This window comes from Cupressus sempervirens, chromosome 10 (genome assembly GCF_028749045.1).
Source record: "Cupressus sempervirens isolate cs-2001-9-10 chromosome 10, ASM2874904v1, whole genome shotgun sequence".
NCBI classification, from domain to species: domain Eukaryota; kingdom Viridiplantae; phylum Streptophyta; class Pinopsida; order Cupressales; family Cupressaceae; genus Cupressus; species Cupressus sempervirens.
The window spans coordinates 12,328,793-12,400,881 of record NC_143127.1 but is presented as its reverse complement, the minus strand read 5'-3'; positions in this window follow the sequence as shown (position 1 = coordinate 12,400,881).

The following is a 72,089-nucleotide window of genomic DNA, read 5'->3' as shown; positions in this document are numbered from 1 at the left end:
GTTATAGGTAGAGTAGAGTAATGTTTCCACTAGGAACTTGCGTTGAAGATGATTCTCTAGCATTTGTAACATGGAAGCAAGAGTAGCCATGGCATTAGCCTCTTTGTTCTCTACATGTGAAATTTGTTGAAAAGTGATATAAGAAAAGAATTTTTTCATGTCATCCACCATGCATTTATAAGGAATTAACTTCTCATCCTTTTTCTGATATATGTTGATTATGAGCTATGAATCACCAAAGATGTTCAATTGATCTAATCTCCTTTCAATTGCCATCTTTATGCCATTAATTAGAGCTTCATATTCTATGATGTTGTTCATACAAGGAAAAAAAATCTTGTATGCCTTAGACAGTGAATACTTCTGAGGTGTTATGAACAATAGCCTAGCACTGGATCCTTGTTGTGTGAAGGAACTGTCAAAGAAGATCACCCAAGTTTGGTGTGTAAGAATTAGAATTGATTCATTGAGAAAGTCAATGTGCAGCAGAAGAAGACTCTACATTGGTGCCTTTGCTAATTGATCAGCAATTTTTTTTCCTCTGATAGCCTTCTGTTCAACATAATGAATATCAAACTTTCTTAAGATCATGACCCACTTAACCAACCTCCCTGTTAGAGTAGCCTTATAGAGTAAGTATTTTAGTGGATCAATTTTAGCAACTATTGGCATGGTATGAGCAAGCATATAGTGTCTTAGCTTTTAGAAAGTGAAGGTGACTACCACGTAAGATTTCTCACTAATATTGTAATTCATTTCATAGGAGATCAGTGTGCAAGTCATAAAATAAATATCTCTTCCCTTATCATCATTATCTTCTTTAGCTAGCAAGATACCCAAAGATTTTTCTATTGTTGAGATGTATAGAATAAGAGGCTTCCCATGAATAGGAGGCATCAAAATTGATGGATGAGCAAGGTAATTCTTTATTTGTTATAGACTCTATTCACAATCATGGCTCCAGTTATATTTCACCCCTTTATGAAGAGTTTTGGTAAAAGGTTGTGACCTATTCATTAGCTATGAGATGAATCTATGAATAGATTGAAGCCTTCCTTATAAGCCCCTCATTTGACTAATATTATGAGGTGGCAGCATATCAATGATTGCTTGAACTTTCTCAAGATCAACCTTGATTCCTTTTGTAGACATGATGTAGACAATTAATTTCCTAGATGTTACACTAAACACACATTTCTTGGGATTAAGTCTCAGACTAAATTTATTCATGTAATCTAGAATAGGTCCCAAATCTTGAAGGTGAGTATTGTGTTCTGTGCTCTTAACCAGAGTATCATCCACATAGTCTTCCATTTTTTTATGCATCATGTCATGAAAAATTGTAGTAACTACTCTTTGATATGTAGCACCAACATTTTTCAAGCTATATGGCATCACATTCCAAAAGAAAGTTCCCCATGTACAAGTGAAGTCGGGATTTTTTTGATCTTTCGTGCAACTTTGATCTGATTATAACTAGAAAATCCATCCATGAGTGAGTACATTTCATATCCTGCTATCATACCCACTATCATGTCAATTTTAGGGAGTGGAAAATCATCCTGTAGACATGCTAAATTTAGATCTTGGAAATCTATATAGACTCTGATAGATTTGTCATGCTTAGAGACTAGAATTGATATCCATTCAGCATAATCAATAGCTCAGATGAAACCAGCTTTTAGAAGATTTTCTAGTTTAGATTTGATAAGCAATGCAACATGAGGATGCATTTTTCTAAGTTTTTGTTTAACTGATTTAACTCCTGGCGCAATAGACAAGTAATGCATTATGAGATTAGTATCTAGTCCTGGCATATCTGAATATGTCCACATGTCCATGCAAAGTTTATCTTTTTCTCTTCGAAGAAGGCAATGAATTCCTCTTTCTCTTCTGGAGACAGTAGCTATGCAAGATGTATTATGTAACGATGTTCTTCTATTCCCAAGTTGATCAATTGAGTTGGCTTGATCAATATTGATGATATTTCCTTGATCAATATTGATGATATTTCCTAAAAATGACGAGGAAGTGCATCAAATATCTCATCCATAGGCATCTCAAAGAAGTTTTCACCCTTGGATACGTCTTTTATTTTTACTATTTTAGGTTTCAATAATGCTACAATGTCATTTTCACCATCGAACCTCCTATTTCTTTTCTTTTTGATTGTATGACTAAGATATTTGATGTCATCTTTAGTCATGTTGATACTTTTTTTGCTAGTGGAAGATGTTGCTAATTTGATAGCATTTAAGTAGTAGGCAAGAGCATAGACATTCTAAAATTTTTAGGGACTTCACTAGATGCATTAGAATTCTAGTCTATGAGATCAAGATAGGTGAGTGAAAGAGATGTGGTGGGTTCGATTGTGTTCATGGTATAGTCATTAAATGCTTGGACAAGCAATTCAAGGCCTAGAGCAGCTTCATCCACAAGTGTGTTTGAATCCCTTTGAGCACTAATGTCATTAATCGATGACTTAAGGACACTAGTTGGATAGGACTCTTCTAACCTAGCCCTAGATGATTCACCTACTTTGAGGGGGTTTTCATAGACATGAACTTGATTTATGTCTTTTTCTATAGTTGCTTCTGAGAGAGAGTCAAATTCATACTCTCGAGAACCCATATTGCATGGGGATATACTATAGAATTACCCAATAGTGATAGGAACAAACTCTCCTTCATGATCTATATTTTTACAAAGGTACTGAATGTGTAAAGCATGACAAGACTCTCCTTATTCTTGTTGGGTAGTAGTATCATTAGAAGAATCACAATCACCATTCATAGCACTAATATGTGGTACAAAGTCATCTGGTTATGCAAAGAATTTAGCCAGATCATCAGGAATTAGATAAGGATAAGGATCCTCATCATCATCATTGTCTTCATGGTCATTATACTTAGCTTGTGGCTCATGTTTAGATGAACTCTCAGTTTCTAGTATGAATTTTTTAAGCCCTAGATGGAAGGGAATCTTCTTGAAGCCTAAACCAAATGTGTCTTGATTCCTTCTAGCTATTGCTTTGATAGTATCAATTAGACCATTTTTTCACATCCAATAAGACTAGTTCCCTTGTAGCCAAAGTGTTTCATGAGTTTAAGACTAGGACCATACTTTTTAGGAGTAATTTCACAAGACTCTTATGTGAGGTCAACTAGAGTCTTCTCTTTGTATATCCATGCAGTAATAGCTCTATTTTTAGCTTTCTCCTCAAGAGAAATAATAGCTTTGAAAAAAGTACCATCATACTTAGTTTGAGGTGTCAACAAAAAATGTCTCTTTGCTTTAGATGGTATCCTATAATGATGAGGAGACTTAGGAAGAGATGTCAAAGACATAACTAGTTCTATGTGATATTCACCCATTCTAGTTTCCTTCAGTTTGTATGACTATTCAATTTGCTTCAACTTGTTACCATGATGGTCTCTAGATTCTGTATTAGCACGTACAATTTTTTTTGCAGATTTTAGCATGTTACAAGTATAGCTAGTACTTGTAGGTATGGTGACTTCAAATCCATAAAATGGAAATTGTATGCATTGATGGTAAGTGGAAGGCACAACTCACATCTCATGTATCCATGGTCTTCCTAGTAGAATATTACAAGCTAAGGGAATGTCAAGGACCTGGTAGGTGACATCTCTTTCTACAAGACCAACATGAAGAGGCAACACCACAAGACCTAAATATTTTTGCTCAACTTCATCATATACTTTGATAGTTATCTTACAACAAGGATCAATGAACTCTTTAGAATAGTCCAACTGTCTAAGCAGAGTAGTAGAGACAATGTTTAAACCAAATCCATTATCGATGAGAATATGATAGACATGTTTTTAGTGTATCATGACTTCAATATGTAGAGGTTGATTATGTGGATGATTTACTAAATTGTTGTCCTCCTTAGAGAAGGACATATAATAATGTGAGGTCAAATGATCTACCATAGATTGGAAGCTCTCAAGATCAAGATCTTGAGGGATATTTTCCTTAGTGAGGGTGATCCAGAGGATATTTTCACCAAAATTGAAGTATCTTCAAAACTCCAATATTCAACACCATATTAAAGTTCTCAAAATTATGGACCCAACACAATTCAAACAGGCGAGAAAGGAGTCCATAGACAAAAGTTACGGCCAATCAAAGGTTGGTCAAATTTGGGTACAGAGGCTGTTAGAAAGGCAAAAAATCAAACTCTCCAAATTTGGTTAAAGTCAGCATCAAATTGAAGGTCTTTTCAAGAGCTCTCTAACGATGTTCATTTCATTAAAACAGAGATTGTATGCGAAAATGGCGCTCGATTGAAATCCAAGGTGGTGTGGCATTAAAATATATATATATCTAAAAGTTTTTTTTTTAAATTTTAAAATGCCATAATATAGTTGATGGCCGGCGGGGTTGAACTCATGACCTCTTGGCAAATATATAAGGCACAATTTATAGATAACCCATTTTTGTAGGAAATTGGAGGGAAAAGAGGCTATCGATAGGGTTGGAACCCCCAACCGGCGCCTCTTCTAAAAGGTTTAATTGCCAATGCGCTATTTTAGTTCTTTAAAATATATTTAGTGTAGATTATATTTATCCTTTAAATCGACGGCCTAACCTTAGTAAAATGAGGTTATTAGTTATTTTTGACCCCAAAATTGACATGATGCCAAATCTTCAAAAATGGCTAAAGGTTAATTCAAAGGGGGAATTAATTAAAAGGTTGTTTTTGTAAAATTTAGTTATAGCCTTATTTTGGCTAATTTCATGTATAAAAAGGGGGTTTAGGAGACTCTTAGGGGCATTTATAAAAAGGAGAGAACGTCCAAGTGCTAAGTATAAGGGAGATTTTTGAAGTGCTCATTCCTGTACTTTGAAACAACATATTGCTATTGTACTTCAAAGAATTGATTTTGTAAACATTTGTACCTAATTTTGGAGATAATCAAATTAGTCTCCCTATTGGAGCAAGACCCAGAGACGTAGTCCTTATGGACGAACTCTGAGATCAAATTGTTTGCATCTTCTTTCTCCCAATTTCTCTTTTGATAGCTTAATCTTGTTGTTCTCTTATTTCAATTATGTTAATTTGATTCATTAAAGGTTTAAATTAACTTTATGTAATCATTTAGCATTTCTCTATAATAGTCCTAAATCCTAGTAATTAGACCAGAGGGCTTTGTCAAGAATCTACCTATGAGAAGGAAAGATTTTGAGAAGTTCAAAGATCATGATTTGAGAATTTTTTCATTGTAACTGATCAAGGATATTGTAGCTATCCATAGAAGTTGTTGCAAGTTTTGTTCCTTTTCTAGATGGACCAGTAAGAGGTTTGTCCTTGTGTTGTTCTAGCTCATGAGTAGAAGGTGTAGGGCCTTTGACTATTAACCTATCACAAGAACATATAATAGCATTGGCACAAGATTATGATAGTTCATTTTCAGATGTAGTGGAAGAAGGGACCCTCAAGATAAATGTTGTCTTAGGTTTGTAGGTCACTATTAAATCAACTTGCAGAAATGTGAACATAAAATATAAATTTTCTTGTTTTCCCTTGATAGTGATAATGTTACAATATTCAACATCGATAGGTTTAACCATGTGGACTATCTCATCATCATCATTAGAGTACATATAGTTGATCTTGTTATGAGGTTTCTATTTTGAGTTTTCTCCTTTTTCATAAGATGAGAATGGCTCCTTGAAAGCCTTGTGATATGCATTCTTGATATGTCCATCCACAACAATGTTACCATCATCAATTAGGTCTTGGATTTTGTGTGCAAGTTGATACAATTGCTGGTTTTGTGACCTTTGTTTTGGTGATATTCACAAAATGCAATTTTTTTCAACCATGGTGGTCGTGGTTGTGGATCATAAGGATGAGAATTATCTAATAGGGAAATGAGTTTTTTTTGTAGCAAGGTCTTGTAGACCACATCCAAAGGTTCACCAAGAGGTGTAAAGTCTCATTTTGGGCATGTAACCCAAGATGAGCTCTTTGGTTTGTTTCCAAACATTTTGTTGTCAGAAGGAGGTTTCTCATCATTCTTGGATGCTTTGAGATTATCAATAAGATTGAAAGCTACCTTAGCAGATTTAGGAGTAATATTATCAACAAAACTATCATGCATGACCTCTCAGTTTTTGTTCACATGCTTGGATTTGTCCTTTTTAGAGGTGGATCCTTGTTTAGTGTCCTTTTGAAAGGTTAACTCACCCTTTTTGACCATAAATTCCTCTATCTAGATAGCTTGTGTGACCATATCTTCAAAGGTGCATAGACCTTGAAATTGAACCTTATACCCAAAATTAGGTAAAAGTTTATCCATAAAGATATCAAATTTTTCCATTTTAGGGATTTTATGTGAGTATTTGGTGTAAATTTGTCTCCATCTTTGAAGGAATGTGAGGAAAGGTTCCCCAACTCTATATTTAAGGTTGCACAAGTCTTGAATGTTAACTAAGTGTTGTATGTTGTGAGAGTAATGTTGGACAAACAGGTTTGCAATCTCATTGAATGTTTTGATACCCATAGCCAAGCATGAAAACCACTCCATAGCCTAACCACCTAGACTTACTAGGAATAGATGCATGAGGTATGTCTAATTATGCATAAATTCCATAGATAGGGCACCAAATTTGTACAAATGATCTTGGGGATCTGTAGTTCTAAAGTATTTATCATACTTAGGTAACTCAACTCCTCTTGGAAAAAAAGGCATGTTCACACTCTTGTCAAAAGGAAATGGATAAAGAGCATCTAGAGTGTATGTTTTTGTAGGTTTTTCTTTATCACGTATCATTTGGGCTAGTTGGTCTTGCACAATCTTCAATTTTTTTTGCAATTTAGACATTTCAATTTCCTCTTTGGGTTTAATGATAGTTTCAACGTTAAAGTGATAAGGTAGCTTAGCTCTCTCTTGAGAAAGTTTGAAAAAGTATTTATCTTTCTCTTCATTAAGCAAGATCTCGATGAATTTGTGGAATTTTTTGTCCTTATAAAATTTTTGACATGTTCAAGGAGTAATTCTACCTCTTCTTCATTCTCATCAGTAAAAGGTTCCCTATGTCTTTCAATCTTGTTACTATATTCTCCATGTTCTAGTTCTTGATCAACCATTTTAGGGATGTGGTAAGTTTTAGTGTATGTTCATTGAAAAGGTTGTCTAAATAAGAATACAGCTATTTTGTTTGGAGATGTATGCCTTTTTCTAGTTTCAAGATCCTCTTGGTACAAGGGGTTCCTAGTTTGTTGTAAGTTTATAGAAAATGATCTTTGAACATGAGGAAATCTGATAGGTGAAGGAAATTATGATAACTCTCACTAGATGAATTGAACAAGATCATGTATAAACCAAAGAGTGACCTCTACCATAATTATGACCTCTAGCTCTACCTCATCTAAATCTAGAAGAATAAAACATGTTTCACTCGTTTCCACAATCATAGAAAAGAACAAAAAACAAAATCCTAGACAAGGACCACACTAGGACATAGTCTCAAAAATAAATGAGATAAGAGTGTTGTATACTATGGTACAAGTTGTCTAAGTAATGGCTAGAATAGCCAAATATTATGACTATCATGACACAAAGTATGAAAAACATGAGGGAAAAAAGACAAGGTAACTAAGAGAAAAGACTAGTTTATGTGTGGGTCACAAGTTTTTAGCTAAGCAAGATGCCATTGTTTGACATTGTTTGTAGACAGAAAATAGGTAAACTATTATAGGTAACCGACCAGACTTAGAGCATAGATAGCTCTAAAGGGAAAATTTGATAGTTTTAGGACAAGATTCTGCATGAAGATTCTCAAGGAACCACATGAAAAGGCATAAAGAACTAAGTAAAGTTTCAGAACAACAATTTTAAGATAGTTTTCTCACATGAGAACTTGTATTGAGCCACACGAGGATGTGCTATACTAACAAAAGATAAGATTCTAACATAAAAGGATATATTTTCAAGATCTCATGTGTAGATTTGCATAGGACCATGTGAGGACTTAGAAAGGGTCACGAGAAGAAGTGGGAGCTCAAAAGGTTCTCATGCAAGATTTTGTAAAACTGGGTGTGAAAACAAGGACCAGACTAATAATCAAGACATAATTTTGAGGAGATTTTGTAAGTTTTAGATAGTTCTGGATAGATTATTGGTTGTTTTTATAGATTCCAGATAGATACAAAAATATTTTTTAGGTTTAGGGTAGCATTTTGGTTTCAAAAAGATAGTTTGTTTTCAGATAAGATGGGAAGCAAGCAGTAGTCACAAACAATCCAATTGAGGACAAAGCAACTCAGAGGGATGGGGGAGTCTTGACCTCTTGTTTGATTGATAGGTTTGGACAAGTTTAAGACTCAATAACAAAAACACTTTCCCCCTATAACCAAAAATGGTAGAGGAAGCAAAACATTTGTCCTACAACTTATGTACATGTGTTCACTTGACACAGTCATGTCACCCCACTAGAGGATGCTTGTGTTTTTTGTGTATTCCAAGGGCTCAATAAAATATACACTAAATACACACCCTAGTGGTAGGTATCAAGTGTGTATACCACCTTCTAATGCCTAGGTACATGCCTATGGTGAGTTCTATAGGAGATATTCTTCCCCCTCCTTGCACAAACATTATGCATCTTTTTAGAGGTGAACCAGGTAGCAACTAACTAAGATGTTTTTACTTGGCTTCCATTCATATTAACCCTTGGTGTCTTCACAAGTGAAGTTGAGGCTAGTAACCCACACCAAAATATGAAAGTGAAAATACTTGACTAGAAAGAGTGGGGCTTGCCAGTGCAATAGACTGAGCCTCTTCTTGATATGTGATATCAGAATGAAGCAGAGGAAATTAATATGGCATTAGAGTCTTTCACTCTATAAAGCTTATTTATTTTAGTGAGTTGGAATCTCCAATGAAAGGATTGTGCTCACTTGGGTTATTCCTAGAGGTTGGATCAATTTGGCAGGCCCTCTAAAGTTTGACTCAGACTAGTGGCTCAGATCTAGGGGTCTAGGTGTCTAATTTCCCTCAATGAGAAAGGGCATACTCCTCTACCTTGACACCTTACCAAAACATGCAAGACATGTTCATCACTGAGTTAGCTTATCGATTCCACCTTGTCCTATTCCAAGACTTTGATCCCCTAAAAGGAAATCATCATCTCTTCATTAAAGGCTTCATTTGGGAGAACCACTAAATTTCTTGCCTCCCTCGAGTACCATCTTTCAGAGGCTTCTAGGTTTCTAATTTACTCTTGGGAATTACTTCCATGTAGTAAAGAGCATACTCCCCCATTCCCATATCTTGAACCCTACAAAGTTCACAAGCCATATTTATACTATGTGTTGAAAGCAATGAAAGAAAACACAATGTTTAAGTGGTTTTGAAATGAGTCTTTGATGTGCATATCTTTCAGAAAGCATCCTACAATCACACAATTAGTACTTGTTTCAAGTGTTTTGATAAGGTGTCTTTGACATGCATCTTGCAAACCATTATCAAGCTATTTGAAAACCAAAAATTAGGAATAAAATGATTTAGAAAATATCGCTAGTAAAATGCATAATCATTAATCTAAATTTTAAAAACTATATTTGCATATGTTGTTACAAGATTTTGTGCAAAATCACACATAGACCCACACAAGAAAATGATGTGCATTATGTGAGAAACTGCACATTAATGAACTTTTTCACACGAGGAAGTGCAATAAAAGGGGAAAAATCCTTAGTTCTTCACGCGAAAATGAGATTTCTTAGACGAAAATCTAGAAAATGGTATGGATGATTGTGACAGAATCATTAAAAATGTTGAAAATAGAGTAAAATGAGGCCAAAAAAATTGATTTCTCAGCACCACGATGGGCAACAAAAATGTATATGAAAAATGTGGGCCCCAAATCCTCACACACACTTCAACATGGTTATTATCTAGAAGATCATCTTAGAATGAATATGAGATTATTCATCCAAGTAATCCAATAGTTTGACCTGTTGCCTTCTAACTAGAAAGATTTTTCCTTTGGTCTTAGAATAAGAAACGGGTAACTAGACCTCTAGAATGAAGGATTTTAAACAATATAAGATATGCAAGATTAATCTAAATGTATGCAAGATTATTCTAAGAATAAGGAAGAATAATTAATCTAAATGGATACATTACTAAACTATATGAGATTAATATGCAAGAATATTTAGCTAAGAATACAAGAGCAAATGAGTAGATATTCTAGCACAAGTTCGATACAAATTCAAATCCACCTCCTTAATAAGGAATCGAAGGCTTCTTAAATAAAACCCCAGAATTGATCGATGGTCAAGATTAATAATAATGGATGATCAAGATTGAAGATAAAACTATCATAATGGAAAATTCCTTATGAAAAGGAAGTTAATTATTTGCTTTTGAGTGAAAAACAGAGTTAACTAATTTGATTTTGAGTTGAAAAAGGAGTTAACAGATTTAGTTCCTTTTCCAATTTTAGTTCACCCAGAGTTTTCATTTCTGAACTGAAGAGAAGATTTGGAGAGAATATTTAATTTAATAAAATAGAATATGACATCATAAATGGATAAAATTTAATTAATTGAATAGTTAAATTCAATAACTAAAAAGAGGATATATCTTATTAAATCAAATATATTTAATTTATTTGTACATTAGCTAAAGAGGTAATTTTAATTTAATTAAAGTATGACTACTTATAATTAAATTAAATTAAATCAATAGGTTTATTATAGCTAATTTAAGTCAATACTTAGGAATTAAATAAATAATGTGATTAATGTAGATTAGGATTTTCTACATTTGACACCTAGGTTAAGTAGCGATTATTTAGAATTAGAATTGCCTAGTAAAATAGGACTTAGGAATCATTGAATAGATTAAAATTGGTTAATATGGAAATGTGCCAATTTTGGGGTATTGTAGTTATGTACTAACTCTTTGGTAGATGTTGGATTTCTTGCATTTGTGCTTGCATGTTCATGATAGAATTGCACTCTTAGTTTTATTTCTTGCATCCATTTCCATTATCCATTAAGTGCTCTCAAGAATGGTTTCTTCCATAGCTATCTTTTGTAGCATTCATCATCATTTAGCTTAGTTTTATATTTATCATTGTATATCATTTATCAAATCATGGGATTTCATAGTTGTGTTTGAGGAGAGCACATCCAAATCCCACCAACTAATGTACACCAACAAGGCCTCTTGTGGGTGCCCTTGTTGAGTTACTTTGAGGTTGCATGGGGAGTATTTTCTTTCAATTATATTAGTATAGTAAAATACAAGGATAGTTAGTAGTTCTTTATTTGATTTAAATCTTGATAAATGCACATGTTAGTAACATTTTCTTGTCTACATGTGCTCTTGATATATTAGGTTTCCATGTATACACTTTCTTACTAGTCATCATTCACAAACCTTTGGTAATGCAAATGAAGCTTACCTAGGGTCCACTAGGAGAACACATATCAACTAGGCATATTCCCACATGAGTTAAAGGCCCTATAACTTGGAAATACAAGATTACACCAGCCCTTGATCTTAGATGATCTGATGATTGCCATAAAAATTGGGTAATCCCTCCACCTTATTTCATAGTTGTGACTTCTAACCCTGGTTCTACATTTTAACCTGTGACCATGTGAGGACAATGGATTCACTATGTTGTGCCATTACCTAGTTCTAGCTTGACTCCTTGCAACCATTTGAAATTGACTAGGCATGTTGATCATCGCAACATTGTAACTTGAAACACTAAAGAACTATCGATTGAATGTCATTGATTGAACATTTTTTGCTTCATTTGATGCATGATATTACACCCTTGCAACAATGCTAATAGGAAAATATCGTTCCATCACCATTTAAACCATGAGTTGTCTTAACCCACCTATGACCATGTAAACTGGAGAATTCACGGTATCGGGCCATTAACCATGATTAACCCATAAACCCTCACAATGGTGCAAAATATTTATCCTTGACTATATTTTTTTGACCACTCTTTTCGATGGAATGCATCAAATCAATTTATTTTCTTTCATCCAATGAGAAACTCCTTTGAAACTCATCCTTGTGACATTGCAACAACAAAAATTGAGATGCACTGGCCCACATGGACACGTTTCACACATGCATTTCACTGCTTTGGTTAAAGTTCATTCATCTTTATAATGCATAGATACACTAAGTGTTGATCTACCTTTATCTAATAGTTAGGAAATAATGGGCCCTTGATCTAGAACCTGGCTGCAAATATACCATGCGATCATGTGACAAGGATGAAGTGTAACATCACCAGTCAAAATGTTTATGTTACATAAAATATTGCTAAGTTGTGTCAACCACAAAGATAATTATTTCACACTCTTATGGCATGTTTGATGGTTAGGGTACTGACTGCAGCAATCAAGTGATGGAAGAGCAATCACATAGTTGCAACTTGAAACATTCACAAGGATATATCATGAAAGGCTCAAAAATTAGGGATAAAAGGATAAGCCAAGATTTTTTTATGTATCCCTATAACATTTGAATATTTGAATATTTTAAACGATATGATCGTTGGCCATGATTGATAGGAAAAACTCAAAAAAATTGGTGGGAGGGTGAATATGGCTAACATAAATCAACATAAAACGCATAATATTTTGGTTACCCAAAAACCCTCCAATGAGAAGGTAAATTTGGGGTGGGGTTAACACACACAAACCTTCACTATCATAGTTGTAAAGTGTAGCCAATTGTTGCTATAAATTTTTGATCATAATCTATGATCTACCCTATGAAAGGTCTTTCTTATTAAATGATTACAAAATTATTAGGTCTCACCTTGATTAAATGATTTAAATTCACAACTAAGCAAGTAGTCTGTTAGAATAATTACAAAAGTCTATTAGGACTACTCTGTTAAGAGATTTACTCTATATCACCTATCAAAATTATTCAACACCTGATCCTTCAGTTAGCACCTTACTACTTGATGTTAGATCTCCTCTTTACTAGATATCTCTTGATCCTCCTAATTAGGTCTATCTTCTCTATCTTTTCACTGCTTATTTATGTTCTTCTCAAATGTATTCTACATTTTAGTTCCATAACTTAGCCATCATTTCCACCATGAAATACTCTCTATGCTCTTGGCATTCCTCTCCTTGTACATGTAACAATTCTCTTTGCATCATGATAATTCCCTCTTAGGTTTTATCTCTTTAAGTAGGCATTATGGGGTCATAGTCAACAATTGTGGTTGCTCCTTATTTCTTCCTGAAACTTTCCTTTATCTGATTGGTTCCATTGAGCTTAGAGCACCCAAAAACCCCTATTTTAACATAAAATTTGTCCAATTTCGACATAGTTGGAATTTGAGGCTAAAAACCATTGCTCCTAGATTTGGCACATTTCTCAAGGTAGTGATTCTCTAATTTTTGGCACTCAAATCAGTGTCTTTTTGGCTGAAAAATTGAGAAATTTTGCATGAAAATCAAGATTTTAGGTACACAAAATAATTTTTTGACACACATGCTGAGATTTGTTGGCAGAAATCCAAAATTAATTTTTGGTACTGGTGGGCATGTTTCTGAGTGTAACTTGGCATGGATCCTAAGGCAGTGATTTTTCTTTTCTTTTCTAATGCTTTTTTGACCTACCTATGGTTTTTGGTTGTAACTTGCTCATCCAAACACCATTTTTGCAAACAAAATATTGTTGGAAAGCTAGTTTTAAGCCCATCATGATGGTGTAGTTTATTTTATTTATTTTTATGTTTTTTGGTTACTGGTTTATGTATTCAAAAGCAAACATTCTATTTTACACTTTGGGAGATATATTTTGAGACATTCATTTTTTACAAATTCTGCTCCTAGCACATCCCATTCACTTTTTTTTCTTTTTTGCATTTTGGTGGATATATTGGTTATTTAAGGTCTAGGGATTGATTATGTTTCTTTAAATGATTTGTTAGGGGTTGTACTATCTCCTATATCAACCTTATGTCTCTAGTGTTCTTTATGAGCATCTTTTTGTTCCTATCTTCTGGAACATTCTTTCCATATCTTTTTGGAGTAGGGTTTTTCTCATGTGGTTTTCTCTATTTCTCCTCTTTTTAGAGATTTGGTTGTCCTTGAGACCTCATCAGGCCTTGTTGTTAGGTCCCAATTTCCTTTTAGCACTAGTTTCCAAGTTTTTAGCTACTCCCTAATTTTATCTTAAGGGGGGTGTTAGATTAATAAAGTATTTATGTATTAATTAAATCATATTGATTTAATTATTAAGGTAGTTATTGTGTCCAGTTTACTTAAGCTAAACTTTGGGCATATAATAATTGATTCTTGTATTAATTATTATCAAGCAACCTAGGTTAGTTACTTGTTATGGTTTTGATCTCCTTTTATAAGGATTGATCTCTTTATAATTTATTAACTCACTTTTGATAATAGCAATCTCTCTTCTTTCTCATCAAGAATGTCTCATCTGTGGATTTGGTAATTCTATCCTCCATAGATTTTGCTTCTTTCCTTGTGATAGGTGTTTACATGTAGGTGATTCTTGGGAGTTGTGGGGTTGATCTTTCATCAATGTCAACATAATAGACTCTGATGCTTGGGCTTCACTTTGCTCTTTGTATTGATACTCATTTTCTAAATGGCTCAGCACTTACTATTTCTAGGCACCTAAATCACTTAGCACACATTATTTGCTTGGCTCCTTCTATTTTTTGGACACTTGAGTGACTCAGCACACACTGACTATTTGGTACATACTAGTGCTCAGTACTAACTATCATATTACTCAGCATGTATTGTCTGAAGGCTGATGCTTGGCATACACTATGCACTCAACTTACATTGTTCTTTTCTAGATAATGACTAAGTGTTTTGTCACTACTTTGTCAAAACCATAATGAGGAAAACACCAACTAATAAAAGTATCTAAGTATGGAAGAGAACAGACATCAAAGGAAGAACAATCATGAGTAGAGAAAGTTTCAAGAATGAGAGAGTAATTAATATTCCTATCCAAGGACTCATCCCAAATAGTTGTTAGCATGAGTGTTCATGTTACTACATTTGGGGGGGGAGTGTAATCCTAAGCATTGGAGAGTATTGACATGCTGTATTCATGACTGTGTTTGTCATTGATGTCAACATAGTAGTAATTCTGTGAAGATTGGTAGAGTAACAAAGAGAGATCATAGTTGTACAAACAAGGTTTTTCTTTTCTAGTGATGCATGACCATGAACATATTTGGTACAATGTCCTTATGATGTGGTTCAATGTGCAACACATAAGTTGAAGATGTATGGAAGTTGTACCTAATTTACGAAGAGTTGTTTAGATATAAAGTGCTTGGAAAGAAATTTTTGATTTTTGTATTATATCTTACATCTGAGATTTAATAAAGATATGCTTAGTCAAACAATAATAGAGGATAGTCAAATGATGGCAACAATAAATGTGAAATCCCTAGTATAGCATGTATGAAGTTTTGTATAACTATGAGTTGATAGTGTTATTTTAATTACAATTAATTAATTAATTATCTTATTATAATTAATTGGGAAAGCCTCAAAGATAACTCAATGAATTATTTTGAAGATATGGTATAAAGGAAAGATGTTTTCTTTGTTTGTAAACACTATATAAGTAGTGTATGAATTGTGAAATGTGAAAATGAGCAAAGTGTTTACTAAATGCAAGTAAGCAATCCAAGGGATTATTGGATGCAAGATTTGTGATCTAGTTACAAGATCAAAAGGAGAAGAGGAAGGAATTACTATTCATTTCTACTATTCTACAAGGAATAATACAGAGATCATTTGGATAGTGGGTTCATTGGTCTTAACCTTGAAGTTGTTTGGGCAGTGGGTCCAACTATCTTTCACAACTCTTAACTAGGTTGGCACTGCTCCTAATAGAGTTTGAATCTCCTAACTGAGATTCAAAGTCTCCTAAAAAGGACTGATATGTATTGAATGTTATGATAGACTCCTAATAGGGTTCATTCTCCAACAAGAAATATTCATATTAGTACATCATCTTGTGGGTACCATCCCCATCGGGGTTTTCCCTTTGATCAAGGGTTTCCCTAGTTAACATATCTGGTGTTATTGTGTATGAGTATCTTGTTATGGTTTATGATTATAAATATGGTTAAAGTTTAATAAGGTTAATAATTTTGATATTAATTGGATAACTGATTCGCCTCCCCTATGTCTCAATTATATTGTTGGACTATATATACTAACAATTGGTATTAGAGCATCAGGTCCTTGAAGGATAATCTTAACAACTTTGGGAGATTGATGGTGAATTTTTTTAGAAAGGATAGTCCCAAATTTGATTAAGCCAAATATGATAGTTGGAACGAGAAGATGAAGAATCATCTATTGTGCATGGGTTAGGGTTATTGGATCTTGATAAAGAGTCAAAAGATGATTGTGAAAGAAGAGAAGATTAAATAATGCAGTGAAGTAGAGAGAGATTTATCCATGTGCAATATGAGAGCTAGAGAAGCTCTACTATTAGCTCTTCTAGAGAATGAATACAGTAAGGTAAATACACTTCAAACATCTCATAAAATTTGGAAAGTATTAGAATCTATTTTTGAAGGTAGTACACATACAAGAAGAGTAAGATTGTAGAATTGGATATGTGCATTTCAAGATTCTAAAATGATGGCATTGAAAATAAAATAGGGAAAGTAAACTTTGAGAGGGGAGGTTTGAATCAGTACTTCAAAACTTTATCCATTAAAACATTCACCACATGTCCATCTCATAATTTTCATGTAAATTGAAATATCAAACTAAGCATATTCATCCATAACATGAGAACAATAAACATTCAATACATATATGACACAAGATATTTGGTTACCCAAAACCCTCCAATGAGAAGGTAAAAATGGGGTGGGGATGATACACACAAATCTTCACTACTGTAGTTGTAAAGTGTATCTAATTAAGGTTACAATGTTTGATCATAAACTATGATCTACCTTGTTAAAGGTTTGCCCTATTAAAGGCTTAGAAAGATTGTAAGATCTTACCCTATTAAAGGATTTCAAAACCCTATTAAAATTGTGCCTCATTAAAGGACTTCAACTTACAATGAAGTAAGTACCATGTTAAAGGATTTACAAAATTTTACTAGGACTAATAATGTTTGATCATAAACTATGATCTACCCTATTAAAGGTCTGCCCTATTAAAGGCTTAGAAAGATTGTAAGATCTTACCCTATTAAAGGATTTCAAAACCCTATTAAAAGTGTGTCTCATTAAAGGACCTCAACTTACAATGAAGTAAGTACCATGTTAAAGGATTTACAAAATCTTACTAGGACTAATTAGCTAAGAGATTTTACTGATTCACCTATTAGAATGTCTCGGCCTTGATCAATCAGTTAGCAGCTCTTTGTTAGATATCAAATCACTTTTTTCCTAGTATATACTTGATCCTCCTAGATAGATATATCACTTCTATTTTCTCTCTTCTTTCCTTTTGTTCTCTCTAACTAATTTTTCAATTCATATCTCAATTCATAACTCCTTAGTCACCATGAATGCTATGCCTACACATAAAAACTTCTCTCTTTTCTCCTTCAAATATTTAGGTTTTTTCCTCCTTGAGAAGACCAATGTGACCTAGGGTTAGATAACAATAAATGATTGTGATTCAACTATTTTTCCACTTAGAATATCCCTCAATCTAATTGGTTACATGTACTACATAGGAATTTTCAATATATATTCATTATCATCTAGAATCACAAAACAATCCTTAAGTTGGCTCAAAAACAATTTGCATAAGAGTTTGTACCATTACAAACAAGTATGTCCAAAACTATTTATTCAGTATGTGAAGCTGCTGATGGTTGGCATCTGCTATATCTTCAATATTGTAACTTGACCTCTAAATTACTTGACATCCACTATTTACTCAGCATCTAAATCACTCGACATTTACTAAATTTCTCATCACCAAAGTGACTCAACACTAACTATTTGCTCGACACATATTGATGCCTTGCACATACTATATATCTTTCTCAAGGTGCATTATTTGACAACTTATGCTTGGCATACACTACTTACTCGGTATGCACTTTATGAATACAACTAAGTGTGTAGTCACTCATACATCAAAACCAATTTGAGATTAATAATCTCCTCCTTTGACATGAGTAGAAAAAAAAATTTGCCATGCATATTTAACCTTAACTTAAGTATAACTCAGATAATCTATAATCTTTACTTGGATCACATACAAAATTTCAAAATATCAAAATTTTGTAAAATTGATGACTGATTAGTCATACCTAAAATACTTCATAACTCCCCTTGGGTTGATTCTTATGTGTTGTATTTGAATCTAGTATAGTTTTGCTGAGTAAATTTTCTTCAATTGCTGGCATACTTTATTTTTGACCGTACTCCCCCTTTGTGTAATCTCTCCTTTTTAATCTCAATTACCTTGTTCTTCACTATCCCCTTTTTCTTAATTCCCCCTCTTTTGACTCTTATGTTATGGGTGGTGCATGCATAGTGTGTTTATCCAAAAATGTTTGATGGATCTCCAATATAATCCTAAGTGTTGCATCCCAATTGTTCCACACTAACTCTAGAGATTGGATTTGAACATCTACCTTGGTAGCAAGGTCCACTAAGCTTTCATGAGTAGAAAGATGAGCATCTTTCTTCATCACTATTTCTATAAAGGCTAGTTCCTTGTGCAAAACCTCCATGTGTGGGGTCAACATGGCTTGAATATTTATCAAGGTAGCCCTAGTATTTGCATCTTATTCTTGTAATGTGGCTAGTTTTCCTTGAGTCAATTATAATCTTTGAAAATGAGTCTAACTATAACCAGAAGAAAACCTAAAAATATTACCTATGGTCTTTAAATCTCCCTGTAGTTGGTCCATAGCCCTATGTGCTTCTTGTGGGAATAAGTTCACATCACAAAGCTTTGTGTATAGAGAAAATATATTCTCTAACACCTTTTTCACATCTTTCATCTTAGTTGTTAACTCAACTTGTCTGAGTGAAATGGCACTAGAAATCTTCTCATCTACCTTTGTTAAAAATCTCTTCTCGCACCATTCTAAAAGTTTAGTATTATTTGTGTCTAGGTCTGCATTACCAATTTTATCCACAAAATTCACTTGTTTCTCAATAATAGGTTCATCTACATTAGGTTATGGGAGGATGAATGAATCAAGAAATATGTCTTTGATGTCATATAGAACTTGTCTTTGCTTATTCTCCCTTCTAAGTAACTCTTGATTCTTCTTCCTTGCTAGAGCATCCTGCAATATGCTCATCTATTCTATGGTGATTGTTACTAGATCAAACTTTGGAAGTTCAATTACCTCATTTGGGTTGAAATCTCTATAAGAGGTGCCTTCTCCAACCTTATATGTATCAAGACTAGGCCTTGATTACTACAATGATGTAGCATCTACATTTAGCCTATGGAGAGTTTGACTAGGAATAGGAGATGTAGAACTTGGTAGGGTAACCAATGTCTAAATTGCTATTTTTTCCTCTAGTTTCATAGTCAAAACTGAATCTTCAATCCTATCCTTCTCCTTCTTTTTATTTACTTCACCTTGAATCTATGAGTTAGGTGCAAGACTACCTTCTTGACCTATTTGGATTTGTGTCCCATCCTTTTGTTAAAACTACTTGCATTAAAGGATTTGGTAGCAATGTGTTGAAATTTGATGTTGCTATGTCCTTTATTTGGTATACCACAATGGGCATTGAAACATAAGTGTTAGAGGTGACACTCAAATGTGCTTCTAGACCTCTTATCTCTGTAGATGAAAGGGGCACACTAGATGTGTTAGTGTTATGTTTCTCCCATGTTGATGCCTTGTCAATTTCATCTATACTAATTAACATAGGTGAATAGTTTAGTAGCTAAATTTGAATCTTGTATAATCCTCTTCAAATCATCCTCTACCAAAGGATTGATGTTTTGCACTATGTTATCAAAAACATACTTGATCTTTATTATTTCTTTTTGACTAGCTTATTCCACATGTGGGGACTAACACTCAACATATGTACCTCAGGTACATTCTAATCTTGTTGTCATTCCTCTTCAATTTTTGCCTTTGCATCTATTTCCTTTATATGCCTCCTTCATGTGTAACTTTGACCGATCCATCTTTAGTTATCTCCACTACCTCTTGTTCATCTTTGTTCTCACCTACCTCCTCAAGTGCTTGCTCAATTGTCTTTTCTATCTACAAACCATAAATAACTTTCCATATTTGGGTGCTTTGTTTGACAACTTCCTCAATGTTATTTTGCAAAGTTTTGAAGGCTCTATATTTTAGATAAAATCTCCTCTTGTATTTTTTAATGGCCTTAGTCATAGATGACTTATCTAATTCTAGCATTACTCTAGCTAGAGTAGTCTTCCTTATATTCATTTTAGTAGTTAAACTGTATTGCCATCTTTGCTCAACTCTATCATATAGACTTTTGGGTAGAGAGTTGGAAAGCTTAATAGGAGCATTCTTAAATGTGATCATCATCTTATATACATATTTCTCAACCTTATTCATTTCTACCTTTCCAAGTTTGTCAAACTCAGCATGTGTGAACCCTAAAAAAATTGCATTGTTCTTAATGTTATCACATAGGTTGTCTAAATCAAAAGAGGTACTTTGGATTACCACTTGTAATAGACTATTGTCATCTAACTTAGTCCTCTCCTCATCTAATTCAACTGGAGTTATATAATTCCTCCTCTTTGGTTGATCTTGCTGACTTTGCTCTATAGTAGCAGTTGTTCTTTTTCTTTGGGGTTGTCAACTTCCTTCATTATCTTTGTAGTAGCCCTTGCACTAGCCCTGGTGATAGATACTATTGCCTTTTATTTTTTTGGCTTCACAACCTTCTTTGGTTTCTTTGTTGCTAGCTCCTTAGCTTTTCTTTTCTTCTTTTCTACAAGTTTAGGTGCTTGATTGGCTTATTCTCCCTCAACACCTTCATCATGTTCCACTTTCTCTTCTTCTTTGTCCTCTCCTTGACCTTGTGTTAGTGCAAGTGGGGCTTGAGTTGGTTGTTCATTTTATTCATCATCATCATCTTCATCTCCCCCATCACCCAATCATTCTTTAAGCTTCTTCACAATTTTATTTTCTTTCTCACTATAGAAGTTGTCTTCAAATATATTGTGATTCTAGATTTGGCTTCCTCATAATTGCCAACTGAGCTTGCACCCTTTTCTACTTCCTCTACTAATAATGTTTTGATGGTTTTTGATGCCTCATCCACATTGATTTCATAGGGAAATTGCCTAAGTCATCTGATCCTAGGAACAACTACCTGTACATAAGTAAAAAACATCATCATAATATTTCTCTACTAGTGACAGTGGTTTCCTTAGTCTTTGTTTCATAGAATTCTTAAAGTATTTAAAATATCTTTTCATGACTGACTCAAATTTGTCCCCAAGTTGCTCTATGAACTCTCCAATTTTAACTACAATAGACCTATTATTCTTCCAAGAAACTTTTCGAAAAGAAGGAAATGAATTTTGCACATAAAAGAATATGCAAACTAGTATTGAACTAAATTTTCAATGTGCATCTTAGTCATTCTTATAGCTCCCAAGTTTTATGATAACTAATAGAATTGTAACTTGGCAAGGTCATAAGAGTGATCCTTCTTTACTATCTTATAGCCCAAATCTATAGCCATACAAGATACATTGTTCAATCTACTAGATTGAAAGAACTTGTGAGCAATAATTGGACCATTGTAAATGCAATTAGGGGATCTAAAATTGTATCAATTGTTGTGCCTCTTTTGTTCCATACAACCCCTATATTCTTCTCAATTACTTCCTTATCATCACTTTACATGGTCTTAGGTCTATCTATGGTAGGGTTCCTTATTACTCATAGGGATTTTTTTAGTGGCGATTAGTTGCCAATTGGCGAATATGTCCCAATCGGGCTATAGAAATTGGTGAAAAAAAAATCGTATACTAGTTGACCGGTTTGCCCGGATTTATAAAATACTCATATAGTGGTCGGAACATTTGCCACTATTATTACATAATTTTAGTTTGGTAGTCGAGTTCTTCGCCCATATTTCTCTTTAATGTTTACTCTTATTCGCCATGGAATTAATTGAGTGTCTCTTTCGACGATCATCATTTGCCAAATTTCCATTTTCCTATGTGAAATTTTTATTTGTCCTAGCACCCAATTCACCATGCATCACACACAATGGGGTCCCAAATTCCCACCCTATTCACCCACTTGATTACTTGAAATTACGCAGGCTTTTCCAAATATTAGTTCTTATCATATGTAACGGTCGGCCAATTCGCCAAAATGAAAATGATTTATTTGTAGTTGTCTATTTAAGACATGAGTTTCATTATTGAAACATGTCAAAAGAAGGAGACTTCTTCATAGTATTGCAATAAGTAGAGAACTAGAACGACTACAACTACGAGTCCATAGTATTTTATTGCAACCTTAATTTGATGGAGATTTCATAGTCAAATTTAAATAGGAAGAGGAGTAGGACTACTGAAGGTGGAGATGTCCAAGAGAGGCCAACGAAATGCAAAAATATATCTTCATACTTTGGCAAGGGTAGACGCAACAGTGTTGGTCATGTTGAGATAATGGGTGTTGCACACATTGCATAATATTGTTATTATTTTATTTTATTATGTAATGTTGTGCCTAGATGGACGTGCAGCATGTAAAGATTTCCATGGAATATTCTTGATGAGTTGTATTGTAACATTGTGATAATATTTCATGTAATTATTTAATATTGGGGAAAAGAATTAAATGCCCAATATTAAATGTGGGGTCAGTGGGTTAGGTAGCACATGGTTTATGTAATACCACTTAGTGGTTTTGTGGGACTTGCTACTTTATAAGTAGCCACAAGGGTAGTTGCTATAGAGAGAGTGACAAGGAGAAGACAAAAGGCAAGAGTCAAGTGGGACAAGGCTTGACAGGTTAGCCAAGGGAGCATTTGTGAAAGTTGAAAGCATGGCATGGGATGTGTGGATTCATTCTTGTTCACATAGTTTGCTCGGTTGTGGCTATGGCCATGAAGGCTTCCATGGTTGTATGGCAATGGTATTTTTTGCTGAATAATACATGGTGATGGATGCTTTTGGAGGCTGGATTTTTCTCTCAATGAGGGTTTCCTAGGGTATATCTTGTGTCACATTTTATGGGTATGTTGTCTATTCTCTTGCATGTGGATTTTAATTCTGTGTTTATTTTAGATCTATTATGGGTTATGTGAAAACGGTTATACTCTTTATTGCCAAGTTTCCTTACAGGTCAAAGTAAGGAAGGTACATCATCAGAGGAGCCTGTATAATCTCAACCAACACAGGAGTCCATTCAACAAATTGGGGAGCCTAATAAATCTAGTAACAGAGTTGCAGAAGCTAATATCTCTAATGAAGATGACCTTGAAGAAGAATATCCAGTAAATAACCAGTACCAGGACAAATTAGTCAACTTTGATGATGATGATGGTGCAATTAATAGTAACAATGACACTAAAGGGAGAGGAAAATTGAAATAAAAAACTGATCGTCATTGGGAGATGGCCAGGAAATTTAAATTTGATTGGGCAGAAAAGTATCCATTCATTGAGCTCGTGGACAATCCAATTGTAGGTGAGCCACCAGTAGAATGCAGATGTGCAATTTTTAGTTGGAAGTATAAAAAGGAAAAGCAGTTGCAGCCTCAACTGTACATGGTAAGAAAACAAAAGTGGTAAGATATAAAAAAAAGGAGCAATTTCAACATATAAGGAATGCTAAAGAATATTATATGTTTCAAAAATTTTAGACGAAGCCTGGTGAAGTTCAAGGTTCTATTAATGTTATTTTTTCAAAAGCAAGTGAAGTAGAAGAATGTGGAAAAGTTGTTCAATTAAGTAATGTTTTCTATATTTTGAGCAGAGGGTGTCCAATGATAGACTATCCAAAAATGAGTGATTTTTTACACTTTCTAAAAGTTCCTAACTATCATGTCAGTCATTGGTCAATAAACAGTGGATGGGAATGGGCAAGTTGTATTGCGTAGGTTGAAATAGAGGATGTACAAAGAAAAATAAAAGAGTCAACCTTTATTGCATTTTCCTTAGACAAAGTTATGGCAATAGATAATACATCATGGGTATGCATGCATGTTTATACTATACAGAATAATGTTCGCCAACCACATCTACTATCTATTGCTAAATTGAGAGACAATGCAATAGCAGAAACTTTATTTCAATTAGTAAAGAGCAATTTAATTGAATATGGAGCTATGGATGAATTGACAATAGTGAAGAAGTTGGTCTGTGTTGGAGCAGATGGAGCTTCAGTAGTGCAAGGTCAAAGGAATGGTCTTTGCACAAAAATACAGGCTTCTTGTTCACCATATGTTGTTGCCATTCACTGTATGGCCCATAGGATGAATCTTGCTTTTAGAGTTGTGAAGAAGTTTTCTTCAGTAAACAAGGTTGAAGATTTAGTAAGAGAGTTGTATGCATATTTTTGTCGAAGTCCCAAGTATTTTAGGGAATTTTGACACTTTGCTGATGGAATTACTAATGGAAACAAGCTTCTAAAAGATGTTGATACCAAATGGATCTCTTTGGATGGACTAGAGCGTCGAATATTTTCTAAATATTAATCTTTGATTGGACTGATGTACGAAAATCGAGACAATGCAAAAAATTAGAGATGTGGCGACCTGCTTCAGAGGTTAAGCAATATAGAGACACTTTTGACTTTGGCATCTCTTCTTCCCATGCTAGAAGAAATGAGGTTAATTATGAAAAAAGCCCAGCAAAGAGCCATGTATATTGCAGAATATGCTCAGTTGCATAAAATGTCATGTCGAGCCCTCGATAGTCTCTATCCTACTGACCTAAATATATCTGATGATAGATTTAATCACTGGCACAAACTAATAGATTTGGATGATCCTAATAATTATTTAAAGATTGTTGAAAATGGAGATTTATGTGTTTGTGTAAGGGGATTTCAGATACCAATGTACTACAGTGTCTCAAAGAAGCGAGCTACAAGAGTTACAAGGGAAGAGTTTACCAAGATCGTCGAGTCTATAGCATCTACTGCAAGGGACATAGCCTATAGAGTTTCCTCTAAAATAATATCATGATTCCCATATGATCAACTGCTTGAGGCCATGGCAATTGTGTTTCCTCAATATTGGTCCTTCAACAATAAGGAAGATTATTGTAGAAGGATGTTGATTTTGATAAAGGAATTTTGCAAATCTATAGAATTCAATGGAGTAACTATCAACGAAATATTGGATGAGGGTCTTCTTAGATAGCAATCAGGCACCTTTGCAAGGACCATGAAGCATCAATATCAATTAATGTGTAACCCACATGAAGAGGGCTCGACAACAAAGCTTTGGACAGAGCTAAAATAGAGCACATTGTTGCATGAAGAAATTTTAGAGTACTTCAAGCTTGCTGATCTATGTCAAACCATGATATTGGGTTCAGCGGAGGATGAGAGAGTTTTCAGTGCTTTGGGCTTCCTAAAATCAAAGCTAAGAAACAAACTAGACAAGAATTTGGAATCATGCTTGAGGGTATACACATCTAGGTATAATGTCAATACTTTAGCTTTTCAAAAAGAATTGGAAATCTAGAAGAAAAGATGCAAAAGAAGAAGGATGGGACTGGACAACACCATTAACCAATCTCCTACAGCGACTCCAAGTGGGACAAGTACAGTTGGTAGTGGCACTAGCAATGGGATTGGCAGTGAACTTGAAGTTGAAGAAGACACAAACGAAAATGAAAAGAACAATGAAGCAACTAGACTACCAGAATTGGATGATGATGATGACATACAGATGAATTGGAAAATTTAGGAAATTTTTGCTAAATTAGCAGTGGCAACCAATAGGTATTTTTTGAACTTATTAAATACTATGTGATATCCTATCATTCAATGTTCATTTTAGAAAAGAAAGAAATTAGAATGTATTATCTTTCATCATTAAAATTTGAGAACAAAGAGTATTATTACTGTATGTCATCAATGATCATTCATATTTGAATTTGAAATTCCTGAATGAAATTTTGATTTCTATTTTATTCATTTATTCAACATACATTGAATTGGAAAACATGAAAATTAGATAGAATCATAGATTCAATTCTACAATTAATAATTATTAATGGTTTTCATTTGCAATATTCAGCTAATATGGTACAATTCTTGTAAACCAATGATCTTGAATTCCCTTTTATAGAAACAAGGGAGCAACAACAACTTCAGGTCAATTTGCCTAATGTGAAGTCTCAAAATCTAAATCAGTAAGACATCTACAAGTCTACAACATCTCTACAACTTTAGTTGTACATTTCTACATTTGACAGGCTAATTTAGTAAATTAGCAATTTTAGCTAGGCAATAGCATCTGCAAGACTGCAACATTGATCCTGTTCAAAAAACAAAGTTCAAACTTGTTACTTTAAACTCAATTCTAGAGTCTAGACTGTAGTATGTAGGATAATATGAAAGATATTCATATATAGTAAAGATATAGAGATGACTGAAACTAAAAGTACTTTCACATACAGACTATAAGTTTCTATAGTATGCTCCATTCTTCTTCGGTTGGAAGGGCAAAATTTTTGATGTTATGGTAAATGACTTGCATTCTCATCAGCATTCCATACTTGGAAGAGCGAGTTTCAAGCAATGTTCATTCCACTAGTGCATGCAAATTTGCAAATGTTTTGATGCACTTTGCAATGCCTTCATGAGTTTTGTCCTAAGGAAGGTTGCCTAAATTAGAGGTTATTTGGTCCTCCAACTTTTATTTGTAAACTTCTCTTCCAATGAAACCCATTGTTGAGAAATCAAGTCCAGGACTCAGTAAACCAAGAGATATCAATTTTTCTATTCTATTGTTCATCTTGGCAAGCTTTGGCCCAAATAAAGCAAAAAATTCTTCTACTTCTATTATTTTTTGACATTTATGAAATACAGAGGTCACCTTTATTATTGAACCAATGCATTCCTGAATTTCCTTGCTTGCTAAATGCCTGTCAACAGTGCTGTTGATTTCTTCCATAATCTGCTTTGCATTTTTCTATCTCTGACCAAAACTTTTGTTCTCCTCAAGTTGCTCTTTCAGCTTCCAAAAAACATTTGTAAGAGCTTCGTAGAGTTCGAACCAATCACACAACCTATCAGCAAAAGTCTTTATTTGCCCCCAGAAGTAATTTTTTATTTGCTTTATTGTATTATTTACATGGTCATTCAAGCCATTTTCATATTTTTTAATAGTATCATTTTCCTTCTTTAGGACTTCTTTCATTTTTGAGTACTGGTGTTCACTATGTTTTCTTATTTTCTTTTCTTTATTTTCTCACCCTTTTGCTTTCTCTTCCCACTATTTTGTTTTTACCCTCTCATTTTCCAATTCTTTATTTAACTTATTGTTTACATTTGCAACATTCTCCAAGTTTCTATATAACTTTGTTGAAGAGTCTTTTTCATCCTAGCATTTTTTTCCCATTTTTTCCAAATTTTCCCTCAGAGTTTTCAGTTATGCGTCCATTTGTTCTTGTTGTTCAGTTGCTTCTTTAGAGCTAGAGGATGAATTTTTTATCCTTTTCTCTAATTCTTTGCACCTATTTACTACTGCTTTCTCACTTGCCTTTACATTTGCTAGGTCTGCCTTTAACTTATCTATTGTGCCCTGAAGCTTTCCTTTCTCTCTCTCCAACTTCATCACTGAACTGTAGACCACTTGCTTGGTCATTTTGGACACATTTATCTTGTCCACATTTTTAATTTTGGATAAATCCATTTGGAGGGTGCTAACTTAAAATTCATATGGATCTAACGGACTCTCTAGTGGATTGTTATCTCTAGCTGCCGGCATAACAACCATGAATTCCATCATATCTTTATCTATGTCATATGTGGGAAATAACCTATTGGTTGTAGGTTCTGCATCACAAGCTGCAGCAACTGCTTCCATTTTCATTGTCTTACTATTTTGTCTATTCTTTTTTTTTTTTTTTTTCATAGTTAGTTACAAATTCATTGTAACAAAAATTAGGATTTTGTGAGACAATTGAATGTTTGAATGGTGAAATAGCAGTAGCACTTGCTCTTATGTATGAGCTTCCACCAATACCATGAGGATAACCAACGCCTAGGCCCATTAGTGGGGTTTGTGGACTATTCTAAGGGTTTTGTCTTGAAGGATGGGCAATTGGTTGACTCACAGTCACCATTGGCATTGTTGTACTAGTAGTAGTACTACTACTAATACTTGTCATAACCTTCTGCTTCTTTACACTTTCTTGATCTCTAGGACCAATTTTTTTTGCATCTATATACAATGTCCTTTTCAGACCACTAGTTGTAGTTGTACCCATGATATCTATAGCTATGGGAGTGACAGTTGATTCGGATTGAATTTGAGTGCTTGGAAGTGGAACTGTAAATGAAGCAGGAACAAATTTAATTAACTGAGTTGAATCCAATGTGGATGGAATTGACTGAGTTGATGATTGATCTCCATGCCCAAGGCTTGGTTTCTAACCATGTTTTGGTGCTACAGCTGGTGGTTGAGGTGGTAACCAAACCCCTTCTCCCCTCAGACCCAGACCACCATAACCTTGGTAGCCCATTTTTTCTACAATTTCTGCCCCTTTGCTATATAGAAGTTTGGGGGATGCATCAACTCCTCTTTGAATTTGTGTACTGGATGAGGGATTCAAAGAATCTTGGTCATCATAATCATCATCAGTATCACTATGATGTGCTTCAGGTGGATGCTCCTTATTCCACAATTTGTCAAATATTGTATCCTCTTCAACCTCATCAAGATCTAAAGAGGTCTTTGGCTCACCGAGATTCTTCCTCATTTCCCAAAATTGAGAAATTTTGCTTCGACTCCATCCAGCATCTATACAATCATTCATTAGCTCTTTTGGAATAGGTTTTGTAGATGGTTTATCAGCTTTCTTATAGAAATTGGATGATGTGATGCCCTGCACTTTTCCTTTCTATTTGTGATGACAATTCCTGTATTGACATATTATTTTCAGTAGAATATTTCTCCATCTTTTTTTTGACCTCCTCCCAGGAGTCCATGTTTTTAAATTTTTCAATCAAAGGCATACTTTCATGTTAATATTTGCTTGCAGAAGTCCTAATGCCCTTAAGCCTTGCTCCAATTATGTTCAGTGGATCATACTGCCAGTGACTGTGAGCATCAAATCAAAAAATTGAAAAAAATGCTTCTGCCACTTTGAATCCTCTTCTATCAAATGTGAACCCTCCAAAAGAGAATGGCAAGGAGGAAAATATCATTTTCTTTTGCTGACCATGAAAGAGTACATCTATGCTCTCCATTTGTCGTACATATTCCAATGCAAATACCCTCTCTATTACATGTATTGTAAGTTTGTAGGGTTCTACCCATGAACCGTAAAACCTTAACACAGTGTACTCTTCCATTAAGTACCAGTCAGCCAATTGTAGTTCACTTTTGAGTTGAATGCAATTTCTACAAGTAACAGGCAATCTAGGCATTGGAGTGCCTATAATTTTATGGTACATTGGTGCCAAAAAGAGGTCTACAAAATTTTTTTAGTTCCTTTTGTTATCAATCATCCTTATCTGAGGTGTCCACTCATATATTGGATTTTGGCCTTGAGTATGATTGCAAAGCTTGTTTGCCTCAAATAATGCACGATGTTTTGCTAGGAGAGGATAGCATAAGTAGGTTGTGAATCTAAATGTCTTCTCTAAACCTCTTTGAATCATTAGTAATTGATCTTGCATGCAACGAACAATGTGCTCAATATAACGATATCTTACTGGTTCATTTTTAAAATGAATATGATAAAGCATTTCAAGAATGTTGGCATCCACTTGTTTGTTACTATCCAATCCCAAACAAAATGCTAGCAAGGAAATACTGTCCTGTGCCCATGGCACAAAAAATTCAAAATCATAAGGAGGCATGTGATTTGGACTCAGCCTACAACCGCTTGTTATTCCTCTGACATAAGAATCTCTCTATTCTACATCTAATTTTTCATAATCATCTGCTAGCTTCCCCAGGTCAATATGTACGTTTGATTGTTGTTGTTGAAACCCTAGGTTCAACAGAGTAGCAAATTCACTCTCAGTTATGGACAAAATTTCCTCCTAAGTAATTTTATTCACAATTGCTTTTCTATTTTCATCATAATTTTTGGCATAGGGCATAACAATTTTTGGGCAAGGGAATACTTGAGGTAACGCCATGTGTGCTAACCTAGCTACCCACGGTGTAATTTTACTTGCAGTTGCATTTACACTAGGGTTAAATGAACAAAATTTTGAAGCCTTATTTGGATCGTTCCACTTGTTTTCAAGTGCAAATCTTATCTCCATTATACCCTTATTTCCACGAATAATAAGATCATGTATATCATGGAATAAATCTCTAAAACCTGGTGTTTTAAGCATATTGTGGAATTATGTTATTTTGCCCATGTTATTCTTGGTTTTTGTTTTGCCCATCATAGTAAATATTTAAACACAGTTACAAGCCTATAGGGGTGATTCAAAATTGAAACCTTACAGACTAAATTTTTTTATATAATATAAACAGTAAAGTTGTACAATTTAAAATGCGGGACATAAATTTTCAGGATTTTAGTAGTTACACTTACCCGTTCACATTCATGTTGCCCTTAGTTTTGATTTTTGCAGAGAGCTGAGAGACTGTACTTTGTTGCTTTCCTCAGACCACAATCCTCAACCTTGAAATTAAGAATCTATAACTTTGTTGCGTTGTAACTTTGTAAATTATAATTTGTAACCCCTTTCTAATTTCTAAATCTGCAGACAACGTATAACTGCAAAATTAATGAAACTTAATGCGCCAAAATTGTACAATCTGTACTCTATAGTCTATAGTCATCACACTTGTCACACAGTACACTTTTAATTTAAATGTGAGTGGAATCGTGGACCACTATTGTTACCTAAACTGTCATAATGTATTAATGCCATTCATAACGTCACTGTTAACTACAAGTGGAATGTGATTATGTCAATGTGTTAACTGAGCAGTGACACGTGTCATGATTTCGAGACGCATTTGAAATGATAGGGTATCTTTTTCCTTTCATTTTGAAACTCAACTTCGATCTTTGATCTATAAACATCCAACGACATTGGTGAATGGTGTCGTGGCCCCGTGGGTCGTGGGTCCCACGCCCATTAAATTATGAGTATAGTTAGTATATTATTAAATTATATAACTGCAATGATGTATATTAATTAAAATAGTAAAAGAATATATAAATAAACATTATAGTATCATGCTAAATTAAAATTAGATGACATCCTAAAGAACATTTATCATACCAAAGATATTTATCAACTAATTATACATGAGATATAGATAAAATTGTATAATTTTTTAAAAAAAGAGTTAAATTGATTAATTTCAATTATTAAATTGTTTTATATATCTTGTTCAAGTGATAATTTTATTCAATTGTAGAAGCTAGACAATATTTTTAAGGTTAAATATAATGCATAAAAAAAAACATAAATTAATTTTAAAATAACATTTATGCTTTAAAAAAACCAAACACACTTATAATAAATAAAGTTGATAATATACCAAGCTAAATAATTTGAACTCTATTAAAATTGATACAAAATTAATATTATGTATTTTAAAGTATAAATTAAAAATATCAATATAGTAAAAATTATATATGTTAAATAAATGTATAATCTAATAAAATTATTATTTATATATATAAATAAATAATAAAAGAAAATTTATTAAAAGCATTGGTTTAGCTATGTAAAAATAAAAATAATTAAAACCTAATTTAAACTTATATACAAATTAAAATTAAAATAAATATGAAATTAAACTATATAAAAAATAATTTTTGAAAATTGACAATTTAAAAGAGTTAAAATGTCTATATTTGATTGAAATATCTATATTTGAATAACATTTTACAAATAGAGGTGTTGAAAAAAGTATTTGTATTTTAATGAAGAAAATTGAATTTTTTCATTGCCTTTTTCATCATGAACCAATCAAGTTTCACATAATTTTTTAATAATAACATATTTTGCTATTAGGTAAAGTCTTAGGGAGGAACTACGTTGCTCTGCAACCTTGTTTCTAGGGGAAATGTATTAGTGATTATCATTATAAATAATATTTTATATTCACATAGGCTTTTATAAATAATTCAATAGGAAATTCAAAAATGCAAAATATTGCAATGTTGCATAAGTAAGCATAAGAAGTTAAAATAATGAAATACAATTTTATATGGAACTGAAACTCTAGAAATTTCATTGATATTTCTTGAAATTTACAAATTTACAAAATCAGGGGAAAACCCTAGACTCTAGTATTAGTCGTAGAATTTAGAAACCACCAGAATTGACCATGGTTGCGAATTCTTGTAGCCAGTGGTTGCCATCTTTCACTTCATCCAAGAAAAACCATTTTCGAAGAAAATTCAACCCAATTCTTGCGCATTTCCTATGGTGCTGCAACTACCCAACAGTCAAGCCCAGTAAAAATAGTTGCAAGACCACATTCTAGCCAAGTTCTAGAAGCTTTTGGACTTCACCCACACAAGGGATCCCCACTCCTAAAACTACATGAGTGACAATTTCAATGTCATCGCCTAAATATACTACTTTAAAAATCTTTCTCAGGAGCACCACAATTTTAGCCCTTGCTTCTCCGAGGTCAAGTAGGGAGGCTAGAAATTGTGATGTAATGTCACCGTTGACACGATACTGATTCTCATTCTTCAAAAACTCATGCCCCAGAACCATTTTGACAGCAGCAATAACAAACTTCACACCAGAGCATGCAACAACCTCATTGCAAATTGACAAGAGGTTTTCCTCAGGAATGCGACCTGGAAAGGCCTTGTGCTCGTCTTCCAAAGTGCATCTCAAGCGAATAGGGTTGTCCATCTTTACTACAAAGTTCAAACTCTAAGTTCAAACTGCTAAGCAGACTAACACCAAACAAACCAAACCTATCGACTACCAAAAATGAGATGAGCAATGATGAAAGAAGTAGCTCAATCATCTATAAATAAGCTCGGTGGGCAGGGTGCCAGGGATTTTTTTTTTCTTCGTTCAAGTGCCAATTCAATTACATTAAATTAGCAAATATTTTCAAATCTTGAACATAATTGCAAGTACGTGCCGAAAAGGCCAATTGTAATTAAACACTAACACCGTCCATTGTCCTATAATGCGTATGAAGCCGCTTAACTGATGGGAAAGGCCAATTGTAAATAAGACTAATAGTACTACTGCTAGTGGTCTATGGCATGTCATGTAATGCATGCGAAGTTGCTTACCCGATGGAAAAGGCCAATTGTAAATTGTAATTAATTAATAGTGACAAGACATCAATATACTAAAGTACCAAATTTTTTGGATTCGATTGTGTGTGTTTATTTATCATCGATAGTTCGGATCACACTACATGATCCATCATCAATATACTATCTCCTGCAACTTAAGTGATACACGCTAGACAGAAATGTCTCACCATTTCGAACACTTGAACAAGGTCAAGGCTTCATTCCAGACGTTTGGTCCCAAAATAAACCTTCAACTATTGATATATTATCATCAGATGGTAGTCTGAATCATGTAATTAATATTTTATGTGTAATTAGTGTTTATCATTTAAATAACCCGAGCTTTGTTCATTTTTAATTTTTTTCTATAATCTACATGTAATTAATGTTTATCATTTCAATCATTCGAGCTTTGTTCATTTTGTATTGGTAATAATAACAAGTGTATGTATTTGTCGTTATAGTTTTAATTTAATTAGCAATTAGAAATATAAGTTCAATTTATAAATTGTCAATTTAAAGTAAAAAATATAATGCTCTCAAGTTACACTTGCGAATTATAAAATTTGTAAAAAATTGTAAACGATTTTTTTTATCATATAACACATTTGAATCCTAGTTAGATTAACAAATAATCATTTTAATTATTTTTAGGAAGTAAAAGTCATTTGACTAAATTTTAATGATAGTATTTTATATCTTTACAATAAATTTTTGTTTTTGTTTTCTACCTAATTGAATATTTCTAATTTTAAATTAGTTAGAGAACCAAATAAATATGCAATACTTGCTAAAATGTTTCCTTTATTATTAAAAATATATTTTTACTTTTCCTTTCATGCAGTTATACACTATAAAACCATATCAAAATGTGTATACTATTAAAAATATATTAAAGGCATTTAACTAATTAAACTTAATACAAAATTTATCTCACAATTAGGGGTGATTGTCAAATTTCAAGCCTCACACTAAGTAATTCAGTGTTGGGAGGTTATAAATAGAACATGTTTTTAATTTAAGAGATCAATAAATTTTATTTTATAATATCCTTTTAAACTGATATGTTCTATCAATATAAAATATTTAAATATGTAAAAATAATAGTTTATTTGTTGATAACAATTTAAAAGTACTTCATCAATGTTTTGATGGGAGTATTTGTACTTCATTAATTTTATGAGTTTTTGAAAATCTATATTAAAAATTGGTTCAATTAAAAATTTAAATTTTTTTTTTAATAAACTAAACTGCAATGGTAGTGGTAACTATCGATAAAAAATTTTCAGAAATCAGCTGTACAATTTGGGAAGTGGTGTCTGGTTAGTGGTAGCATTTAATTCTTTCTGGGTACACTGTACTCCGCAGACAATGTCGCTAGTCTAGCACATCACAATTTGTGTGGTTAGTGGTTGTACTAGCGAGAGAATGTCGCTATCACTGACATGGAATTTAATTCTTTTCGAGTACATTGTACTCTGCAGACAACTTACCTTGATACGTGTCAACATTTCGGTGACTACCTCAACTATTCTTCTTCCTTCAAGAAATGTTGGCCGAAATTAAACCTTAGCCATTGATCTTGGATCATCAGACAGTCTGAGTTCTCAAATAATACATTTAACATAACTTTCTGAAAACCATTCGCCATAACAAATAAATTAATTCAATTATTTGGAAAATAATTTTGCCATTTTTTTATAAAAAAGGTATCGGTTATTAAAATATTCGCCAACCAATATCCATATTTAAAAATATAATTTTCCATCAGTATTAATAATTTTATTAAAAACAAAAATTATAATCGCCATTATTTTATGAAAATTGTCTAAACTTTTAAAAAAATTGCCACCAAATATCCATTGATTGACGCATAATTCGCCAACACTATTAATTTTTTTCACCCAAATGACATGTGATTCACCACAATTTTATAAATTTTGGGAGGGGGGGGGTTCCTTATAGTTATCCTTGTTAATCCTAAACACCTTTTAGTCCCTAAGTATTTGCTAACACATGTGTGAGAAACTCAAGATCAAAGAAAACCTACCTTTTATTAATTTATTCAAAATTCTCTTATACCCTTACACACTTTTCCACCTTCCCTTTCTCCAAGGTTTCTCACATATGTGTAATAAAGCCTTGAGCCATCTCTATCACCAAAAAGACTTATGTTGACCTCGCATGGCTTGTCTCCTTAGCCCATGTGTCTCCCTTGTGGCACCTATGTGGATGCCACATAGATGTCACCTCTCCAAGGCCTCTATCAAGCCTATAAATAGAGCCCTTATCTCAAGCATTCTTTATCTCCTCCATTTACATTGTTATGATGCTAGTATAGTGTTAGAGTTTTTAGATATTTTCATGCTTAGAACTAACCCTTGGTAGTTGTTTGCATTTTTTAAATTTCTAGATTTTGCATAGTTTCATGGTAGCATAAAATTGTTAGGTTTCTTTCTTAATTGCATCTCATCTTCATTCACATCCATGAAATCCTTTGAGGTTGGCTTACTAAGCCATTTATTAAAGGTATTTCACATACATCTTAGTATAGTTTTCATACATGCATTCTTACATTCATTCAAACAATTTAAAGTGATTCATCTATAGTTGTGTTTGAGGAGAGCACATCCACATCCCTCATCTTGAGCACACCAATATTTTGATCTTGTTTGAATCTTTGCTATACATGTACAACTGACTTTTCTTTTTTATGCATGCTCCCAATAGGTTAGTTTTCTTGTATAATTTGTTGCTCCACATTGAAGTCCTTATACAATGACACAAAATAAAATGATTCCTTATAGATAATGGATCTAGTTTAAACCTTTGTACATTGAAGATGATTAGTTTCTTGGGGCTTCCAGAAGACCTCCTAGAAATCAATAAAAGGATAACCATTAAAGCATATGATGAAAGAGAAAGAGAATGAAAAGGGGTTGTCATTTTATCACTAAAGTTTGGCTTGACTATAATCAATACTAAATACCATATCCTAGATTTGGACTTACCATATAACATTTTGCTCAGTTGACCCTAGATACATACACCAAAAGTAGTCCCATCTACATATCATCAATGCTTAATATTTCCCCACTAGGGAAGAGAGGTCACAATTCTAGGAGATCCTTTGTCTTTTTCTTTTTGTAAGAGATTGGAAGGTTCCCCAGCAAAATTTTGTCCAGTTAATGAGTTGACTGAGGTTATACCTAGATCTCTCACCATAACAAAAACACCTTCCAAAACAACTCCAGAGTTATCTAATATGATTCTAGTTCTCATAAAGTAAAAGAGAAGGTGGAAGAAGGTTAATACTGCAATAAAGAAGGTTAGGATCAAGGAACGAGAGAGTATAAGTTTGAAAATGCCTTGTGTGTTGGACAACTACCACTCCTTCCCCCCTGATCCTTTGGTAAACCTTCCCAAATACCTCCTTGTACAAATAAGGATACTATGCATGTTAATAAAATGACCTTTGAACATTGGGGTTCACTTAGTGATGAACACATGGAGTCTAATATCTTAGATTGGCTATATTATGATGGAAAAGATGATCTTGTGGAATTCCCTAAAGATAAGTATGTCAAAGCTCCTCCCATTGTTGAGAACATGGGATATCATGGTACTAGCCTTAGGCCTAAAGAAGATGGAATCAAACAACCCCTTGAGGCTAATAGATATCCTAAATCTATGGTTTGGGATCCATTAAACCCAAGGTGTCCTTTTCTGAAAACTATTGTACTACTAAACCTGATTCTGAGACTGAGGAGGAGAAATTATTTGAAGTACCATTCCAACACATTGAGGACAACCTAGATAACCATGTCCATGCCACTACCATAGCTAATCTATCATCCACTAACCTACCCCTCACCAACCTTGACATGATAGTCTAGGACCTTCAAGACACACCACCATATTTTGATATCTATAACTCTAATGACATAGTGATGACACTCTTTGGCCTTAAGAATCTCCAAGATTATGACCATTAGATCCAATAGAATGAGGAAGAATACTTTGGTAGCCAAGTCAACTCTCTTAGTAAAAAAAGTGAAAGAGAAAACAAAAATAAAAAAATAGAAGAAACATCCTCAAGAGATAAAATAAAGGACACATCTTTTGGTGAAAACCTCCTAGAGGTACCAAAAGAGGAAGAGATTGACTTTCCATTCATAACTCTACCACTAGAAAAGTCATCTATATTAAATGAAGAAATAATTCTAGTTACCTTGGGTATGATAGATAATCAACAAATCACCTACATTGTCGCTACCTTATGTCTAAAAGAACAAAAAGTGATGACTGAATTCCTACAGAAAGAAAAAATAAATTTTGCATGGACATACAAAGACATGCTTGGTTTAGACATAGACTTAGTTGTGCATCACCTAGTAGTTGGTCCAAAGATTAAACCTATTACATAAAAGTTATGCAAGATACATCCTAAGATAACACTTTGGTTAAAGAAGAATTGCAGAAAATGCAAGAGGCAAAATTCATCTGACCTATTGACTATCCTAAATGGGTTTCCAACATTTTTCTTATAGGTAAAGCCTCTGGGGGCATTTTCCTCTATTTAGATTTTTCAGATTTAAATCTCACATGTCCTAAGGATGATTTTCCACTTCCTAAGATAGAAATTATAGTGGATTTGACTACTAGACACAAAATTTTGTCTTTAATGGATGGTTTCTCCAATTTTAATTCGATCAAAATTATAGAAGAAGATCAACATAAAATGGCATTTACTACCCCATGGGGAACTTTCTATTATCAAGTCATGCCTTTTGGCTTAAAGAATGCTGGTGCCAATTATAAATGTGTAATGAACACAATCTTCCATGATCTTCTACATTTAATAATGGAGGACAATGTTGATGACATCCTATTAAAATCTAAGACAGATGATTCCCACATTGCTTTTCTTACTACCATCTTTGAAAGATTTGAGAAATATAAGGTGTGCCTTAATCCTAAGAAGTGTGTTTTTGGGGTCCAATCAGGAAAGTTGTTAGGATACATAGTGTTAAGAAGAGGTATTGAAGTAGACCCTACAAAAGTGAAAGCCATCATGGAAATGTCTCCTCCTACTACATTGAAACAACTCTACAGTTTTCAAGGGTAGTTACAGTCCATAAAATGGTTTGTGTCCTAGTTAGCAGATAAAGTTCATCCCCTCCAACACTTGCTTTGCAAAGACACCAAGTTTCAATGGAATTGCCTATGTCAGAAAGATTTCTAGCAAGTTGAAGTCTACCTATCTAATCACTAGCACTAGTCCCTCTAATTGTAGGTCAAACATTGATTCTCTACATTTTTGCCACTTTAGTTGCCCTGGGTTCTCTTTGAGCACAACTAGATGACCATAATAAAGAGCAAGCTATCTACTATCTCAGTCAAACATTAGTTGGCTATGAGTTGAACTACACTGCTATAGAGCTAGCATGTTTGGCTGTAGTCTTTTGCACATAGAAACTACAGCATTACATGCTTAGTCATACTACACACCTCATTGCTAAGATAGATTCCCTAAAGTTTTTGCTATCAAAAGCTTCCCTTACTAGTCATGCTACAAAATGCGTCTTGATTTTAAGTGAATTCGAAATTGTCTATAAAGATCGCAAGGCCATTAATGGACAAGTCATTGCTGACCAACTTGTAGAAGCTCCTCTTCAAGGAGACCATCCTATCATAGTAGATTTTCTAGATGACACAATTATTATTCACCCCTAGTACACAATGGAAACTATATTTTGATGTTTCTTTCACACAAAAAGGATCAAGGGTAGGAATTTTGTTTGTTATAGTGCAAGGAGACCTTACTCCTCTGTCTTATAAAATTTCATTCCCTTTCACAAAGAACATAGTTGAGTATGAAGAATTAGTCATAGGGCTACATCAAGCTATCTAGTGGAATATTAAGAGCCTCCTTATCTTTGGAGACTCCCAATTGGTCATTAGACAAGTTACAAATAAATACCAAACAAAGGATGAAAATTTGTTGCCATATCATTGGATAGTCAAAGATCTTAAACAAACTTCACTAAGATAGTCTTTCAGTAGATACCAAGGATAAATAACAAAGTAGTAGATGCCATGGCTACCATGGCCTCCATGATCACCATGCTTGAATATAGTTCTAAGTGTGAGTTTCTCATTGAGAATCATTTTCTTCCTGTTAATGAGCAACCTAAATCAGAGCTGGTGTGTGATATTATCAATCTCAAGTCTCCATGGTACTCCAATTTTTTTTGCCTACCTTCATCACAAAAAATCCCCATAGCCCTTTCCATGAACCAAAGTAAAACCTTCATCGATTGCACTGCCCGATATACTATCCTAGGTGATACACTTTTCAGAAAACACTTTGATGGAACCCTCCTTTGATGTCTTAGTTTAGATGAAGCCAAAATGATGTTAGAAGAGGTTCACCAAGGAATTTGTGGTGCCCATTCTAGTAGCTTTACATTAGCAAACGATCTCCTTAGAACAGGTTACTATTGGCCTACTATGGAAGTTGATGCCTATCATTTTGTGAATGATGTGTTCCTTGTTAGCAACATGGAGATTTGATAGACACTCTTACCCAAGACCTTCAACCCACCATCACACCATGGCCATTTTCCCACTGGGGTTTTGATCTTGTTGGTTAAATATATCCAGATTCTGCAAATGACCACAAGTATATTATTGCCACTATTGAGTACTTCATAAAGTGGGTTGAGGCTATCCATTTAACCTACACTATCAAAAAATAGGTTTTGAAGTTCATCTTGAACTACATCATTTGTCATTTTGGTATCTCCCAAGATATAATAACTAATACTAGTACTCCTTTCAAAAATTAGTTAGTTGCCACATTGTGTAGGAAATTTAGAATCACCCAACATTTCTCCATCAAGTACATCCCCCAAGGCAATGGCTAAGCTGAAGCCACTAATAAAACCATTTTGAAAATCCTCAAGAAAATTGTTGATGTAGTTGGCTGCGACTAGCACCTCTAAATTGTTCACACCCTTTGGGCCTATTGCACCTCCATCTATACCCACAAGAGCTACCCCAATTTCCCTTGTTTATAGTTATGAAGTTGTTTTATCCATCAAAATTAAGCTCTTTTCCCTTAGAATCTCTCTCAAGAATTTTTTTTCTGAAGAGGAATACCAAGTTCTCACTTGCAAGAGCTACAACTCCTTGATTTGAGATACCTCAATGCCCTAAACCACCTCCATGTGTATCAAAATTTCCTTCAACTCTAGTTTCACAAAAAGGTTAGATCTTTGGAATTTGAGGTGGGTGACCTAGTTTTGCAGCATATCATGAGGAATCTCCAAAACCATGAAAAGAAAGGAAAATTTGAAGCTAATTGGCTTGGTCCATTTATCATTACAACCAAATATGGTTCTAGGCATATCAGATTGCCAATTCAGAGGGAGATCCACTCCATGAGCCTCTAAATATCTAGCATCTCAAGCAGTTATATGATTCAGTTCCATAGTTCTTTTATAATGTTGTTAAAGTTCCACAAAAATCCAAAAAATAAAATAAAATTAGAAAATTAAAAAACTCCAAATTTTTTTGTAAAATGTTTATGAAGAAATGATTAAAAAGAGATAAAAGTTCTTGAATTTTTTTTTTTGGTCCATTATCAATAAGGTTCATATCACTTCACCACATTTCCCCCATTTCATCTCATCTTTGTGCAAAAGTTCTATTTAACTTGCACTTTTCATGCATTCAATAAAAGACATCTTGTTTGTGAGGCATCAATTCACTTTCATCTTTCAAAATACCTCTAGTCCGTGAGGCACTTTCCTGTCAAATGTTTGCCCTACTCCTATTACATTGAGCTTTTTACCACAATAGTGACTGCAATGAAACCTAAACAAGATCATCATTGAGACTTAACAATTCGAGAAACTTGCTCTTTTAACAACTATTGCCAACAAACAATTGTGACAAAAAATCAGACAAATGAACATTCATAGGATGACTCCTTCCTACACATGGCACAACAACCTTCACTTTTGGGCTTAAATTTCTTGGCATGAACTATGGACTGAATGAATACTTCATCATGTAATTTATTTTGGTTCATTTTATCTTTGTGTGTTAGTATTTTCCTTTTACAATGTGCCTTGTATCTTCCATATTTTGGTATCATCTAAATGGTTCCAACTGAAAATTACAATATGATCTATTTTTGATGCTTTAGTACATCTATGTCAGCATTGAGTTATGGTTATGCATTGCTTACTAGGGGCAATAGGTTAGCATAGTTTATACCAAGATCCATATAAAGACTTTAGGTGTGCCTAGACCTCTCCAATATGTATATGTCATTTATTCCATCATAACTATGCAAAATGCATCTATCATCCTAAAGTGTCTATTTTGTTGAGAGTCTAGTCCACACAAAGGAATCTTGTCATCTATTCTTCTATAACATTTGGTGCATAGATCCTTTTTCAAAATGAAACTAGGGCATGCTTTACCATATAAATACAACTGATTCCCTTGGTATCATGTAGCTAGGATTAATGTAGTATAAGATTTCATTGTGCTATACTTGAGAAAATGGGTTTTTTAATCCCCCCTCCTATGTTAGGCTACTTGATTCCTATGAGTTAATAAGTTTGACACATGTCAATCCATTAGGTTTCATTCATATTTCATTTTCATGTTTCACCTTTACACATTAATTTTGCATCATTTCACTTTGCATTCATGATTAGTGTGATTTATTCTATTACTAACATTTTCATTTAGGATACATTCATTGTTCACATTATTGAATCCATCACACCTACATTATGCATCTCATTCGTCATTTATCATTAGGTCACATTATTTGTTCATTATATTAATCTATTAAATATCACAATTATTACATGTAGTGACATACACATAATGATACATCTAACACAAAGTATATAGTAAATCCATACATGTGAATTAACAAATGTATACATCTCATACATCACCATCATATAGGACCTACATCATCCATACACTAGTCATCATATATGCATCATAGGAAACACTACATCACATCACACACATCTTGTATCATGATGTTAGTAGTAGTATCATAACATCATCCATCACATATTTTAAACATAAAACATTATAAACATCCATAAAACATCATCATGCATACAACTTTAGGATCATAAAATCATGTCATCATATATATCAAAAAAATAAGTGTCCATGTATAGTCCATATAGAAAAAGAATCATGTAGTACATCATGCACGATATATCATCAAAAACTCACTACATTTGCATCACTGTGTCAAAACTAGTTGCTCTAGGGATCATGTGCCTGGCTGTGAGGGTCCTACCCCTCCTGTACCCCCTCCTTGTGGGGGCCTAACCCATCCAACTGATAGATCTAATCTTTGTCAACCACCTTTGACCCATGAGCCGGATGGATCCTAAAAATCTAGCGATCACTGCTCTGTTGGAGCAACCTCATGATACAATGTCCTATAGTAGGTTACATCTCACACAACCTGTGCCTCATGTCATTATGTAGTTAGGGCCTCTTGCATCAATGTAACTATCCATTCACCCTAAAAAATCTACTTGGTGATGTCTCACTACTAGCAATACTCATCCACATAACACTGAAGAGTCTCTCTACCAGCTCAGAGGGAGGCCACATCCTGACACAAAGTGTCTATCTCTATGAGCTTGTCGATCTTGGCCTACATCATGAGATCAATGAACTTACCAACATCTATGTACCCTCACCTATAGTACTACTAGGGCCTCCTATGCACTGTCTACCTTGGCCTACCCTAACTATACCTCTTCCTATAGTTTGACAATATCTACCTATGTACTCATAGCTCGGGCACTCTCGACCACTACCTTCCCCTATAGATGGGAAACCTCAGTCTAGAGGCTATCTTTCTTATCCTTCATTGTATATACATTCCCCTATTGAGGAATCCCTTATGGTGCCTACTTTGGCCCTTGTACTTATGGACCCAAGTGTAGTCCTTGCCCTAGTAGTGGCCTTCTTGGTGTTGACACTCTTAGCTGAAAAACTCATTATCCTAGCAAACCTTGCTATAGTCCCTTCCCTAGTGGTGGCCTTGCTACTACCTCTCCACATCTCCCCCACCTCATGCCTACTCTACTATGGAGGTGATCCTAGAAATGTCATCCTTAATGGTTGATGAGCTGCCATTATTTTATAAAAATTGTCTAAATTTTTAAAAAAATCGCCACCAAATATCCATCGATTGATGCATAATTCGCCAACACTTTTAATTTTTTTTCACCCAAATGACATGTGATTGATGGGGACACAACCTAAGCACAGAATGGACACAACAGGAAAGGGAAATTTTATTAACTTTGTAAATAAGCTAATACATCTAGTACAGAGAAAATAGACCTCAAAACATGCCCTAAGGGCTTACGATAGCATAAATCTGGAGATAATTTCTCCTTTTAGTACCTCCTCTCAAACTCCACTCCAAACTGCCTTTTACAATGCCAAAAATGTCCTTAAATAGACCCTAGAGGGATAAAGACTAGGAGTACATTCTAGAAAGTGCTAGTAGGCATCCACTGACCTAGTAGAAGGCTCCAGAAGTCATGTTAGAAGTTGGTGCAAATCTAGAAGAATCCAAAAATGGTAACCAAAGTTTCAGAAGGCATAACTTTTGAACCATAGCTCTGATTGATGAACCGTTTACATTTCTAGAAAGCTCTCGAAGCACTCTATAGCCCTATGGACCAGCTTTGCTCATCGCCCATTTTTTGGCCCTTTTCAAGTTCATTTAATGCCCCTAACATGACTTTCAAGCACTCTTAGGAGGTCTCCAAAACTCAAAAAATTGTAATAACTTTCAAACCGTGGGGCCTTTTGACCTAATTCTTTTTCTAGAATGCTTTAAATTAAAATTACATTCATCTAGCCAATTTACACCTTCTAGTTCACCAAAATTATGCGCCAATTACATACTCCTATTTTTTTAGCATTTACACATATCCCAAGGTGTTCAAATACTCTATCCTAGAACACTGATAGTGGAACTATGAGAGTTGGAACCTTTATTTGACCCAAATGGGTATCCAAAAATGAAAACACATGAAATAGAAACTAAGTCTAAGTACATTTTTTTGGGTGACACAGGATTGTCCTTATACCTCTGGATGCTCCTTCATCAATGATTCGTCACAATTTTATAAATTTTGGGAGGGGGGGGGGTGGGGGGGGGGGGGTTCCTTAAAGTTATCCCTCATTACTCATTGAATGATTCTCTTAGTGATCTCAATAGGGCCATTTTCCAACCATATAGAGTGATCATGTATTCTGCTCAACACTATCTTAATCTATTTTGTTTTGAATACATTTAGAAAATCTAGGGCACAAGTTAACGCTTTTCTCTCGACAATCTTGTTTTCCTCCTTCAACACTCCATGAGCACATAGTTTTCCATACAATTATCTAATTTCCATGTCTCCAATACTTCAAACCTTACAATTATAACAACATCTTACATCTTGTATCATCAAAACCTTTGGTGGTATCATAGATTATGCACTAGTTGGATCTCCCTTGTATAAAATCTTGAGAATAGTAGGGAAGGTTGGTTGTGTAACCTCTTTATTTAAAACCTCTTTTTCATCCTTTCTAATAGTATTATAAGAACTAGATGTCATAATAGATAACTAGAGTTTGTGATAATTCATATAGTGTAGCCTGACACATGATAAATACCTTATAAATCTGATGATTAGTGATGAGTAGAAGTTGAATCCACTTCAAAAATGCTTGAATCCTTTACTTTAATTCACCTTATTCTCGTTGTGCTCTCTTCAATCTCAAATGAATGCAAATGAGTCAAAAATTGATCAGATAGCCCTTAAAACTCAACGATTAATGCTTAGTGCTTACACAACTGTAAGCTCTGTTATCATAGCAATTTCAACTCACTTGAATTACACATTATTTCCACTTTTCTTGATAACCACAATGATCTTGGCCAATACTATCAACTTTAATAACTTGACACCAACTAAAATTTCATTTCCACTCGACAATAACATGAAAACTAACAAAACTTATAGATTTCTTCTAGGTTCTAACCAATACATTTCATCTTAATTCATGCATGTATAATCTTTTCAAAACTTATATTCTTGGAACTAATGTAAAATATATCGATGCTATAATGTGCTATAATCTTCTTTTTTCTTCCATGTCTTGTTTATCTACACTTTGACATTCTCAAAATTAATCTTCCCTTTACCTTTTTTGAATTCACTACTAGGTGCTCTTAACCTTGTTGGACAGTTCCTGTTAATGTGACCAATCTTCAAATAGTTAAAAGATGTAGTTTGACTGAATCATCTATTGTAGTCACTTATAAAATAAGTTCTAATGCAATTCTCAGCAACATGTCCATACTCTTGACAATAGTGACATCTATACCTTGTATTTCAATCCCAATTGTAGGGTTTTCCATTGTGTTGTACCTTTTTCTACTTGTTTGATGAGCAGTTAGGCTTGGATTTGCACTCATATACTCTATGTCCATACTTCTTATAATTATAGTAGTAACCTTCAAATATTTGTATGTTTAAAGTCTTTGTCCTACATTCATGTGCCTGATGTCCTTTCTTATTACACTTGTGATAGTAACCCATGAACTTTTTCTTAGGGTTCTGATTTGCAATGTTGCTTCTACAAACATTTTTTGTATGACCTAACTTTTCACAATTATAATAAGTGGATTTGTAGTTCTTACCTTTTTTCCTTCTTTATTCACCACTTTTCGATGATTATCCTTCCTCAGTACTAGTGTGTATCCCAATCTAGTAGTATCATCATTAGATCTAGGAGATCTCATCAGCTTCTCAAAGTACTTGATGACTTTACTAGGTTTGTTGAAACTTTCAAAAAATTATTTATCTCTTCTTAGATCATTTCTCAGTTGTTCATTTTGTAATTTTAGGTTTATGATCTCAATGTCCTTTCCATTCAATTCATGATTAGCAATCATCACTTGATTCATTCTTTCTAGTTGCATGCTTGCAATCTTATGCACCTTTGATGTCTTCTCTTCTAGTCTATTTGTCAATATCCTTTTGTCATCTTCAATCATGACTTTGTATTCCTCAAATTTCTCTTTATGCTTAGTCACCTCACATAGCAATACTAATTGGACTTCTTGTTCTATTGTAATATTTTTGACCTCTTCATTTATGGCATCATTCTTTTTCCCCAAATCTGTAACTGTTGCATCAAATTCACTTGAGTTTCCATCTGTGAACAATTAAGTAGTGTCTTCCTATTGGTATTGTGTCATTATCCTCAATAGCTATCTCTTTCCTTCTCTTTAATGAGTGCTTCAACTCATATCTTGCTTCATTCAACTAGTGTAGGGTAAGTTGGATTTCAATCTTCTAGTTAGCAATAACCTTTCCGAACATGTAGACTTCCATCTTCAAGATCTTTTCTTAGAGCTGCAAAGCTTTTCTTTCCAAAGAGCAGATACTCTAATACCAACAATTAGAAATACAATAGGGAAAGTAAACTCTAAGAAGTGGGGGGTGAATATGTACTTCAAAATTTTATCCATTAAAATATTCACCACACATCCATCTCACAATTTGCATGTAAACCAAAATACCAAACTAAGCATATTTAGAAAAAAAACATGAAAATAATAAACATTCAACATAATATGACACAAGATATTTGGTTACCCAGAAACCCTCTAATGAGAAGGTTAAACTAGGGTGGGGATGAAACCCACAAATCTTTTGTAAAGTGTATCCAATAAAGGTTACAATATTTGATCATAAACTATGATCTAATTTGTGAAAGGTTTTCCCTATTAAAGGATTACAAAGATTGTTATATCTTACCTTGTTAAAGGATTTCAACACCCTACTAGAAGTGTGCCTAGTTAAAGGACATCAACTTACAATGAAGTAAGCACTATGTTAAAGGATTTACCCAATACTATTCAGACTACTTAGTTAAGAAATTTTACTGATTCAGCTCTTAGAATGTCTCAACCTTGATACTTTAGTTAGTACCTCTCTATTAGATATCAAATCACCTTTTTCCTGGTGTACACTTAATCCTCTAATCAAATCTATCACTTTGTCCTCTCTTTGATTTCCTTCTATTCTCTCTAATTGATTTTGCAATTCATATCTCAATTCACAGCTCCTTAGTCACCATGAATGCTCTATCTACACATGCAAACTTCTCTCTTTTCTCCTTCAACTCTTTAGGGTTTATCCTCCTTAAGAAGACCTAGGTGACTTAGGGTTAGGTAAGAATCAATGATTGTGATTCACCCATTTTGTCATTTAGAACATCCCTCAATTTGATTGGTTGCATGTATTGCATAGGGATTCTCAATATAGATTCCTTCTTATCATCTAGAATTGCAAAACAATCCTTAAGCTGGCTAAAAAATGATTTACATATGAGTTTGTACCACTACAAAAAACTATGTTCAAAACTATTTACTCAGCACTTGAATGCTCAGATTCTCGACATCCACTATATCTTCAATGTTGTAACTTGACCACTGAATGACTGGGCATCCACTACTCACTTGAAATCTAAATCACTCAACATATACTATCTTTCTCCTCATTAGACTGACTTGATACTAACTATCTGCTTGACACATACTATATATTGTGCCTGACATGTATTATCTAACAACTTATGCTTAGCATACACTAGTTACTTAACATGCACTTTATGAATATGACTAAATGTGTAGTCACTCATATGTAAAAACTAATTTGAGATTAATAGATGAAAGATGAATCTATAAGAAACTATATTAGTTGGATATCAAAAATTGTTGTAGGAATCACGTCACATAGTTCAACTAAGAAAGAAGATGAGGTTGTCTGGAATATCTTAAAAAATTTGACACCACCATTCAAGCAAGTTGCTTAGATGATTCAACTACTAATACCCTGCACTAAGGATTTTACTACAAAAACATTTCTAGGAAGATTGAAAGAAATAGATGTAGATTTCAGGAAATCAGGAGAACTAACAAGATTTGAGATAGCTTTCAATACCTTGAATGTTCAGCCAAGCCTTTTCAAAAGCATAAGCACACATGGAGATTTTGCTAGTAGTAGAAAAACTAAATCTAATGAAGACAATAAGATTAAGGAATGTATATTACTTCTTGTGAGAAGAGGAAAAGATGGTAAGAATATCTTTAAATTTTTGACATGTTATGAGTTTGGTCATTATGCATCTAATGTCTTAAAAGAGAGGAAAAGTATAAAGGAAAGATTAAGCCTAGAAGAGATAGAATTTTTTTGTATGGTAATGAAGATGAGGAATGAGATGAAAGAGTTCAAAGTGAAAGTGATGATGATCTAGGATTTGTATCTATTAAGGAAGATGATCTTGATAGAGAAATTAGAGAAGAAAATGCTCTAGTTTCCCAAATTGAAAAGAAATCTAATTGGATAATAGATAATGATTGTTCACATCACATGAATAGTGATGTGAAGAAGTTTATTAAATTTATGAACTATGACAGAGGTATTATTAGAGTTGGTAACAATGCAGCCTATCATATTATAGGGATTGGATCCATTACTTTACGTGAAAAATCAAACACTGACGATGCTTATTTTTTGATGGATTAAAGAATAATTTTTTGAGTGTTGGAAAATTGGTGAACAAAGGATATCAATTAAAATTCAAAGATAAGACTTGCACTATCAAGGATAAAGATGGTAAGATGATTGGAACTGGAACTAGGTCAAAAGATAATGTATTTTAGTATACTCCCACTAAAATGACTTGTTTGGTTGCTAAATTAGATAACAGTTGGTTATGGCATAGAAGATTTTTCCATATAAACTTTGATAATATTGTAAAGGTAAGTATCATGTTTGCAGTCAGAGATTTGAATAAGATAATTAATCCTAATAATGTGGTTTGCAAAGAATGTATTTTTGCTAAGGAGAAGAAGGTATCTTTTCCCAACAAGAACCTCACTACCATAGAGAAGCTAGAGAATGTTCATGTAGATCTGAGTGGTCACTCAAGAACAAGAGGAATCTATGGTGAAAGGTATTTCATGATTTTTGTTGATGATTTCACTAGAATCATGTGGGTAGCATTTCTTAAAGAGAAGTCTAAAGCTTTTGAGAAGTTTAAGATATTCATGAATAGAGTTAATAATGAATTTAGTGTTAAGATAAAATATTTGAGATTAGATAAAGGAGGAGAATTCATCTCTAGAGATTTTAACATATTATGTGAAGAGAATGGAATCAAAAGAAAACTATCTTCACCTAGGACACCTGAATCAAATGAGATTGTAGGAAGAAGAAACATATTAGTAGCAGAGGTAGAAAGAGTGATGTTGTTTGAGAATAATGCATCCAAGAAATTTTGGAGAGAAGCATTCAATACAAAAGTGTAAACTATGAATAGAGTACAGATCATAAAAGGTATGAACAAGAAACCTTATGAACTATAAGGAAGCTCAAGTGCAGAAACATCTTCCTACACTAATCTCTTAAGGAAATTATTGTGAAAATTCTTTTAAAATCCTTACAATTATAGATTCGATATTATGTAAACAATAATATTGCAGCCAGCCATGAATACAAAAAATAGATAGAGAAATAATAACACATAAACACAAAGATATGTTAGCAGTGAAAAACCTTTCAGTAAAAAAACCTGACCCCTCCAAAACCTACAAAATGTATTATCTTCAACTCAAATATTATAACACATTTGTAGTTCAAGCTCTTTCAGGACATGTAAGACTTATCTAGTAGCTACAAACAATACACTACTCTTAAACACTATCTACAACCATCAAAGTACTTATATAATGCACTTTCCAATTTTAGAGCATCTTCCAAAGATAGCTCTTATGTGTCATAGGAATCTATCATAACTGTTTCAGTAATGATTTCCTTACACAATTAAATCTTCCAAAAATAGTTCTTACATGTCTTAGGAATCTATCATAACCATTTTAGTCATGATTTCCTTACACATAATTAAATATGTCAAAGATAGCTCTTATGTTTCATAGGAATACATATAGGAATTCATCATAAGAATCTATCATAAGAATCCATCATAGTTCAAGATGTCAACACATACAAGTGGAGTGACACATCAACATGCCAACTAGACATGTACACTCACACTTAATTACATTATTTGCAAAAAATACATTTACAAAACAAATAATAAGAATAGGAATTATCCAAGGTTGAGACACCTTATTCCTAACATCCTCCCACTTGTCAAACACCTTGTAAGAGCAATAGGAACATAACAAGAACTAACCTCTATAGGCTAAAAGGCCCATAGACTCCAAACACCATTTGAACTTCTCTGTGCCTATTGGTTTTGTCAATACATTTGCAACATTATTTATAGTATCTACCTTCTCCAAATTTACTTTTCCATCTTCCACCATATCTCTCACAAAGTGAAACTGTACATCAATGTGCTTTGTTCTAGCATGGAAGGTTGGATTCTTTGCAAGACAAATAGCATTGTAACTATCACAACAAATAGTAATATGTTCAGCATCAACACCAATATTAGAACACAATCTCCTAAGCCAAATGGCTTCCTTACAAGCATGAGTAGAAGCCATGTACTAAGCTTTTGTAGTGGACAAAGAAACCATAGGTTGTTGCTTACTCATCCAACTGATAGTATCACCAAACATAGTGAACACATAACCACTAATGGATCTCCTACTATCAATATCACTTGCCCAATCTAAATCCACAAACCCATGAATAAAAACTAAATGTGCAGCTCTAGAAGAGTTACCATGATAACAAATGGAACAATTTGATGCACCCCTCAAATATTTGAATACTCGCTTAACTACTTCCCAATGTACCCATCTAGGATTGGCCATAAATCAGCTTAGAACTCCCACTACTTGGGAAATGTTTGGTCTAGTATAGACCATAACATACATAAGACTGACAACTACACTAGCATAAGGTACTCTACTCATGTCCTTCACCTCACTAGGAGATTTTGGACAATCATCTATAGATAACTTTGTTCCCATAGAAATAGGAACACACAATGGTCTATAATCTACCATGTTGAACCTTTCCAACAAAAACTTCATACACTTACTTTGACTCAAGAAAAGTTTCTATTAGACTTATCTCTACTGATTTCCATACCCAATATGCACCTTTCTGCCCCAAGATATTTCATCTCAAATTATCCTAGAAATTGAGATTTAAAATTAGAAAGAATACCCTTACATTTCCCAAATAGCAACATATCATCAACACATAATTCAGCAATAAGAAGGCGATCATTTTCAACTCTAGAATAAACACAATAATATGATTTCAATCTTACAAATCCAATTGACAACACAAAGGCATCAAACTAGAGGTACCACATTCTAGGATATTGTTTCAAACCATACAGAGACTTCCTTAATCTACAAACCAAAGATTCTTTATATTTAACAGTGTAGTGCTCAGGCTATGACATATAAAACTCTTTCTCCAAATCACCATGAAGGAAAGTTGTCTTCACATCCATTTTTTCTATCTCTAAATCATATGATGCAACAAGAGATAAGAGAAATCTAATGGATGTCAACTTTGCAATAGGAGAGAATATTTCACCATAATCTATTCCCTCTACCTGTGAATATGCCTTCACAACCAATCTAGCTTTGTACCTTTCAACATTGCCATTTGCACAAAATTTCTTCTTGAACAGCCATTTGCTACCAATAGGTTTTCATCCTTTAGGAAAAGGTACAAGGTTCCAAGTTTTTTTTTAATCCAATGAAAGCATCTCATCATCAATGGCCTCAATCCAAGAACCTACATTTTCCATATCTAAAGCCTCCTTCATAGATCTAGGCTCATCAATGTTAGTAATCAAAGCAAAGACACAACTAGAATCTAACATAAAATAACCAAACCTTTCTAGCTACTTTCTTACTATCATAAATCTCCTCAAGAGCTAAGGTTGAGGTTATTCTTCCTCTTCTTCTAAACTATTAGAGCTACTAGAGCTCTCCTCATTAGTCGACCCAACATGGTATTTATGTTCAGTCTTCTTAGCAATAGGAGGCAACTAAATAATATATTCCTTATTTTATTTTTCATCTAGTTGTAGCATAATAGGAGAAGATGTTAGCTCTCTAAAAATAACATTTCTACTATACAACACCTTACTAGCCACAAGGTCCCAAAGCTTGTATCCTTTCATACCAACACTATATCTGATGAAAATGCATTTGACAACTTTGTTTTCCAACTTAGATCTTTTCTCCTTTGGAACATGTGCATAAGCTTCACAACCAAAAACATGAAGACATATAATTAAAGGTTTCTTACTAGACCACACCTCCATGGGTGTCTTACTAGCAAGAACTGATGTAGGAGATCTATTAACTAGATAGCAAGCAGTGGCCACAGCTTCAGCCAAAAACTATTGTTCAAGAATAGCTCCACTAAGCATACTCCTACCCTTCTCCACTGGTTTCTTGTTCATTCTTTTTGTAACTCCATTTTGTTGTGGGGTATAAGGAGTTGTCTTATGCCTCTCGATACCTTATTCTTTATAGAACTATTCAAACTTTGCTAAGAAAAACTCATTACCATTTTTAGTTCTCACACACTTAATCTTCTTACTAGTGTGATTCTCTACAAGGGCTTTAAATTCCTTGAAGTGACTAAAGACTTGTGTCTTACTTTTTAGGAAATAAATCCATGTACTACTATATTAATCTGTGAAAGATACAAAAAATAAAAACCTGGAGATTGAACAAACTTTTACAAGGCCAAATACATCGGAATGAATAAAATCCAAAACATTAGAAGATTTGTGAGAACTAGAGTAAAATTGAACACTTTTTTTGTTTACCATAGACATAATGTTCATAGCAATCAAACTCAAGTTCTTTAGGGTTTTGAGATCCTTCTCACCAATGTGGCCAAATATCATATGCCACAACATTGTCTTTTCTATAGGAAGCTTTTCTTCCAATGTGTTCATAGCCTTAGGTACACATGTTGCACTACCATTAGAACCAATAACTACAGTCTTCTTTACTGCTCATTTAGATGGTGGGGATGAAGTGATAGCTACTCTCTTCTTTGAAATGAAAGAGCTATTGCATTGAGAAATGCATACATCAAGCTGAAAAAAAGTAACTCTCCTAGTACCCTTAGCAAGCACCATAGGTCCACTCATCATCTTACATCCATCTTTAGAAAAAAACAACTTGCACACCTACATCATTCAACATACTTATAGATAATAGGTTTTGTGCCAAACTAGGGATGTGCATCACCCTATTGATCCCCTTTACTCATCCATCAAGGAATCTAATAGTGACCCATCCTCATCCAACTATCTTTAGGTCAGAATCATCACCCAAGTACACCTTTCCACCATCAAAAACTTCATACTTTATACCTAGCTTCAATGAGAGGTCATATGGAAAGAAGCAACTGAGTCTATCAACCACACATCATTAGATGCATGTGCTACCAAGGCTGCAATGAAAGCATTGCCACCTTCTTGAGATTTTTTTGAACCTAAATCTGAGGCCTTCTTCTTTGGCTCTTTGCAGTCTTTACAAAAGTGCCTAGTCTTATGATAGTTCCACATTTTGCCTTGGACTTTCTAGAAGTCTTTGATTTTCCATAGGATTTGGATCTACCCTTTCTAGACTTTTCATTTTTCTTGCCTCTATCATTGGATCTATCATGTACATCAAGAGATTCCTTAGCCAAATATGATGACTTTCTCCTTGTCTCCATGGATAACAACAAAGACACCACATCATCCATTCTAAAAGTCACTAAAGTACTTCTAAGAGCCATCATAAGATGGTTCCATGAATCTAGCAAGGAACATAACAAGGTCATACATCAATCCTCCTCCTCTGTCTTGACACTTGATGATGTCAACTGTGCAATTAAAAAATTAAAAGCATTTAGATGATCTATAATAGATCATCTTTCCTCCATTCTTAGAGAATATAAATTATTTCTTAGGAACAACTTGTTCACCATAGATTTGGCCTGATACACAGACCTAAGCCATGTCCATAAATTGTTTGTGGTCTTCTCATCAAGAATATTTAAGAAAACTGAATCAGCTGGATAGAGTCTAATGAGACCCTTAGCTTTTCAATCCTTAAGATCCCAATCTACTCGAGATATTATTTTGGGTCTCACATCAAGTGAAGTCACCTCCCATAGATCACAATCTTCAAGAAAGTCATCCATCTTAAGTTTCCACAACTCAAAATTACTGCCATTAAATTTCTCCACCTCAATTTTTCTATATGATGAACTAGCTATCTCAATCTGCAAATAAGATTCAGAATTCTTTACACAAAACTCCTACTCAACTTGAGACTAGCTCAAAAAACCCTACCCAACAACTAGGATCAAAATTTTATCAAGCTCTAATACCACTTGTAAGGAAACTCAAGTGTGAAAACAGTTTCCTACACTAATCTCTTAAGGAAAGTATTGTGCAAATTCTTTTAAAATCATTACAATTAAAAATTCAATATTATGTAAACAATAATATTTCAGCCAACCATGAATATAGAAAATAGATAGAGAAATAATAACACATAAACAAAAAGATATGCTAGTGGGGGAAACCCTTTTGGTAAAACAACCCCACCCCTCCAAAACTTGCACAATGTATTATCTTCAACTCAAAGATTACAATACACTTGTAGTGCAAGCTCTTTTAGGACATGGAAGACTTATCCAGTAGCTACAAATAATATACTACTCACACACATTATCTACAACCCTCAAAGTGTTGGAAATATGTCCAATCAATCAACTAAGGTAAGTAACATGGTTGTCATTTATGGAAACGTATTTTTTTAGTAGATTAGTCATTCATTTGAGAAGGAAATTTGTCTAAGTATCAGATAGCATCACAGTAGCATGACAAATTTGATGATAACAAAATATTCCTTGGAATATTCTCTTGCACAATTAACTAGGGATGCATGACATCATACTGATGACATATACAACCAAGTCCAAGTTAGGAAGGAATTAGTAATGTAGTGATAATACAACATTGAACAGAGCATATCAGTAGAATGTGTTAAATGACTTGATTTATTATTTTGAATTACAATTTCTTAATAAGCCACCTCTAAGGATTTTATGTGAGATGATTAAGGAAGAATTTACCAATATGTTTCATATAAGTAAAGAATTTCATTTGCAAATTTAGAGACAAGCAGTGAAGTGTGAGAAAGGAATAATTAGTGATTGCGAACTTGATATGATCTTGTGAAATGGGAGTAACAAGTGAATGGGATATTATATATGATGTGAAGCATTATTATATGAGATATGATGTAGATTGATATGTGCATAGTTGCTCTTGTATGAAGAATTGTCAGAAAAAATATTTGTGAAGCACAAGTATCTTAGTATTGTATGTATGCTTATTTCTTGAAGATCTTATTGAATAGTTTCATGTTAGGGTAGTGGGCTCTTCTTGCACACATTTGTATATGATCAACCAACTTCTAACAAGATTGAAGAAACTCCTAACAAGGTTGAGGCTTTCAACAAGGCCTAGTCTCCTAATAGGACTCAAGACACTATACATTCTTCATAAACTCCTAACAGGGTCAATATCCTTAAGTGGATCGTTTATATAGTGAATCATCTAGTGGGTTTCATCCCCACGAGGGTTTTCCCTTGGCTAGGGTTTCCCTAGTTAATAAAATATGGTGTTATGATCTCTCTTTGTGTATAGTTGTTTATATTGTTTAGCATTATTGGTTTACTTTCTTATGCATGTGGTAAAGTAATTAATAATATCTAGTTGTGGGCAAAAAGATCAAAAATACTAATCCACCCCTCTCTCAGTATTATCTATTTCTAACAATTGGCATAAGAGCTTGGTTATTCAGAAGAGGCTTAAATACTTGAATAAGATCTCTATGGATATGGAACAATTGAAGAATAATCTTGAAGAAGCACTTGAATAGATTGATCTCCTTACTGATGAAAGAGATGGCCTTAAAGACAGATACAAGGATGCAAAAGCTTACATTGGTGAATTAAAGGACAAGATAGATGAAGCAAATAGGACCTAATGATCAAACCAATGATGATGATATTGAAGATCTAAAAAAAGAAAATGAGATCCTAAAACATGAGTTGAAGATAGTTGAACTTAAGCTAAGTCTTAAGAAAAATGGATGAAAGAATGACTCTAAAATTAAAGCTAAAAATGCAGATCTGAGATCTTAGATAAGCAAGGTAACATCTAAATTGGAATCTATTAAGTTAGATCATGTAGAATTAGAAAATTACAACACTATTGTGAAAGGTGAGTTGGTACAAACCAAACAACAACTTGAGAAATTATATACCAGTAGTGATAAGATTGAAGAACAAATATGTGCACAAAGACCTAGTTATGACAAATCTGGACTTGGATTCTTTCTTGGACAATCCACCAAGAAATCTATTGAGAAGAAAGAATCTAATACTCCTAAAGTCAATAAGAATCTAAGAAAGACAGATGATACATCTAAGGACAAAGAGAATGTCATTCACTCTAAGAAAGATAAAGAATCTAATCATGATATGGACAACAAAATAAAGAAATCTTATGCCTAGTGCGATGAACTTGAAGAACTGAAGTTGATTGCCAAGATAAGTCCTTCAAACCTATTTCAAAGTTTTATTGCCATAATTTTCATGGATATGGTCATTATGTAGTAGATTGTAAGAAACCTAAATTTGATAGTTATAATGCAAACAGTGGGATTAATAGGAACACTAACCATGCAAGAAATAAAAGAAGATCTTACAATAATGAAAGTGGAGAAAGAAGACCAATTGTTTTCTATAGATGCAAAAATATTGGACACATTGCAAGGAATTACAAAGTACTTGATGACCAGTAAAATGAACAAAAAAGAAATGTACTTGTATGTTCATTATGCAATAACTTTGGACACATAGAAAAGTTTTGCAAAATGGATAGAAGAGACCTAAATAGGAATCAAAATTATAGAAGGAACAATAGAAGAAATGATATGAAGGAGAAGAAAAATGAATTAAAGAAATCATTTATAAAGGAAAAGGAACTAGGAAGCTCTCATATAGTTATAGAAGATGTACCTAACAAGACAATAAAGTCACTTATTGTTTGTGACTCCTCTTACCAACTTAAAGCATTCTCAGTAAAACAGAGTATCAGTTATTGATAACTAAAGTTATAGTAAGTATCAAAGGTTGTGTAGTTGATAGTATGCAATAGACATTGATATAAGTCTACAGTGAAGTGTGCATTTCCTGATAAGATCAAGATAATGATATGAAATAAGAATAGCCTTCCTATTGTATAGAGACAATACACTAACCTAGTGATAGACATGCATTTAATTCAAAGTATAGATTGAAAAATATTTAAAGGATGCAAATTGATTTTCATACATCATTTGTTTGTACAAAGTTTGAGTGCGAGATCGAAGTAAGATTTGAAGAATTAAAGAGGCCCGCAATTAAGCGAAGTCATTAGAAACCCTAATATGTGAAATTAAGTTTTTTTTGAAATTTTTGAACATAATCTTTCAAAAATTGCAAGACAAGAAGTCTTTAATATAAGCAATAGACCTAGACACAATTTCGAGAAACACCCATTTGTTTCTTTTCTTGATGACCTTATTGGAACACTTTTGCAAGTTCCAAAAAATGTTCTTCATATTGAAGATATAAGAGGATATATTCATTACAAGAATAAAAGCATAGGTGATTCAAAGATTCATAAGGAATTGGAGAAAATGTCCAGCAATGACTTGTCATTGAAACTTGAACATAGATACCTAGAATGACATAACCTGGTTAAGCATATGTTCTACATGAATTTTGACAATAATGAATGGACAAGGATAATTTTGAGCAGAGTACATGATAATTTATAATGGTTGGGAGACTCTATCATATGAATTGATAATGACCTGATTCACAAGGTCATAGGTCTAAGTAATGAAGGATGTGATCTAGTGAACAATAAGAATGTGTGCTAGTTGAGACAAATACCAATACATATTTTGATGGCAAAAACATGAAAGTCAATACCATTCAAGATGGTGAAGTGAGACTCATTTGTAAGATTTTGGGATATAAGTACATTCATGGATCTAAGATAGATTCAATCCTTGTAGGATTTCTTCATGCAGCTTACTTGGTAGTAAGAGGTGAAGAGGTTAATATGTGTGACATTATCTGAACACAGTTGTTCAATAACATATCTAGAATAAAGAAATCAAGGAGTGCAGTCTTTAGGTTTGAATTACTATTGACACATATATTTTTCTATGCTACTAAGAAGTTTCCTAGAATCATGAATTGGGATAGAAGTGAGTATATAATGCAGTTAATCACTTGTGCATATAGATCAAGACCTGAAACAATTAGAGACAATGCCATTGATAGAATAATGAAGTCTTTCCAAGTTAAAATGAAGCAAACATATAGGATACCTCCTGCACTAGTAGAAAAATACAAGGATGAATTGTGTTTTATGGTTGAGATAGATTTTACTTGCACGAAAGTTGTAGTTCATCTGGTAAAGTTCATTAAACCTATGGGATATGTGATGAGTGAGGAATTAATTGAAGGGTATGTGTAGATAATCCTTCACTCAGAAGTTGATTCTGAATGTCCTAGATGGGGGACATATTTTAAGAAAATGAGAGAAGTCAAAACCAATCAAATAATAAAGGACTCTGAGATATAAGTGGAAAAGGTGATTGATTCTATATTGAAAAAATCTAGAATGAAAAGAAAATTATTTAATGAGGTAAAAGGGATAACTATGGAAATGAAGGGTAGTGGTCAAACTGAGCTATTGACCCCTACACCCATTGTAATGGTAGGACCTACTGAAGAGGTCATAACTATCCAAACAAGTGCATAGACACCTAATATGCCTTATGCAGCAGTTGTACAGTAGCAACCTCCAAGGAATCTAGTGAAGACTGAAGAAGCATCAGCTACAAGGAAGTATACAAGGCTTGAAAGGAAAAAAAACCCTTCCTAAGAAGAGAATGAAGAAGGCTACAAGTGGTCCAAACAAGAAAAGAAGAACCTTGTAGATTAGTTCTTTTGATTTTGAAGAAGAAACTGGTGACAAACCAATTGAACTAGCAGATTAGGAAGTGAAGACCTCAGTTGGGCAAAAAGCATGGAAGCCAAAGGTAGAGAATCTTAACATGAAAATCATTAATGGCAATAATTTTGTACAGTTGAATAAGTACTATGATTTGTATAATAATATGGATAGGAGATAGCTAGAAAATGTTGTAGTAGGAATACAATACTAAAAGATAAAAGGTTTGATAGTATAAGAGGTCAGATACTTGAAGATTTGTACAATAGATTGCTAAATAGAAAGAGCAGAGTTGTAGAGGAAGATAAGAAAATAAGAATTAATATTGTAGAAAAGTTATGTTCTGTAAATAATGAGGAAGAAATAATAGTTATTCTAAAAGATATAGCACCTTTGTTAAGGAATAAAAAGAGATAATGAAAAAACACAAAAGCCTATAGTCACATTTATGTCTACTATGCCTAAGGAAAGTGCGCAGCCAAAGAAGGCAAGCTAGATACCTGAGGAGTGTGCACAAATAGAGGAAGCAAGTCCTATTGTAGATAGTCCACCCCACAGTTTTGACCAACCAATTGGAACACCTATTTCCATATTTTCACCACATATCACCATTGGCAATGAATCGATGCAAGTAGATAACACCAATGTGGTAGTTGATAGAACTAAGGACCCATTAAAGGATTTTGGTGGTAGTATTGTTGGAAATATTGTGGATTATAGCAGCTCATCTAATGAAGTAGAAGATTAGGAGCCAAAGGAAGAAGATGCACCTTCTACGAAGAAAGTTGAATCTAGTAGTGATGAAACTACTTCATGTGTACCCTTGACACCAATAGCAATAACACCCTCCACACCACCTACCCAAGCAATAGCAATAGTAATTCAATCAGATGAAGAAGATGAAGTGATGAATCTCATATCTTCTTAAGTAAACTTCTTGAGAAAAAGAAATCAGTCAAGTCCTTTGAAAAGACTTTGACTTTAGTTTTGGATAGAATGGAGAAGTTAGTAAGCCCTGTTGACACCCCTGTAGATATTCAATAGTGCACAATTTTTTTTTGCAAAGCTTTTGATAATGAATTCATAACTCTTTCTAATTGGCTTCAATTCAAGCACAAATAGAGCATGATGGTAAAATCCTTAATATGAGACCCCATTAGGAAACTTTGAATCCTTGTTACGAGATTCCAACCCTATTAGGAGTTGTGAAAGGCAACTAGAACCATTGCCCAAATAACTTCAAGGTCAAGATCAAAGAACCCACTATCCAAATGATCTCTATATTATTCCTTGCAGAATAATAGAACAAAAATGTACTTCCTTGTTCTATCTCTTTCCTGTCAAGCAGACTTCTGCTCCATCAGATCTTGTAACCAAATATCATAATGTGCATCAAATGATCCCTTGGATTTCTTACATGCATTCAGCAAGAATTTTGCTCCTTCTCACACTATGCACTAATACTTCACATTCCACTTGATCCTGTAAATCAACATACATTACAAACAAGGAAAACGATTTTCCTTTATACCTTATATTCATAATAACTCCTTGATTTAGCCTTGAGGATTTCCCAAATAAGATAATTAATTAATTTACAATTACAAAAACACTGCCAGCTCATAGTCAATATAAAAATTCACACATGTGAAACCATGTCTTGCGTACACATTGACATCATCATACAATTTTCCTCTATCACTGTGTGACTGTGCATCTCTTCATTACATCTCAAATGAAATATAGTGATAGATCATCAAAACTCTTTTTTCCAATGCTTTGTTTCTATACTACTTCAATTAAATCAAGTGTAACTTCCATACACCATTGACTCAAACTTAGCTCTCTCAATCATGTCATCAAGAAAACCTTAGGAACATGTCCTCTACTACACATCATCTAAAAATTTCTCAACTTTTGTACATCATAAGATCTCTGACTATTGTTCTTCCAGTCTTTACAGAATTACTACTGTGTTGGCATCAATGACAAATGCAATCATGAATGCAACATATCAATACTCTCCAATGCTTAGTGTAGACACCCAAAAATTGGCAAAGACCTAAAACAATACAAATTTTTATCAAGTGACTCAAATTAATAATAAAATCAAGAGGAAAATAAGAAACTTTCAAATCAAGGATTACATCAAGTCATTAATTAATCAAATCATCTATCAAATCAAAAGGACATAAATCAAATTTAAAAGAGGAGAAAAAAATTCAAAATCATAAAAAAAAAAAAAATTTAAAAGGAAAAAGTAAAAGACAAAAATTTGAAAATAAATATAACATTTGTAAATCAATAAAGCCATTTATCCTTGCAAAAGTGAAAATCCTCCTTTTACATTTAAAAGAATTGGAAAAATTCTAATTTTATCCTCACAAACTAAGTTTGTTGGACTCTTCCACCTGGTACCTTATGTGATATTTATAGTTTCACCATTACCCCTAGTCAAAAGTGAAACCCTAATTCCTACCTAAACCCCTTCTAAAATCCTATAAATATGAGAAGAATTCAAGAGCAAAGGGAACCAAGTTTGATGCATCTGCACTATAGGCATATTTAGAGTTGTCATGTTAGCATTGCTATTATAGAAAATTTATGTCATTTTAGTATCCTTTTAGCATTGTTATGTTGCTCATTTGATATCATTTAGCACTTGTTTAGTCTATTACATGCATATATCATAGCATTCTAGGGTTATTATACTCGTATAATCTACATTCTTATATAGATCTTGCATAGACATTTGTAGATATGCATTCATAACATACTCCCATTCTAGAACTATCACTAAGATGCTGGTCTGAAAACTATCTTAGTGGTTGTATTTAGGGAACCATGGGATGTTCATAGATTCTCTATTTGAAAATGATTTATTGGGTTTAGATAGTTTGTTGTCATTCTATTTTAACCCTACTCTAAGGTATCATGAATATGTGATTCCACCGTGTACAAATTGGCACCCACCATGGGGCTTTGTCTTAAAGCCTCTCTATTCTTCAATTTTTCTTGTTAATCTTTTCTTTTTCTTTTAGATCTACATTTTTCTCTAGTTTTTGGTGCAAATCTGACTCATTTATAGGTTCTACAACATTTGGGAAGCTTTATAACAAGATCAAGAAGCTTTAAAAGACATTTTCGAGCTCACAAAGACTAGATCTACAATTTTCCTTATGCTGCAACACTTTTAAATACTATTTTAACACTTCAGACTTTTTTTTTAATGCATTTGAAGTGTTTTGTAAAAGCTATCTATAGTGCATTTGTAGTATTTTATAGCACTTCTTCATTTGTATATAGTGCATTTGATTATTCTTATAGCACATTTACATCTTTTTGTGACTCATATGCTATTTTGTGTAGAACATCTGATCTAGGTTATTAATCATTGCATCTAACGTTCAAAATTTGACTGTTGGTGGGAGGCTCATTTCCATAGAGAGGTAAATTTGAACACCATTGGTCAAATACTAAAAACTTGGTAGTCACCAGCCTTAGAAAACCTTGCTAGGAAGCCATTTTTTTCATTTTTTAGGTGTGTGCAGGTTTATTCCATTGTCATTTCTACTACAAGTTTACTTGGATGTGTCTACTTTAGTGCATAATAATGTCAACCTTTTAGACCAAAATCCTTTCAAGAAGATGAAATGGAGAATTGATACAAAATAGAGCTCAAAAATTGTTGGATAACCTAAAACATTGTATCCAATACCTCAAATAGCACATTTGACCTTTTCTATTACACATATGCACCCTATAATAACATTTTTGTGTAGAACAACGATGTATTTAAAGCTCTGAACATTTCACATACCATGCAAAATAGCACTTGGTGAATTGTGAAATAGCACATATAGCCATTAAAATAGCGCATTCAAGACCTTCTATAGCACATTTGAGAAAAGTCCCAAAACAAAGGCTACCTACATGTGCAATTTTCACAAATGAATAATAGATTTGGATACCTTTCTTCCTTTTCAACATTTTTCCAAACTTAGAAGATTTAGAAATTGACCATCACCATTTTTCAAACAAGCAATTTCCTAACTCCAACAGATATTCTTGTTACTTTAGCCCCACATATCAAGTTAGAAATGAATCAGAAACACACATCTATTCCCTACCTTACTTTGCAAGATTGAACTTTATAATTATCTTTACCATTATCAACATTGTCAAATGTATCTTATTACTTAACCAACTACAATCTTAAAGAATTCTTCATATTGTCAAAATAAAAGAGAACTAAAGGAATTCCATCTACATCTCATGCCACTACATAAAACTAGTGTAGCCACGAAACCAAAATGATCACCTGTATGGCTGAGTGCAAGAATAGCCAAGAAAACCATCAAATACACACAATATTGAAACCTCAATGAGCTTGTTACACTACCAACTATTCATCAACTACAACTACCCACAAATCACCCTTGTTCAATCAAAATTTGGAGCCCTTTTCCAAAATGGGTTTGTCTAACATGTGGGATGAAAAGTACATCGAAACCAAAATTGAAGATTTCTAGAAAAATTATGAGCTTGTTGATATCATGAACAAAATACTCAAAAGATATAGAGAACATTACCTACTAGCACTAGCACAACAAGGTGTGAAACTATCATCTGACTATGACACTACAACTCTTAGATGATACAAAGACGAATTGACATTGGATGTTGTTACACAAAAACTACAAGACATACAACTAGAAATGAAAGGATGAAAAGAGGGAAGATCTAGTCCATAGAATTTAGCCTCAAGAAGGTGTGTCCCCTCCCATTTGACAAGAGTATCACCTTTACATCTTTCTTGTAGAATGTAAAACTACCAAAATATGATAAGCATTTTGGTACATCTAATCCTCAAGATCACCTTAAACAATTCTATATTCTAAGAATGGAATTTTTCCATGACACAACTCACCTAATGTGGCTATTTCCTAGAAGCCTAGGGAGCCAAGCCATGGATTGGTTCTCTGAGCTACCTTTGAATATTAAGTCCTTTGACCGATTGGCCTTAGTCTTTATAGCACAATATTCATATAATATCGAAAGGGAAGTTACCGTGATTGATTTGTGCAATATCAAACAACTCCCCAGAGAGTCATTTAAAGTCTTCTTGCAAAGGTGGAGACATACTTTTGCTAAGTACCAAAGAGACATCCCAGAAAAAGAGAAGATAGACATCTTCATTAATAGTATTTCAAAACCTATGAATTATTCACTCCAACTTCAAGTTCCCAATTACTTTAAGACTACTTTAGAAAATGTTGCAAAAGTAGAAGAAACCCTAATAAACAACGACATCATTAAGCTATTGAAAGATGGAAAAGGATTCTCAAACAACTCCTCCCAAACACATAATTCATCTAATCAATCAGCGGATAAGATAAAAAAAATTGGTGAAAAAATAACAACAAAAACATGGTCAATGATGGGGTGGTTGAGGCTAATCATGTTAAACCACAAACTCTATCCCTTCCAAATTAGCAATATCCTACCATTAATAACACCAATTTCAATACCATGCAAAACACACCCTAACAAGATGATGTTCATTCATTTTACCAACACAACACAGCTACTCCTTCAATGTCCAATTAATAAGTAGCCTATAATCAAGCTCCTCCCCTGAGAGGATATCAAACTTCTACCATACCTAAGGAATACACACCCATTGATGTGTCTTACAAGAGTAAATTTCAAACACTCTTAGGAGATAAACTGATTGTACTCTTTGAGGCCAAGCCCTATGAACCACAAGTTAAACCAAAATGGTGGAGTGACAAGCACTTTTGTGCCTACCACAAAAATAGGGGGCACTCAACCAACAAATGTTATGCCCTTAAAGGGGATATACATTAATCAACAATGAAACTATTGAAGTGAATAACCTTCATAGCAATGAAGACCACATGGCCTTCAAAAACCCTTTCATGAGCCATAAGAAGGGTGAATCCTCTAGAGAAAATTAGAACACATCTTCCCATGATAAGGTTAATTATGCTCATTGTTATGATAATACCATCAACATGATCTTTGGATTTGATGACAACATAAATGTCATCATAATTAAAGATAAAAATAAGAAACAATCATCAAATGTTGTTACCTAAGGTCAAGTCACTACAAGTTCCATTGTACCTAAGCACAAACTAGTTAACTAGTTATTAAAGACTCCTATCCATATTTCCATCTTTGAATTGCTACAAATATCACCTGAATATAAGGAGATCCTCATCAAAGCTTTAATGCCATATAACCTAGATGTTAGTAGACTCCAAAACCTAGTAAGTAAACTTGTTTCCCCTCATTGTGTATCTTTTTTAGCTTAGGATGACATGTCAGTCATTCATCCCAATAACTCTACATTGCACATTGAAGTATTTATTCACATAAATGGATTTAAAAGAGCCTTGGTTGACAGCAAGACAAGACTAAATATTTGCACATTGAATTTGGTAAAATCCCTAGGGTATAAAGAGGATGTTGTTGACCCCAAAAGTAAAATCACAATTAAGGCATATGATGGTGAGGAGAGATCCTCCAAGAGCATGGTCATTCTATTGATAAGGATAGGCCATGTTATAAAGGAAATTGTTTTCCAAGGCTTGACTTGAAATTGACCTACAACATCTTGTTAGGCAAGCCATGGATCCATGACATGTAGGCTATCCCATCCACCTAACATCAATGTTTAAAATTTCCTTACATGGGTAAAGAGGTGACCATACCAAGGGATCAAAACTATTCTTAGTACTATAATACTCTTGTCCCTTACAACAGGGAAGAGGTGAACATTCCAACAAGTATTGCTAGACAAACCACATTAGTAAACACTGCCACATTCATAAGACTAGAAAATGACCACTTATCTACATCAATTAAGGGTAAAGAGAAGGTTTTTCTAGTTCTTCCATTCCTTCACCATCATTATCAAAAGACTCTAAACACTCACATTATGAAGAAATGGATAGCCTAATGAAAGAGTTTGATAGGAAGTGCAAACTACAACATAAATAGATAGGCAAGTACTCAATCTCATTATTTGATCCCCCACTCTCTTTGAGATCTCACAAAAAACCATCATCCACCACTACACCTTATCATACATATTTTTTCAAAGAAATTGGTGTACCTTCAAGTTCCATAGAAGAAATTAGTGAACAAATACAAAATAGTAACATTTCCCCTCACCTATATAGAAATGTTTTTGATTTAATGATGGGATATATGAGTAACAGCCCTTTAGGGAAAGGGAAAGGCATCATTGAACCCCTAGTAGCATAGTTTAGGTCTAATAGATCAAAAATAGGGGTAGAGTACTTTGAATAAGACAATGCACCAATCACTTCCAAGTCCTGTTCTAGACATAGTGATTTATCCTCTTCCACCTTGGTGTGGGTACCCAAAGAAAGAGATAGTAATAACTCAAAACCAGTCGACACCAAGAATATAAATCTATCCTTCCTATATTTACACCATTCAAGAGAACCATCCATGGACACACTTAATAATGAAGATGATGATGATTCCACCAAGTGGAAATTTGAATTATTATCTGAAGAGTCCATTCATGACAAGCAATGTGATTTTTTTCACATTTCCACATCCAATAGTCCCATTGCACAAGGATCAACCTCTCCTTCAGATTTTACTTCACAAAGAGTCAACATACATTATAAAAACTTAGAGGCTAATACAAAATAGACATGTCACATCACATCATATGAGAATGATGAGCTTATTGATGGGTTTCAGTTTCAAACTTTATTTCTCAACTTTTGTCCAGCAGAAGTCGAAGATGAGTACTATAGGCCACTTGCGAGCTCTACTTTTCCTAATACTTTAGAGGAAGCATATATTATAAACCTAACTGATACAACATATAAGCCATAAATGAGATCATATCTTTAAACCCTATTGAATCCTATCCATATTACACACCCCTCTCCTTAATCCATCCCAAGCTCATTAGTTGGGATACAACTAACCCTCACCATGTTCCCAATTTTGACACTAACCATGATTTTTTCATCTACCTCAACATCGATCTAATATCAATCATCTCAATCATACTAGAATAGATTGATCATAACAAAGCATTAATGGCCAATACCAAGTTGTGGCTGATCTTGAGAAAAAAATTAAAATAAATGGAAATGATGTATCCAGTGGTGAAAACCCAACCAGGGCACCCATAGATGATATTATTGATACCTTATCTAAGCACTTAGAGGAAAGATCATCAATCCTAATTGAACCTATAGAAAAATTCAACATTGGAACAAAGCAAGAACCAAGGATAATCCATTTGGCATAGTATTTAAACACAGAAGGAACAAGAAAATTCATTCACTTCTTCAAAGAGAGGAAAATAAACTTTAAATGGTTCTACATAGACATGTCAAGGTTAGATCCAACTGTAATCTTTCATCACCTCACCATTTCTCTAGAGGCCAAGCTAGTTAAGAAAAAGCTATGGAAAATTCATCCCCACATAACCTTGCTAGTCAAAATAGAACTATAGAAATTGCTCAGCACCAACTTCATCCAACCCTTAGATTATGTGTCATGGATATCAAATATTGTACCTATCTCAAAGAAATATGGTAGCATACACATCTATATTGATTTTTGGGATGTCAATAAAGTGTGTCCTACAGATGATTTCCCCTTCCCAACATTGACACAATTGTAGATTTGAGAGCAGGTCATTTCATGTTTTCACTCTTGGATGAATTTTTAGGGTAAAACCAAATTAGGATAGCACCAGAGGTACAAGAGAAAATAACTATTACTTGTGGATGGGGCACATTCTGTTCAAATGTCATTCCTTTCATCCTCAAGAACACAGGGGCCACCTATCAACAAGCCATGATCACTATCTTCCATGACATAATACATACTTTTATGGAAGATTATGTTGATGATCTCCTGTCCAAATCTTATACCCAAGAAGATCATCTTCCTATCTTGGAAAAGATATTTACCCTCCTAGAAGCATTCACAATTAGGCTAAAGCCTAAAAATTGTACTTTTGGCATGAAATCTAGCAAACTCTTAGGGTACATTATTTCAGCCAAAGGGATTGACGTTGATCCCAAAAAGGTGGAAACTATAATCAACATGAAACCTCCAAGTAACTTGAGTTAGCTATGTTCTCTATAGGGAAGACTTCAATTAGTTCATTGCTTCATCTCTCAGTTAGTAGAAAAGTGTGTGTCTTTCACTCACCTCCTCCACAAGGACATAATTTTTAAATGGGATAGTTAGAGTTAGATGACCTTTGATCTACTCAAAAACTACTTGATTAATCCACCTATATTGGCACCTCTAGTATTGCACAAAACATTGTTTCTCTATATCTCTATAATAGATAAATCAATTGGAGTCCTCAAGAAAATGATCAAGGTAAAGAAAGAGTTATTTATTACACTAGTCACACCCTAGTCAATTATGAGCTCAATTACACCTTTATTGAGAAAGTTTACTCGGTCATGGTTTTTCCTTCACAAAAACTACATCATTATCTTATGACACACAAGGTTAAGCTCATATATCTAAGATTGACCCCCTCAAGTATCTTCTTAGCAAGACAACATTAACATGCAGATTGGCCAAATGGATAATGATCTTGAGTGAGTTCAATATTGAGTATTGTTAGAGTAAATAATTAATTTATTAATTATTTATTCTATTTACTTAAGCTTACTTAGGTAAATGCATTTTATTAATTAGTTGTAGTCTAGGAGTTTGTTATAAGTTGTCGACAATATGGGAGTTTGTTCTCTCCTAAGTCATACTTATCCTCTCACCTTGTTCTAGGACTTTCCGCCTTATGTGGATGTATGCTTAGTTGTCACACTTATCTCCTAGTATCTTCTAGCTTGTTCTAGGAGATTTCTTGAGGCCTTTATAAGTGGTCTCTCCCTCTTTGTATTTCATAACATAACAACACATTATCAATTTAGCATATTGTAAATACATTTTTTCTTTTGTTTCAATATCTTCCTCTCTCTCATGTCCATTTAGGGTTTTTCCCTTGCTCCATGCTCTTCTCTCCTTGGCTTCTCTTTGACAGGTTTTCACATGCAGGTGATCTTGGGTATCTTCGAAGTTGGATTTCATTTCCTCCAACATGGTATCAGAGCCTCCCTGCTACTGCCTTGTTGAAGAATTTTTGAAGCCATGATTTGGAGTCAAAAACCCTAGTTTGTTTATGTATTTTCTTCAAATCAGGGGGAACAAAAAAAATTCGGAGCACTTTCAGCCCAAACGGACACTGCCATTAGATCCAAAATGTACCTTTTAGCTAGGATCCATATAAAACTTTTCATTTTTGGAGACAGGGCTTCAGGAGGCAAAAAAAATTTCATTCCAAGGTTGCTGTACAGACATTTTTTGGGCATTTATTGCAATTTTTTAAAGAAAATTAGGCACCATCGTGGGGCCACCCGCACACCACCCAGGCACTGTAACTATCAGTAGTGCAGTCGCGAGGCTGCTACTTCATGGCCACCACTGCTTGACCAGTTCGCAACCTCCGTCGGGTGGTGCCCCCTGATCCAGCCATCACCGCCTCTGCTCCACCTCTCGACGTTTGCCTACCAACTCAGCTATTGCATCAGCATGTACGTGGCTACATAGTCAGCACCACATCAATAACCATAGGTGTGACACATGGCATGTGTGCCATGTGGTACATTGCCACATAGCCCTACCACATCACACCTACCGCATCATCATTGCCATGTGGCTACTACGTGGACCTACCACATGGCATCCTTTTTTGTGCTAACAATTTTTGGGTCATCAAATTTAGGACAGTAAAATACTGACATTAGCATGATGTCGGCACTACATCATCCACCTTGCTTGCACATCTCCAAGGTCATTTTGGACTACCTTCAATTTTTTGGCCATAACTTGAGCATACAGAGGTATTTTTCCGATTCAAAAGAAGTGCCTGAAAGTTGATTTCAAGACAAAGACATTGCTGCAAGTATTTTTAGGTTTTGATGCATTTTTGTTGCCCATTTTTTTAGTTGAAGTCTAAAGTTCTAGTTTTTACTCTGGCATGCATATCTTTTGCATCCCATGCCCATTTTTTGAAAATTTTATATTTTTGGAAAGCTGGCTCTGTCACCTTTTTAGAAATTTAGTCCTTTTTCTTATTTTTTGGCCCATGCTCTTTCTATCATATTTTTGGCATTTTTTCTATATGGTGGATATCTTGAGTGTTTTAGGCTCGAAGATCATTTTCCTAGCATGGTTTCCTTTGTTTTGGGTTGTACTATCTTTTGTATCAGCTTGTTTTTGGTTCTAATAATTGTAGCTATCATTTTGAAGGACTTTTATGTATCACACTAAGATAAAGTGCCCCTTTTGCATTATGGGGATCATGAACATTGTTTTTGAGTCAATTGTACATGCACTATTTTTATAAAGCACCATGGGGGGATAACTGTTTTCTAATTTAGACATTCTCCCTTTTTCAAGTGGGTGTCCCTTCCATGAAATTAGCCCCATGCAGAGTCAGGTTGACCATGTCTTTATAGATGTTTGTACCTCTTCCTCTCTCGTTGTTCTTGGTTCATCTACAGGAGACTTTGGCCCATCTTCTCAATTGCCTATTATCTCACCCTATCTATATTAAGGGGGGGTTATGCTATTGTTCTAATGCATCTATGGTTCAATGGTTTTATAGCGTGAGCTATGTATTCAGTGGTTGATCCTATATACAAGGCGATTTCAGTGGCTGGCTACTTATGCATTTTGGTGAGATGGATCATCTACCATATAGACACGCTCGATTCATGCCTTCTTCTTCCATGGAGGTTCTTCAGATCAGAAATTTTCTTTCTTGATGGCAGATTTTGCAGCTTCTTCATGCTTCAGTGATGTTCTTCATGATCACTCCTTGTTCCTATTTTAGGGGACATTTCCCTTGTTGGAGGCTTCTTTAGTTCTTCACTAGGTTCTTACCTCTTTTGGGGGGAGGGTTTTTCCCACGTGATTTTCTCTCTTTCCCCATTTTCAGAGGTTGCATTTTGTTGCATTGGACATGGGTACCTAACATGGCCTCATTATTGGGACCCATTCTACATTCATCTTAGTTTTGTGAGCTTAAGGCATTTTCCTAAGTTGCACTTAAGGGGGGGTGTTAGAGTAAATAATTAATTTATTAATTATTTATTCTATTTATTTAAGCTTAGTTAGGTAAATACATTTTATTAATTAGTTGTAGTCTAGGAGTTTGTTATAAGTTGTTGACAATACGAGTGTTTATTCTCTCCTAAGTCATACTTATCCTCTCACCTTGTTCAAGGACTTTCCACCTTATGTGGATGTATACTTAGTTGTCACACTTATCTCCTAGCGTCTTCTAGCTTGTTCTAGGAAATTCTTTGAGGCCTTTATAAGTGGTCTCTCCCTCTTTGTATTTCATAACATAA